The following is a 72,089-nucleotide window of genomic DNA, read 5'->3' as shown; positions in this document are numbered from 1 at the left end:
AAGGACTCCTTTGCTCCTTGCACAATGCTCATGAGGGATGCCGAATTTTTTTCATGTACTCTCCCACTGATGAGTTGCTTGATAAAAGCTTGACTTAGATCTCTGAAGGATCCAATAGAGTTTGGTGATAAACGACTGTACCACCTTTGAGCCATTCCCGGCGGGGTTTGCGGGAAGGCCCGAAACTTAATAGCATCATTCACGGGCTACAACAACAGTGCATTAGAGAATGTTCTAACATGGTTAGCTGGATCCCCAGTACCATTATAAGCTTTGATGGTGGGCATCTTAAACTTCCTTGAGATGTGGGCATTCATTATCTCTTTAGTGAACGGTGAAGTTGGATCATCAGGATCTCCTAGGGGCAAAAGGTCACTTGGATCAGCCCTTAGGACAACAGCTCTTCTTTGGATTGGACCATCCAAGTCTATGATTGGAGGATGATTTCTCCTCCTCGGAGGTGGTGGGGGTCTCGAGGTGAAGTGCGCCTGTAGACCGCGCTTCAGCCTTTGGATCTCAACTTTGTGAGCCCTGATCCTCTCTTGTACTTCTTGGGGATTTACCCCTCGGGTGCTTCTGGGGCGCAGGTTAACATCAGGCATTGGTTCTTTACCAACACGCCTCCTTATCGGAGCTACATCATCATCCGAAGATTCAGAGTCTCTTTTAGTGTAAGGTCCAGAGAACGCTTGGTCCTTCGGAATAGGAACCAAACCGCGTATATAGGGGGTATCTACCCTTGTGCTTCACTCCGATTAGCATGTCCACTTTCTCCAACCTCGGGGTATAGGGCATCCCATAAAGGGGGGTTGGTGGTCACAATTGTTGAACATTCATACCCAATGGGTCGAGGATTCACGGGTGCATGCACATGCTGAAATTGGGAATTTGTCCCTTGAGGAGCCGGGGGATTCGTCCCTTGTGGCTGAGGCTCAGGTATCTGGGAGGCCACGTCACCTTGAATCCTGTTTAACACTTATCTTGTACAACTTTATATATATACTCACACCTTTATGGCCCCACACTTATCAACACACACACACACACTTACATATAATTGTCTTGGAAACGAACAATTCATTACTAGATTGTATCAATCCACAAAGTTATAATTATTACAGACCAAAAGTGATTAAGTCGTACCACAGGTGTAACCTTTATTTAAGGTTAGACCAGTGGCCAAATATACGTTTCTTCATTATTGGCTTAAATAAATCATACTTTGAAATAAGTCGGACTAATAACAACTGAAAACCAATCCAGCTTATACGGTCTACCTGGGGTACTGCACCGAACATCCTACAGAACAGCTGACCGTTTCCTACCCGTTTCTTGGCCCTAAGTTTCATGATAGGCATCTTAATTCACTGTTGTGTTGTGTCATTTTAAGAAATCAAGTGTAAGCTATAATGACCAGCATATTACGGTACGGTATGAAAAGACTGTATAAGAAATTCATATCAAATTCTGTATATGATATATATGTTTGTTTAAAAATGGTTTTTCTTGGTGTTGCACACCTCTTTTCAAAACAACTCTTTTATTAACTTATTAGTCTACAGATACCTTAATGGTAAACCCAGCACATAGGCTTGGGTTACGGTATCGCATTTCAATTTCAACTGAAAGAATAGGACATTCACCGAAGCCCCCAAGATACGATTATCAATCTTATAACGGTAAATTTTTATTGTTCTATACATGTAGAAGGATGACTCACATGCATCCAGTTGTCACCCTTACTACATTCGGGCATATTATGTGTGGCCCATACATTCAAGCTTTCCACATACTTCACATGTTTACATGTGGCACACCAGTAGTCGCTCCAGTACACGAAGTACTATGGTCTACCCCTCCTTGTCCTTTGAAGAATCTTATTATAAAAATGGAACTCGAATTATATCGAAGTTCCTCAAGCAATCTGCTTGCTGATAGAAACAACTCATATATGTAAACCATGTATCCTCATGTACAAATCAGCCCTCAAAGAGTTTATATAGAGAGAAGAATGAGTTTTCAAATTATAATCTAATTATAATTAATATTAATCCAAAATTCCAATTTATTATTTAATTAAGTCACACTTAATTAATTATTAACTTATTTTAGAAATAGTTTAAGTAATTTCTTTATTTTATTTATTTAATTAATAAAGTCATACTTAATTAATATCATAAATAAAATAATTTACTTATTTAATTTAAACTATTTCTCCTTCAAGTGTTCTTTGTGTGTGACCTTGTAGGTTATTATTACGTTCGCAATAATTTAAATATCTCATAATAAAATTAAAAACAATGAGTGGCATCTAGTAATACATAATTTCTACCCAAGTAATAATAATTAAATCGGTGATTCGATTAAACCTTTCGTGATAATGTACAATATAATATAATCCCTTTGACCAAATATTATAGATTAAACTAGAGGCATGTAATGTGTCATCCTCATCATAGTTTAATCCAAGTTTCCTTGATCAATGAGTAGACTATCATATTAAATCAACATTTAAGCGTGACCACACATTTTATAGTGAGCTGTCAATAATATTACTCCTAAAATAGGAGGGTTAAATCTCATCTAGATCATTCATATTTTTCATACGGTTCATAATATACCTAATGTCCACTTTTATCATTACCCAGTCAAACGTAACTCTTAATGTAATCAAAGTACATTAATTCTCGTATAAAAATATAAAGATTTCAAGTCTAAGGACCATTACATCATTATCATAGTGAGATCTACTTATGACAGAACAGACATGTAGAATCTCACATTGGGTCTGTACAGCACCATGTACATTTACATATGCCAGTGTTTTTACTTTAGTATCACTAAACCTATGATCAATCAGATGTGATCATTAGTCAACAAACACGTTAGTCTTAATACATTATTATTTTCCCTTAATAATAATACTCGATTAGAAACCTTTAGGAATATTGATAACATTCTCATAATCTAATTTCTAAGTCACGTACTTAGAGATATAGAATTCATATAATATTCCAAGGACATTTATTAATCTAAAATTTATATCGCAGTATACAAACACTGACAATATCCCGCTTGCACTAGAGCCAATCACCCATGTATCTAATACTCATGGAACTAGTATGACCATCATGCTTCTACTGCGATAAAGTTTTAGTTAGTGGGTCTGCAATATTATTATTACCATACACATTACATATATATCTCATTGATCAGTAATCTCATTAATAAGGTGATATTGCCTAAGCACATGCCCAAACCCGTTGACTATCAGGATATCCTGTAAGTTGGGCACCTCTCTCTGGGTGTCCACCACATAGGCTAAGTAAGCCTCGCTTCCTTTTCGTAATAACCTTTTGGTCAAGCCCATGGTCAAAAACTTATGTGTGTGTCTCTTTCCTCTGAATACGACTTCATTCTTTCCTGGGGTATTTAACTTAACCTTTTTCCCTTTACAGTCTATCTGAGCATCATTGTTAGAAAACCAATCCATTCCTAAAATTACATCATTTTCCCGTAGTTTAAAAGGGATCAGATTAACACTAAAAGATTTTTTCCCTATAACTAATTTGTAATCAGAATGAATCTGGTTAACGGGAATGACTTCATGGTAGGCTATTTCTACATGTAATAACTTTTTAAAGGGTTTAGATTTAAGTTTTAATTTATGTGCAAAGTCCCTCGATATAAAAGATTTAGTTGCTCCAAAATCAAATAAAATATTTTCACTGACTGAATTAAGAGAAAGGATACCTACTATCACATCTGAATCTTTCATAGCATCCCGAATTATCATGTTAAAGGTCCTAGCAGTTGGTGGCTTGTTGGAGGCAGCCTTGCTCACCCTTGACTCCGCTAGTATGTTCATTGGGCAATCCTTCTTCATGCGACCCTGGCATCCACACTGAAAACAAGTGATGGTATTGCTGACAACGGGGGTTGGCGAAGTACAATTGGTTGAATAGTGACCCTCCCGACCATATTTAAAAAGGTTATTTCTTTCACTCTACACACCCCGGAATGCATCCTCCCACATGTATTACATGCTGGTAATAGGGGTCAAGATTGGTTAGAATAGGACATTCCTGAATTCTGGCCGCTCTGGCTCACATTTACACTCGTAGGTCTTCTAAATCTAGCACTCTTTCCTGGTAGGGACACTGCCCCTCGGTTAAACTTTCTTGGGAAGTTTCCCCCTAAAGAACCTCCGCCCTTACTCATACTCTTCCTTTCCTCCCTCTCTTCTCTCTTTCTTTCTGCATCTGTTTGCTTCCTATTTCCATAATGGTTTCCTTCTGCACCAAGGTGGCATAGTCCGTAAGCTCAAAGATTTCCACCCTATTTTGAATCCATTGCTTCAATCCTTGTTGAAACCTTCTTAATTTCTTCTCCTCGGTATTCACAAACTCTGGAAAAACTCTTGATAACTCTGTAAACTTAGCTTTATATTCTGCTACTGATAAATTATTCCATTTTAGTTCCAGAAACTTGAGCTCCATCTTATTCTCCATAAACCTCGGGAAGCACTTTTCCAGAAATAATTGACTGAACTTCTCCCAGGTTATGATAGCATATGTCTCCATGTTACTCTTGGCATCCCACCAATAGTTGGCATCTCCCTTCAGAAGGTAAGTAGCAAACACATTCTTTTGTTCCTCATCAATACTTAGAATCTTGAAGGATTTCTCAATCTCCTTCAGCCATGCTCTTGCCTTAACTGGGTCAGCTAATTCATGGAACTCAGGGAACTTAAGTGACTTAAAGGCCCTAAAATAATTTACCACAACATTATTGTTTCCCTGGGTTAATAGATTCAGGTGACATTCCAGGTTTAACCTGAGTAGGTGCATAAACTGTCCCATGGGATCCATGCCTGAGTTCTCTCCCTGCTGCTCAACTTCTGTTTCCACAATATCAAATTCTTTAACATTAAAAGCCTCATTTTCTTCTCCATAATAAAAGTCATTATGTACATTATAATCCTCATCTTCTTCTTCATTGTGTTCTTGGTTCCTTCCATCTCGGTTATGTCTTCTCTGGTCTTCGAACCCAGGGTTTGCCTTGCCTTAGTTCCCATTCTTCTTAGAGGAATATTACTAATAATTTTGGAAAATTCAATGTTAGGTTTTAATCATTTGTATAAATTTTTCCCTGTATAGCCGTTACATATTTGGAAATGAATCCCACGGTTCTATATAGATTTGATAGTTTGGTTCGTAAGCAGTACAGATAAATAATAAGAATAATCTGGTGATCCCATCACAAAAGAACTAAACTAAACTAAAAGGAAATAAATATATACATGGTACTAGAAATACATAATTCGATCCAGTCAATAGTACATCAGTCCTACAAACATCTGGTAAAAAGTGAAATACATCAGTCTATCTGTCTAGTCAAAAAAGGGATAACAATATCCAAGTGAAACTTTCTCGGAGAATCAGCACTCTACTATGGCCATCTGTAACTAGAAGGCTAGACTAATACATCACCATCTCTGAATCAACCATCAGTACGGGTCAAGTCTCTCACCCTAGCCATCACGTTCCTGGAGATATCCTCCTCATGTGTCTTGCAGACCCTGTCATTCCTATCTCCATGAAGAGATCGGATCCTCAATCGAGCCCTGATTTCAATCCTAGTCATCTCCCTCCTAGCACCTCGAGGGATGACAGCTCTCCTCTCGTGATGTATCCAACTATGAACTCACCCTGTCCACTATCCAGCTATGTAGAAACAAATACACCCCCTCAACAGGGGCATGGGGTGGGGTATCTTGCTCAGCTAGTGGAGAATCCGCAAATTCTTGGTCCTCGGGGGTAAGATCCTGAAAGTCATCATCAGAAGGGCTCCGTGGTAGTGGTGGAGGGATAGGGGCTCCAGCAGTAGGGAGTAGGGGAAGGTGAGTATTAGTGTACCCAACAGCATCATCAAGAGGCTCTTCAGCATAGACCTCATCATCCATATCATAGAGCTGCTCAGTATCCTCCAAAACCAGAACCTCCTCCGGGTCCTCCTCCTCCTCAGAATTCACATCAGCAAGTGGCTCAGTGTCCTCCATGGGATCCCCATTGTCAGACACTTCATAAACAAGTGGCTCAATATCCTTGAAAAGATCCTCCTCATCAGCAACATCCTCAACTGGGTCCTCTATAGGCTCAATCCGATCCTCAACACGTAACAACGCATCATCGCGCTCCTGCTCATCGTCTCAATATCCGCTTCCTCTAGCTCCTACATATTATATGAATTATGTTACTACCATGATAATTATAAGGGTTCCCGTAAGGGTTTAACTGTCAGTACTACATTAAGTAGCCCGACTATGAACTTGGCAAGAGTTCTTATCATTATCTTAGTTAATTTATTATTTTAACATCGCATCATCTCTGAGGTTTATAACGCTTGGCTCTGATACCATTTCTGTAACACCCTCAAATTCGGGGACGGGGATCCGGGTTATCACGGTCTCCAATTTTATTGATAACACTTCACATAAATCAAAAATAAATAACTAGATGTTGTGACCCTGCAACAATACACAATCTGCAACACGTTATAGTCCCAAAGATGAAATTGGGATAAGTGTTAGGTCCTTAATACAACTGTAGAGGGGGTGAGTAAATACAGTTTATGTAGATAAATCGAATTATGCACTTAATTGTGTAAGCAGTTTTCTATTGATTGATAAAAACTGATTACAAACTAATCTCTCAAAGGATGAACATATATCCTTGAGAGCTGCTAGGTTAAATTAAAGATATATCAATATGCGACACATAAAGTGTTAACCTAATATGTGCTTATATACTGCACAAATACACAATCAAAGACGGGATCCTATTATATTACAATAAGGAATCATAAAAAATATCATTAATTTGATTGCTACTAGAAGTAAAGTCATTCACCAACTTGAATTCTGCAAAATGTTTCCATCTTCAATATCTCCTGATCTTTAGCTATAGTGACCAAATACTGATGTTAGTTATTGATTAACAAATGCTGATGACATCACCTTCTGCTATAGTCTACTATCAAATGATGATTATAATCTTTGATAGTTTATATTCTAATATCATCAATTTCTTCTAACAATCTCCCCCAACTTGTGTATTATGAAATATGGACAAGTTCTAAATTGATGATGTCAAAAACTATCTAATTGCAGAAATTGAAACAGATAATCTTTCTTACAGTCAGTGCTTCTAAACTTTATCTTCAGTCTCGAACTTCAGTACAATCGGGAGCTTCATCAAGGAGTTTATTGAGTAGTTGTATTTCAAGAACACTTATACACATTTCCATTCTCTGCTTGATATCCTTGAGCTCTTTTGTAGATTCATCATTCTGATAAACAACTGCTCTGAGGTCATATAGATTTGATTCTCCAAGTACCAAATCATCCAGTTCCATAAATCCAATCTTCTTTCCATCAGGATTGAAAGTAAAAACTTCTCTTCCTAGAGATTTAATCAATTTGGCTCCTCCAGTAGGCATATCAACAATATATCCAGATTTATGAATATATTTTGGAATATAATTGGACTTGTATGTCATTCCTCTCTGCTTCATTTTTACTAAGTTCTTCAAAAATTCAGACCATCTAGCAGTATTGGAGTTGGTTACCTTGAGTAAAGTAGTGATGAATTCCAACTCCTTATATGGTTTATTCTTCAAATGCTCTTGAGTGAGCCTCAACCTCCTTCCAGATTCCAGAAAATAGATCAGCTTTTCACCAACTAGATCATTCACAATCTAAACTGATTTAATTTTCTTCAAATCTTCAAGCTTTGTGTTATCACTAATCTCTGTAATATTTTCATGCTTCCTTATTATCGAAGCTTTAACAACTAAAGAATCATAATTTGAATATCCCAAGCCACTTGTACTACCAAATCTTCTAGACTGAGAATTTCCACTGTAGATCTTCTTAATAGTCTTAGAAGAATCTCTTACTGGCGCAGGTGTCTTGCTTCCCCATAGTAATTTCTTCTTTTCTTATAAGGTCAACTATGGAAAATCAGAGTTTAAGTCCTCTGAAGCAGGATTTGTGATTTCAACTTTAATTTTACTTGAACTGTCAACAACTTGCGTAATATCAAAGGTTGTGAATGGTTAAGCTTCGGCATTTGTTTCTTTTACAACTTGAGCATTGTCAGAGGTTGTTACTTTCTTTAATTCAGCCCAATCAGCTCCACGAATCATCTTTCTTCTCTTGTGAAGCTAAATTACTTCTTCTTCATGTATCTTCTGATCATCAGCATCATCATGAGCTGCAACCACTGAATAGATTGGATCTATCAGTATTTAAGATTTTGAACCTTAAAATGTTGATTTCTTCTTGGATTTAGCTTTAAGCTTTGGATTTGAATTCTCACCAATCTTTTCTGTCCCCTTATAACTCCTGTCAACATTTAAAATTGCTTGAGACCTTAAAGGCCCTTCAATATCATTTTGACTGACTTTCTTGATTACCACACCCTTTGTAGGTCTGCTACCATGAATATCTTCATTAGGTAAGACAACATTCGTATTTGCTGACTTTAAAGATTTGAAAATTTCTTCCAAAAGCCTAAGATGTTTCATGTAACCTCCAGGATTGTCTATTTCAAATATCCTTCTACTTACCTCAGAATCAAAAGATTGAATCTTTGCATGCTTGTATAATAGAGTTGTTTTCTTTCCTTTTACTTTCAGAGTTTGTAGATACTGAATTGCTTCAGCACCAGCTTCTATCTCCAGAATGCCTTGGTCTTCAATAGCATTTGTGACTTTCAGAGTTTAAGATTTAGCCACAGTCAGTTCTTTACTTTACATAGTCTTTGAGACTTGCCTTCCAAATGTCCTATTTTCTCCACCTTGTCTAGTGGTTTTAGATGCACAACTAGAACCAATTAGATCTCCAATTAGATCACTAACTTGTTTCTTCAAAAAAAGCTCGTTCTTCTTATCATCACTACGAGGACCATCCTTGTCATCATCATATTTCAACTGGAGCTTCTTGTATTTAGATTTCAACACTTTCTCCCCCTTTTTGGCATCATCCCCAAGTATGAGGGAAACAATAAGCTCCACAGAATGTTGTACCTAATCCAATTGACTAGACATTTTATCTTGAGTAGCTTCCAACTTAACTTGGTTGGCTTCCAGTTTGTCCTGTCTAACAATAATGGGGGTTAACTGCTTCTGGATCTCCTTGGTTGTGGTTAGCTTGTTTTCAAGAAAAGAGTCCTTAAGTTTATCAATGTGAACATTAGTGTAATATATGGGTTATATCGTGTAATTATTTTTATCAATAAATAATTATTCTGTAATTATTATGTGGATTTTTGGTGAATTATCTGTTAAGTGGTATCTGTGCTTGGATATTTAAATATGATAAAATTTGAGTATTTCAATTTTTATATTTCCAAAATAAAGGATAGATAATTGTGGTATTTTTCTATTAATTTTTATGTTGTTATTTGATTTTATAAATGATTTATGGATTTTATAAATTATTTTTTTGTATAATCGGGAACCAATCGACTTTAATCATTTTTACATTTTACAACCCAGAAGTCTCGGGAAAACTCCTTCCTAACCTAATAATTTTTCAATCCGGAGTACGGTTTTCCCTGTGCGGGTCCCGACACATAATTTTCGATACAATATTCATTTCGGTAAATCGATAAAACCCCTACTTTCGAGAAACGGGATATTTTGATTAAACTATTATATTATCTTCTCATACTTCCTGTAACCAAAGCGCTGAGACCAAGTCTGTATCTACAAAATGTATAGTTTTGGATAATTATCCTAAAACTGGTACCGATTTGGATCTGTTTTATCAAATAAACAGTATATTTTATATCCGATATGATCCAACGGGGTACCAATATTCTGTAACTATAAATAGCCTTTACCGTATTTTATTTTGTATAGAAAATCATTTGTAGTCAGTTAAATATATATAATTTTCCAGAGGAAATCAGTATATTCATAATAGTTTTTGAAAATTAAACACTAACTTGAAGGCGTTATTGATATCGGATTATGGAGCTTGAGTAACCAAAACGAAGGTCTTGGAGAGTACTATCAGAATCAATAAGCCTTATACCTGCAGAATCATCTGGTATTTTTCTATATTTTTATTTATTTTCAAACTATTTTGGATTAAATTGTGAATTTTTTATCTTGATGTTGTGTGTGAGATTTGATGCTTGCATGTTGTAGATAATTTGATTCTGGTCATTTTGAAATGTCATAATATTCATTTGGAGTTCAATAACATGCTCAAATCTGTATTTTAATTTTGAATTATGAAATTAGGGTTCATAGGCAGTTTGAATATTTTCAATTAAAATTTGGGGATTTCTGCTATAAGGGTTATTAGATTGATTGATTGGTGTGGATTTGTAGAGCTTGAAAAGAGGAATCGATTGATGGTGGTCTCGTCAACAGACGATACCGGAGTTGGCCAGACCGGAGCAAGAAAGAACTCGCCATCCGACGAGTTTTCTTCAAGCTTTTCCGGCCAACTCAGGGGTTATTAGGTTGTTTTGATTGCATAAATAGATTCCTGGTGTTCGAGAGATGTGATCTGGAGCTCCTGGTGCTGTGACGATTCCAGGAACGCCATCTCCGGCGAAGCCCGATTGTTTTCCGACGAACCCTGTCAATTTTGCAGTTTAGTCCCTGTAGTTTTGAAGAAGAAACAGTTTAGTCCCTGTACTTTGTAAAAGTTTCAAAAATAGGAATCCTGTTTTGAAAATTCATAAAAATAATATTTTCTATTTATTTTAATTTCAGAAATTCAGTTATAGTTATTAAAAATTCCAAAAATCATTATTATAATTCCAAAAATTATTTTTAATTCAAAAATAAATCTGAATTATATAATTAATTAATTTTAGTTAATAATTAATTAGTTAATTGGTTAATTAATTCGAATATTAATTATTAATTAATTATTAATTAATTTAACTATTCTGAACTTAGAATAGGAATGAAGAAATATTTGCAGTATTTTAGAAGAAAGTTTAGGAATACTCGCCTCAATTGATAACCCTCTGATCTTTAACTATCTGCCATATCCTCCTGTCTTGATATATGTGTATTTCCACTGACAGGCGACCTGACCTTTCTTGTCAATCACCATTTCAGGTTTATCTCTATTCTGAATCTACTCGTTTCATTACTACACGTAATCAGGCTTTACTTTACAATCTCTGTCTGGCTTTGAATACCTCGCACTATGTGTATCTATCATAAAAGATACCATTCAATTAACTGACAATATATAATTGTCTAGTCTATACGTTTATCCTTATCGTCTACCCGCCCGATAATAACAGATAAGGATCATCTTTAATCAAATAAAGTTTAATAGACACGTGGACTCATAGTTCACATAACACATAAACACATAAGGCATGTATTACATATTTCATATAACATATAACTCAGTTCGTCAAAACATTCGAATCAATATATTCAAAACTGAAATCGAGTCGAAATACAATTTTACGGTAATTACGCGACTTAAAAACGTTTAAAAAATTAAGAGACCTTTCGAAAAGAAAGATTTTATGTCTCATAAGTATTTTTAATGAAAGCAGAATATTTTTCTGAGTCTAGACGCGTTCATTTCGTATTAAACGGATGAACGGTCTATTTAATATGAAATTTTGAACATTTTTAAGAATTAAAAAGGGTCTCCGAATCATTTTATAATTAAATAACAGGGTTTGAACACCCGAATCGGACTTTAAAATCATTTAATAATAATTATTGAGCTTTGAAAATAATTTAAAATAATATTTTAAAGTTCGAAACTATTTTTCAGAATTTTTAAATCAAAATAAAGAATTAAATTTAATTAAATAATCAATTAATACCTAATTAAATTAATTAATCAATTAATATTTAAATTAATTGACTAATTAAATAATTAATTATCAACTAAAATTAATTAATCAATTAATTAAGATTTATTTTAAAATTAAAAAATAATTTTTCAAAATTAAATAAAGATTTTTAGAAATTAAAAAAAATGAATTTTGATTTAAAAGAAAAAGAAACCCAGGAACAAGTTTGGGGTTGGGATTATCTTCCCCGACAGATCAATAGGCGGCGGAGCTCGCCGGAGTTCGAAGAATAGCCGACGGATTCTGGAATTTCCCGAAAACAACCGACGACCTTCAAAAATTCCGATGAACTCCGAGCGGCCTCTAAATGACTCCGTTCAAATCAATTTCTTAGAAAAATAGATCCAGAAATAATCCTGTAGCACGAATACAACAATGCCGAGTTCAATTGATCCACCCTTCCCATTTTCCGATCAAAATCGATCAACACCGGACCAAAATCCGGCGACATATCAAAATCATGAAAAACTCGACCAAAATTCGAGTTTTAATTACCAAAATGAAGCTCAAATTATTTGCAATCTATTCAACCCAATCAAAACAACATCAAGTACTTCTATAATCCAGAAAAATTAAAATTAAAAATGAATAAAATGAAAAGAACAAAAACACGATCTAATCGATTTAGCAATCGTTTGCAACAAATATATACATGAATCGATTGTAAATCACATAAGGAAGCTATATCAATCATCAAAATCAAACAATAACCCTTGAATCACAAAGCCCCAAATTCCAATTGAGAACATTCAAAGCTACAAACCCTAATTTTAAAATCCGAGAACGAAACATCAATTTGAACATGTTATTGAACTCCAAATTAGGCATATAATATACCAAAATGACCAGAAAAAATTATCTACAAGATTAAGCCATCAAATCATACTAAGAACATCAAGAACAAAAATTCCTATTTAAATTATCAAATAATTTGAATTAAAATAAATAAATAAGAAAATCACCTTGATTTCTGCACTAAAATAGTTGATTGATTAAGAAAATACTTTTCGAGAGCTTCGATTTGATATATGGCACGCCCGAATCGGAGTTCGATAACGCCTTCGTTTGTGAATTTGATTTTCAAGAACGTAACGAATAATTAGGGTTTTCTCTATATTTTATCGATTTTAACTGACTGATTATGATTATACAAATAAAATAAGATAACAAATAGGCTATTTATATTAATGGATTATTGGTTTATGTTGGATCGTATTGGATCAATAAATTAGTTACTTAGCCGCTAAGTAACTGCAAAAATGATCTGATTTGATACCCGTATTGGATAACTATCCAAACCGGGCTTTTTATAAAACATTTTATATAAAAATGATGTAATATTATCCCGTGTTTTGAGAATACGGGTTTTGTTGATTCATCGAAATGATTATCGTATCGAAAATTTTGTGTCGGGCCGCGCACGGGTCAAAACGTAATCCGGATCGAAAAAGTTAAAACACAGAAAATGATCGAAATTATCAGATTAGGTTAGGAAGGAGTTTTCCGAAGAGTTTCGGGTTGTAAAAACGTAAAAACGGTTGAAGTTGAACAATTCCCGGCTTTATAAAATAGTTTTATAATTATTCAGAAAATAATTATTAAATCTGTAAATCATTAAAAATCATATAACGATCCAAAAATTACCAAAAAAATATCACAATTATCTATATTACATTCTGGACATAATAAAATTAACATACTCATACTTTACCACATATAAACATCCACATATCAACACCAATCCTCAGATAATTCACCAAAAATCACATAATAATCATATAATAATAATTTAATGATAAAAATAATTACACGCTATGTCCCGGATTTTACAGTCATCGCATATATTATTGTTATATAAGTAGGTTTATATATGAAGTGTATGTGTATGTTGTGGACCCAAAACTTCTGACCCGGATTTGGAGGGCGCCACAATTATTGTTTGTTTATTCATTCTGGTTGGTAGAACGGGTATTTCTTCTAGGAATTTTCTGTAAAGAATCAAACAACTTATTTAGCCTTTAAATTAAATCCTTTTTGTGAAAAGTTTTGTGTAAATAGAAATATCCCTTTTTGAAAACATTTGTAATAGTTGAACTAAGTAAATTGCATGCTTCTTTACAGAATATAAACAATTAAGGGGATATGGTATATGGTATCACAAGAATTTATAACTGGTGCAGTATATAAAGTAAGATAAAGCAGATGCAGTAATGTAAATGACAATGCTGGGAAAATAAAAGGTATTATTATATATAAATATATATATCAAAGTTTTGGTAGTACAAGCGTGAAAACGCTTCATCAAAAGCAAAGGGTACATCAAGCCTACACACTAGTCAGCAATAAATACAAACCAAAAGTCTGATGATACACACTACACACTAATGTACATATAAAAACTACCACAACAACTCTGTTTGGCTACTAGCTTATAAGCTACTTATGGCTTATAAGCTCGTGACAACTTATTGATGAGTGTTTGTCGACCCAACTTATAAGTTGAATTCACAACTTATAAGCTGATAAGTGAAAAGTTGGCAGTGACGTACTTTTTTCCAACTTATTTTCATTTTTTCACTTTTTTCTAAAGTTTTGATTTTAAAATATAAATTTTAAAATATTTTCTAATTTAAGATTCATGAAGTAAGATAATTGTATTTAATAATTATTTATTTTAATTCATTTAAGTAAAAAAACTTCTGACTTATAAGTAAATTTATCCAAACACTTATAAAACTTATAAGTATTTATCAACTTATCACTTATTTCGCACTTAATCATTTTAAGTCATAAGTTACTTATTTTAAGATTTCCCAAACGGGCACTCAGCATCTTTGTCTCCGCATCTCTGTCTCTAGCTCCAGGGAAACTCTGGACCACCAAGCCTCGCAAGATCCTCCATTACCTCTCTGGCCCAGCCCATAAGAGCACCAGGGCCTACATACTCACAAGTAGCTCCATGCAGTCTAGCCTAAAGAACCCTTCGAGTCACATAAATCTCCTCTCGAAGCTCCCTCACAATCAATATATATAGTCCTCACAATGTGCTGTATCTCGTGAATCTGTGCCAATAGGGCCTCTCACTCCAAAAGAAGAGCCTCATACCGGAAATAAGGAACATGGTGTGGAGTAAACTGGAAAGATAAACTCACAACTAAATTCCGAGTATAATCAAAATTAGCAGGTGGGGGTCCTCGGATAGGTGACCTCATACCAGGAGGTGGAATAGCTCACAGTGGTGCAGCTGTCACAACCGGAGGTAGTATAACTAACATCGGTGAAAGATCAGGATGTGGATCTGATGACGGTCCTCCGACTGAAGGCTCAGAATGATTAGTTGGTACTGGAATAAAGGAATCTTCCATCGCTTGTATCTAAAAATCACAGTGTAAAATAAGAATCTCGAACCTCAACATGAATCATACTAACACCTATTATACAGTCGCACTCAACCTCTCAACATTCTATCTTTCTATTTTTTTACTTCTAATCCTAACCCTCTACCTATTCCCAATAATCTAGGCTTGTTTTAGTGACTTATAACATGTAGCTCTGATACTAAACCTGTAGTGCCCACCAAACCCGGGTTAGAAGTTTGGGGTCCACAACACACACACAATACATATATACCTGCTTATGACAATAATAAAGATAATAATAATATACAGTGACCCTACTTACCTTCATCCACGGATCGCAACAGGTTAAAGTATGCACACAATCCATAACCTTACTTATATTACAAATGTTCCAAATCCCAATTATTTAAACTTACATCTGAATATTAAACATTTTTACAAACTGTTAAACTTAAACTATTACAAAAGTCTACAGCTAGCTTATTCCGCTCAACCTGGAATCCTAGCTCTCACACTTGATTGGGATCCTAGCTACCAACAGGTTCCTTCTTAACTAGAAAAGAACATAAACAGAATCGCACAAATGAGCTAACTAGCTCAGCAAGTCACAGTGACAGTAATGAGGTTAAACAATGATCAAATAAAATGATTTTAGGTTATCAAGTTTCTTTAGAAGCAATAATTAGAATTGGATATTCAATTTATATTTTAAAAACCAAGGTTAGGCTGTTGATCAATCACGCACTAACCCCGAGCAAGGCACACAGCTCTGCTCTATTCACTGGATCCAAGGCACACATTGGCCTAACATGACCACCAATCTGGTCTGACCACGAATCCGATCCACATTTATAAAACAATCCAATTCTATAAAAATAACAAAATAAACAAAGTAAATCAATAAATAAAATCATAAACAACACTGGTCTTCAAGCATGAGGTGGTTTACATTCACCAATAGGATATAACAAGGTAAGTACAAGGATTGGCTATAAGCCGGTAAAAGAATCAAATAACAGAAGAATCAAGGTCTCGTGGTTATAAGGATTAGTCTTCTGATATATAAGGAATGACGGTTTGTATGTTAAACAATTCTGGTTCAGTGATCGGTATTTAGTTTGTATGTATTTATGGACTAGTATCGTATATATGTGGTTTGTATCGGGTATTCAACAATCAATGGTTTACAAAGAATAAGGCTTACGGCTCAAAGATCAATAACTGGAATTAGGGTTTAGGGTTAAAAGTTTCAAAGCACTTGCAATATAAAACATAACTATTCAACACATATATCAAGATAGTTTAGGAATCACTTGTTATATATCTCGAGAAAGGTTCAAAAGTACTTGCCTTTTCTCACTCTACTTACGCTTCACTTGTTCTTGTTCACCGACTCCTAATCACTGACTATCTGCTTTCCTTTACTATGCCTCACTTCTTCTTCTTAGACATCACAAGTATCTATCAATACTTATTCTCTCTTGCTTCTATTCATTATAAGCTTCTATTTACCCTTCGTTTTAACCAAATCGGACTTACGAATTGAAAGTTACGATTAAAATAGTTAAAAATACACATATAAGCATATCGTACATCAATCGGATCACATATAATACATAGCACATAAGATATTTGATAAAAATACTTTTTAAAGAATATTTGGGGTCAAAATGATTTTTCAGGTATTTAATACAAATTTTTAAACATTTTTCAAAATTAAAACGAGTCATTGAATCATTTATAAACAATTAACAGGGTTCGAATATCCGAATCTGACTTTAAAATCATTTTATAATAATTATCGAGCCTCTAAAACAATTTCAAATAATATTTTTAAAGCTCGAAATTATTTTTCGGAATTTTTAAATCAAAAGAAATAATTAAATCTAATTAAATATTTTTATATTTCGTTGTAATTACTTTTACTTATGCAAGTACCTCTTTGATCTTGTTCCTTGATTATCACTTGATCTCTTGAGCAAATACCCATTATTTTGGGTTATTTTTGAACCCTGAATCGAAATATTTTGAAATCAAAGTGATTTGACATCAAAATACTCTAAGGACTGGATGGTTACGATAAGGGCCAGGAATGAGCTGGACCCTAAGGGCCAGAGATGGTTGGACCCTTGATTCAACTTTAAACAATTTTCTCTGAATCGCTTAATATACAGGAGTATATTGTTTAAAGTTGTTTAGTGACACCCAATCCTGACCCCGGATTTGGGGATGTTACAGTTGGCATCAGAGCCACGGGTTATTGGTCCCTGAAATAAGAATAGGTGGAAGTGAGATAGGAGTGACAGGTTATATAAGATAAGGAAGACCTTAAGTATACTCATTTTAAATTCGAGTTGAGTATGAATTAAGATTAGCAGATCCGATATGGATTAGTAAGATAGGATATTGTAAAGATAAGTGGAAGTCAAATATATTGACGATATAGATATGTTGAGTTTCCAGATCCTATAGTTGTGGAGAGTTGATAGCTCGACGGAGACTGGGTAAATTACCCTGCTCTTCATATGGTTAAAAAAAATATTGATTCGCGTGAGAACTTCGTATAAGAAAAGATAGATGAATTTCAGTATGATCCAGCTTATAATAATGTAGTAGGGCAAGCTTCAGACTAGAGGTAACAAGTTGATTGAAACTGACGAAGAGCCAGCGTCGCAAGTTTAAAGGCACCACTGTGGCGAAAAACTTCTTATCACTTTTCGGGCGCCGCGCAAGGAATGATATCTACCTTATTAGATATACTGAAGATTAACAAGAAGATACGCTTTTATTTATGGATAGAATATTGAATTGCGTTAACTGGATGTAAATATGACATCAAGTACGAGGATGAAATATGAATGATAGTACCAGATGTCAGCACTGGAGTTAGAGTTACGAATAAAATGGTGTGCAACGGTAAATGAAGTTTTTTTACCGACTGATGAAGGCGAAATGAACCCAATAAGGGGTAGAAGATATACTAAAGTGGATGGACCCTTAGGTGGTCATTTATTGAATTAGGTACCTTGTTGTGGTTGAAGAGAACAACAACCAACTCATATAGTAAGAACGACCAGATGTTTGATTTTTAAAATTCTAAAACAAGTTTTCGAAAAAGATTTTCTTAACAGAATTTCTAAAAGATCTTTACACAAAATGAGTTTTAAAATTTTGGTTGTTAAATTACTACTTGAGTTCTTGTTGTTATAAGTATTAAATTACCCCGAAGAATATTTGATTGAACTCGGTATTGTTAAATCAGAGGGCCAAGTAGATCCGCTAATACGGAGAAGTTTAAAAAAATTTGAAATAAGAGTGCAAACCTTGTTTAATAGTATCAACAATCGAATCAACATGCGGAAACATTATTTATCCAATTTATGGAATTATTAAAGTTTAAAATAGGCTTATTAACCCAAAAAAAGCTCGAGGATAATTAAAGAAAATAGAAGAATCTTCCAGACGATTGAAGAAGAATAATATTTCTATCGACGGAGTCGAGGTGTTGCAGGATCAATGGTCACGCTACGCGGCATAGAAGAAATTAGAAATTATGATTATAAATTCCGTAAAAACGCGACCAACAGTGTCATTCTTTTCGACGACTGCGTATACTCTTCTTGATTCTTGAATCCGTGTGAGCTTCTCTCAGTGATAAATATATGAGACAAGAAGGAAAGAAAATTTATTGTATCCTTTTCAAATTATTTCTCTTCTCAGAATATTTCTTTTTGATCGAGAAAAGCAGTGTTATGATGTGACGCTTTGTCGAAATGACGAGGAGTCTGGTGGGACGCCACCTAATCATGTGATGTACGCCATATAATATGAAAGACTGGCTATCTTGAGTACAAATATGGTTGTCTCATTCATATCTAAATCATAATTCATTATTTCCTTTTCAATTATGACTTATTGATTTATGGATCCTTCCGATTGTTTTCTTGTACTCTTATTCTTTACAAAAGGTTTTCAATCAGAATTATATACGGAAATTCTCTTCTTGTGTAAACTTCATTCTTTGAGCGTTCTAAAAGAAGTGAAATAACCTCGTGTAGCAAATGGAATTACTTGTTGAGTATAAAGATGATTGCAAGCCAATAAATGGTGAACATTTTCCTGCAAAGAAGAATCACTATGCCAATAGCGTGGTTGTTACGAAGACATCAAATCAGAACCGGAAATCTGTATACATGATATGTTTCAAGTTTGAGATTTTGGCGTGAATTAGAGTATTTAGCAAACCGTATGAGGTAAATTAACTATAGAAATAAGAAAGTAAAGTTACATACACCAGAAGAGGCAAACGATTGATGGGACAACAGGAGTAGATGAAGGAATTCTTAATAATAACCAGACAATCGATTAATATATTATGAAGATGAAGCAAACCTCAATCATGTAAGAGATACTTGTCATGAAGGTTCAAGATCGAAGAAATTCTAGTTACAAATAAATTTTGAGCGTGTTTGTAACGACCGAGAATTTTTTGTCGTAATTAAGAAAGTAAAGTATGTGTTATGTGATGAGATTATGTGATTAAGTGGTGATTATTTGTCTTATCTGTATACTAGAGTTAAGGAGCGTGGATAAAAACGTTCCAATTTAAAGAGTCATCTTAGAAGTCAAGCTGTGGTTTCGGGCCGTCAGGTAGAACGGAACCCGTCCTAATATGGAAATTAAATAATATAAAATGTGAATTATATGTAAAGTAAATGAATAAAGTATTTCGTCTTAAGAGACGTGTTGATTGGCAAAGGTAATGAGAAGCGTATTCGAAACGCTAGCGTCGGGCCGTCAGGATGAACGTGACCCGGTACGCGTAAAAAGGGAATAAAGATTAAAGAGGGATAGATTCTATGATCAGACCTGAGTTGTTATGTGACTATATGCATGTGATTGCTTGACTGTGTGCATGATTATATGTTCTGTGTTAATTTCTGTGAATTTTAAAGGAATTATGTGATTTACAAAAGGGTTTATTTAACCGACGTGCATTTTTATAAAATCATCTGAGATGGATAAAAACATGGGATTTGTTCTGTTATCTTCGTAGAGGTCTTAGAGACTTTTTAAAAATGATAAGTGAATTTAATTGTGGATCTTTGCATTTTTAAATTGATTTTAAGTGGAAAATATATTTATTAAAGCGAGTTTGCGAAATTCATATAAAATCAACCGCTCGCTCAAATTCTTATTATGAGTAATGGATAAAAAGCTAATTTCGAGGCCTACGCGTTAAAAATGTCATTTTCAATAATTCTCGACTTTCCGAGAGAGATATATTTTGTATTTGAATTTTATCGCATTTTAGTAAAAAGAAAAGGAATGAGTGAGTAAAAGGAAGTTGGTAAATTACTAGATTACCCTTGTTTCTAAGTGCTATATATAACCCATTTCTCTTTCTTTTTCTTTCTTTTCACTCATTCTCTCTTTTCTCTCTTCTCTCTTTCTTTTCCCTCGTCTCTCTCCCGAACACTCTCTCTCTCTTTCACTCCCCCTCTCGGCCCTCTCATCTCTCATCTCTCTCACTTGCATGCAACCCCCAAATCTTACTCAAACTCAAAGATATTGCTACCTTTAGCCTTTATTTTCGGTATACTTCTTGATTCCTATTTGCATGTAAGTATTTGCAAGTGTTTTGATGATTGATCACTATGGTTGTGTTTAAGAAAAACAATTTCTTGAAGCATAACTATAAGAGTGATTTTAAGAGGTTTTGGAGGTCATAAACTCGATAGGAGATCCGTCATGGACTCTCTCAAGTTCGACCACCACCGGCCATGATCCAAAGGAGAGCCGGTGGGTTTTCCATGATGTGATTGTTAGTTGCATATTATAATTTCTTGAAAATTTGGAAAAAAAAGGGGTTTGGCTTCTTTGATAAAAATCGAGTGGGTGCTTGGTAAAATGATTTCCTTGATTATAAAATGAATGTGTGCAAGTGATTGTTGCTTAGAAAATCAGAATTTATGATTTGCATGTGAGTTTTTGCTTCGGCTTTATGCTAATAAAAGGGAAATTGAATTTTTGTGACGTGATTTTGGTATGAACTAAGCTTAATTAGTAGGAAATAGAGTTGCATGTTGATTTAAAAGAGGAGAATAGTGATGCATGTCAATGTTTGGTTCTTGGATTGTGAATTTTGAATTTTTGTCGAATAGAAAATGGGTTTAGAAGAGATTGATTTGTGATTAAGTGAATGCATGCATGTTGATTGAATAATTTGATTAAGGTTTGAGTCATTAAGTGATGTTTGGCTTTGTGCTTCGAAAATCTTGATGAAAATGAGAGCAATGACTAAGTTAAGGCTTAAAACAAGTTGAAAATGTGATATAAGACTTTGCATGTCAAGACTGAACTTTGCATGTGTGTTTTCTTGATAAACCCGAATGGGTCTTAGGCTTAAAAAGAGAATTGAGTTGATTTTTTTTGCTAAAAATCTTAGTGACTAATGAGAGCTTGATTTCATGACCATGATTGAGTGGTGTTTATGTTCGAAATTTGTTAATAAAGAAAATGGTGCTAGTTTAAATATTGGATCATGCTAGAACTAAAGTTGCATGGTGTGATTTTTGAGAAATTTGATTGTATATGTATGATTATGGTTTGGATTTTTATGATTTAAAAGAAAGGAGAGTGGTTCTTTAAAGGTTGTTGAATTAGATACGTGTTTATGTGAATTAAAGTGAGTATTTGATTGATTTTATGGTGGGTATTTGCAATAAGGCCGAATAGGCCATAAGAAATAAAGGTCAAAACTTGATTTTGGTAATTGAAAGAATGATTGAGTGTTATATGTGAAAATCTTTGATTTTGCTTGATTGGATTGTTGTTTTGATTCGAATTAAGGAATAAAAGAAAAGGGAATTAAGTCGATTGATATAAGTGATAGTATGCACGTAAATGTTTGGTTGTAAATGGGTCTAGTACTCGTAAAAGAGTCGTGTTAGTATGATTTGAGAAATAGCCTAGGTCAAGCGAGTATGCTTTGATTTCTAGGAATATAAGGATATAAAAACTACGAGAAAGGATTGTGCTATGTGTTGTGTGCTTATTTGTATAAGCTATACTCGTATAGTTCGAGTCAAAGATATAATCGAGTTATCGTATAGAGAGATCGTTCCGGGAACGAGAGTTGGGAATCTAATTAAGATTTCTGGTTTTTATTGTAGATTCGGAGCATGAGGGCATTCGGGCTAGGAAAGGGAAAAGTATACTAGGTGGCAGTAGTTCAACCCTCAGGAAAGCAATTTCAGGCAAGTAACTCCGATTACTTGTATAAATAATTGTAAAGGAAATATTGTTCATACCATGTAGAGTATTGAACTGTTAAAGTATGAAACCCTTGCTTTATGAAACCCTGATATTGATTTGAAGTACCCTTTATTCTTGATAACTTGTTATTGATAATCCAATTGATTTCACCCGTTGATAATCTGCCTTTCTGTTTAAGTTTCCTATAATGCCATGATCATATTGAACCTTAAAATTATCGTGGATAACTCTATTAATGATACCCTGTTTCTCTTGATCGCCCTAATGATCCCTAAGTTATTATTGATCCTTCAAATTTAGTACCTTATTATCCTTGATACAGAATTCTTGAGAATTGTTCCTTGCGTATCTTTGATTCACTCCCTGAACTTTGTTTCTTTAAAATCTGAATTAAGAATGAGTTTCTACTTGAAAAAGTCCGAATGATTTCAAAGGCTTGGTAATGATAAAATGAATTTTAGAAAACCTGTTGTTTTCCAACTCAAGGTTTTCCAAATGAATTCCTGATGGATTGGATTGAGACGTAAGAGGCTAGTGGGACTAGTCCAGTCATGGTAAGAGGCTAGTGGGTCTAATCCAATTTAAGGCTGAAATTATGCCGAATGGTACCTTAAAGACCGGAATGGAGGTCGATACGGGCTGATCACCCGTATATAATGAAATGGAAAGATAAGTGATCCAATCAAGGGTTCTAAATGATTATTTAAAAAGGGAACTGAAACTTTTATTCAGTAAATTGATTTTTGGAAATGAAAATGGTTTATACTGTTTTGAAAAGAGTTGATTATGTTATTGTGGAGCTTAAAGCTCAGAACCCTGATTCCTGAAATTGTTGATCATATGAATGATTCTATATCTTGAAATACTGTTGCTTTCCTCTATCGAAAGATCTATTTTGATCCTATAATAAATTGTGATGAATGTCGGCTTTTGTCCTGTTTCGAGCTTTATTTCTTGAAAGCCCAACTATTCTTCGGATACCCTTTCCTTATCTCAAAGAAAACAAAAAAAAATATATGGAAATCTGCCACCTAGATTAGCTAAAATAGAATGCCCTAGTTTGTTCAAAGTATAATGAGAATTGATATTGTAAGACTGCTATATAGTTACTTGCTAAGTTTTCTACTCACTTGTTTGTCTTAATCTAACCATGGCAGTTAAGCAAGAAGATGGCCAGGCTTAGGCGCACTGCTCGTAAGAGCGTACCTGGTGGTCCCTACCATGTTGAGGGCTTCCAGTTGCCAGAGCAGGTAGTACAGGTTATGAGTGAGCTCGCGCCTAGAAAGTGGCGTTTAAAGATACAATGGGTTATCTGTCGGTTCCCAGCCGGAATCGATATTGATTATTTAATAATATTTTGGGTTTGTAAGTTATATTCTGTGATTGGTAGTTGTAATCTTGTCTCATACTTTATCCTGTTGATCCTGTTAGTATTTAATCGGGGTTTATGCATATTTAATTAGTAGATTAGAGGTGTGTGAGTCCTCATTTCCTAACCCGAGATTGAGGTCGTCACAAGTTGGTATCAGAGCTACAGGATCTAGTCCCTAAGACAAGTTAGGTTTTAAAAAGGGGTATTTTGGGAATATATCTATATCACGAGAGAGTTCGACTCATGTAGAGTTGAGTTAGACTATTAGGTATAGTCTAAGGAAAGTGTTTGATTGGTAAAGAAGAAACTAGAGTTAGGGTGTCAGTTAGCTGGAAGCTTTATTTAACCCTAACATTGTTTCTTGGTTGCTGTTTTATGTTTTCTCTCAGGATCCTAGTAGTGGTAGTGACTCAGACTCAGAGATTAGCTTGACTGGTACCCCTATGGACCCTATTCCACCCTCTCCAGAGGAGCGTGTATATGTTAGTTCAGACCCAGAGGAGGACCCTTCTGAGAGTAGTGAGATCCCTATGTAGATTTCACCCTTGAGGCCTGATTCAGAGACCCCTGCCCCTGAGCCAGAGTCGGAGATGCCTAAGACTGTTCCTGTCAGTATTGGTGGCAAGTTAGCCCAGGACCGAGACTTTGTGTACTCCCGCATTCCTGAGTTAGGAGCTTTGGTGGATAGACTAGCCAGAGAGTCTAGGCAGAGTGCTTCTGTTATGGATGATGAGTGGCGAGTTCGAGTGAAGATGGTGGAGCAGGTTGCCAGGAAGAGATTGGATGAGGGACCATCCACTAGTGATGCTGATGCTGAGGCCCGGAGGCTGCATAAGATCATTCGCTGGATGTTGGTTGTGTTGAGAGAGATCCTAGATGATTAGACGGGACTGTTGATTGAGCCCGTAGATTGTTGTTGTTGTTTTCAGCGCCGGTAGGCTTTGGGATACTTGGTCAGATACCGGGATCCCTTTTTCATTTATCTTGTTGTATTTCAGACCAGTACAGTAGTAGTATTAGTTGGAAGTTAGGGGTAGATAGGGGGATGTTTTCCAGTTTTTCCTCTGTTTAACCCTGCTATTTATTGTACCTTGTTTCAGAACCTTAAAATCCAGAATATTTCCTATGTAACCCTTGATTTAAATAAATCTATTATCTTGCTTTCCTTTGTGCACCTTGTTTATCTTATAAACTGTTCTCAATGCCATGTTTTAAATACAGCTATGTTTTCATACAACCATGTCTAAAGACCGTAAAACCCTGTTCCGTGCCATGATAAAACAACACTGATATGAGAATTATGTAGTAATAGGATTGCATGTGCAAATTGGGTAAAACTTAAAACCCATAAAAGAGATTTCATAAAAATTGTTGTTATATATGCCATGTTATCGTATTGCTAAATAATTGCTCAATTAGGTTTGCAAGAAATGGCCAACTCACCAGATCACCAAGAAGAAGAAATTCCCACCCAAGACCCAGAAATAAACCCAGAAACCACTTTGATGAGCAGACTTGCTCAGCTTTTGCAACAACCTGTGGCCCCAAAAGTTGGAAATTTCAAGCACTTTCAATCTATTCATCCTCCAGAGTTCTTAGGTTTGCCATATCCGATTAAAGCACAGTCGTGGTTAAGAGAGATGGAAAAAGCCTTTAAGCTAGCCGAAGTTAAGGACGATAAGAAAGCTCAGTACGCAAGTTATTATTTGAGAGATGAAGCAAGTTTCTGGTGGGAGTCTTCTAAGGCGTTGTTGGAAGGCAAAGACTTATCTTGGGAGAAGTTCACTGAGATGTTTCTGGAAAAATATTTGCCAAGTTATATGCAAGATCAGTTGGAGATGAAATTTTTGGATCTTAGACAGGAGGAAATGTCGGTAGCAGAATATGAGGTGAAGTTTTCGGAGTTGGCAAGGTTCGTGCCAGAGTACGTGAATACTGAAGCAAAGAAGGCTAAGAGGTTCCAGCAGGGACTTAAGCCGTGGATTGGGAGTCAAATAGCAATTTTGGAGATCAAGAACTATGCTACTTTGGTTCAGAAGGCAATGATAGTGGAAGGTGAGCGGGAAGCTGCTCGAAGAGAAAATGAAGGAAGAAAGAGAAAGTTTGAAAGCTCCGAGCAAGAGCAAGGAAGTTCAAAGTTCAGAGGAAAGTTTGGAAAGAATGGTGGAGGTCAAAACAAAAAGTTCCAGAAGTTTAGACCCGGGAATGGAGCTCAGAAGAACCGTTTCCAGAAAGCTGGACAACCGGGAAAGGATAGCAGGCCCCAGATGCAAGAATGCAGGAACTGTGGAAAGAGACACCCGGGGAGGTGTAATAAGCTGGATATAACATGTTTTAAGTGCAACCAGAAGGGGCATTATTCTTCAGAATGTTCAAATGAAGTAAGGAAGCCTGATTTGGCTTGTTTCAAGTGTGGCAAGGTAGGCCATATGGCTAGAAATTGCAAGGAGCCTGTGCAGAAGGCTAATGTTCTCAGAATTGCTGGACCGCCGTCTCTCCCAGCACCATCAGCTCAACCCAGAGCTAGCACCTTTAACATGTCAATGAAAGATGTGGTGCAAGATGTGGATGTGGTAGCAGGTATGCTTGTTATAAACTCAGTAGAAGTAAAAGTTTTGATGGATTCTGGAGCAACCAGATCTTTTATTTCTGAAAGCATTCTTGATAAGTTAAATTGTGTTGCGTACCCTCTAGAGCCTAAGTTGATTATAGAGGTAGAAAATCAAGAGAAAGTTGTTGTTAATAAGATTTGTCCCGATTGTGATGTGTCTATAGAAGGTCGGCACTTTTCTGCTGACTTAATTCCTTTTAAGTTAGGAGAATTTGAGGTTATTCTAGGAATGGATTGGTTGTCAAATCATGAGGCGCAAATAGAGTGTAAAAGTAAGAAAGTGAAGTTAAAAACCAAGGATGGTGAGGAAGTGATATTTAAAGGAAGAGGCAAGAAAAGAAATTTCTAACGGTTATTGAGGCGAGAAGATTAATGCGTCAAGGATGCGAAGTTTATTTGGCTCATGTCGTGGACGTGGAGAAAGAATCTGTAAGGATCGACGATATTCCAGTAGTAAGAGATTTTCCGGACATGTTTCCTGATGAATTGCCTGGACTACCTCCAGACAGAGAGATCGAGTTTACGATTGAATTGGCTCCTGGTACGGAACCAGTGTCGAAAGCTCCCTATCGCATGGCGCCGGTTGAAATGAAGGAATTGGCAGCTCAGTTGCAAGAGTTGTTGGACAAAGGAGTAATCCGACCGAGTGTATCCCCGTGGGGCGCACCGGTGTTGTTTGTAAAGAAGAAGGATGGAAGTATGCGATTGTGTATCGATTACCGTGAGCTGAATAAGTTGACAATCAAGAATAAGTACCCTCTACCGCGGATTGAGGACTTGTTTGACCAATTAAAAGGAGCTTCGTGCTTTTCAAAGATTGATTTAAGATCTGGGTATCATCAACTAAAGATCAAAGCGGAAGATATACCCAAGACAGCGTTCCGAACAAGATACGGACATTATGAGTTTTTGGTGATGGCATTTGGCTTGACGAATGTGCCAGCCACATTTATGGATCTTATGAACAGAGTGTTCAAGCAGTATTTGGACAAGTTCGTGATTGTGTTTATTGATGATATACTTATTTATTCCAAGACGGAGGAAGATCATAAGGAGCATTTGAGGATTTCCTTGGAAATTCTGCGAAAAGAGAAGCTGTATACAAAGTTTTCAAAGTGTGAATTTTGGCTAAAGGAAGTGCAATTTCTTGGTCATGTAGTTAATAAAGAAGGAATTAAAGTGGATCCAGCCAAGATAGAAGCTGTAATGAATTGGGAAAGACCCAAGACTCCGACGGAAGTCAGAAGTTTTCTGGGATTAGCCGGATACTATAGAAGATTTGTGCAAGATTTCTCAAAGATTGTCGTTCCATTGACAAAATTGACAAGAAAGAATGAGAAGTTCGTTTGGACAGAAAAGTGTGAGGAAAGTTTTCAAGAATTAAAGAAGAGGTTGGTAACCGCCCCTGTGTTGGTATTACCAGATGATAAAGGTGAATTTGTGATATTCAGTGATGCTTCCTATAAAGGACTTGGATGCGTGTTAATGCAACACGGGAAGGTAATAGCATACGCGTCAAGGCAACTCAAACTGCATGAGCAAAAGTATCCAACGCACGATTTGGAATTGGCAGCAATTGTATTTGCCCTTAAGATTTGGAGGCATTATTTGTACGGGGAAAAGTGCGAGATTTATACGGACCATAAAAGCTTAAAGTATATCTTTACTCAGAAAGAACTAAATATGCGACAAAGAAGGTGGTTGGAATTGATCAAAGATTATGATTGTGCGATAAACTATCATCCTGGAAAGGCAAATGTGGTAGCTGACGCTTTAAGTCGAAAGGAAAAGTTGAATATGTTAACGTCGTCAGAAGAATTAATCAAGGACTTTGAAAAGATGGAAATAGTGGTGCAGACTCCAGAATGTGGAGGTGAAGCCATTTATGCAATACTGTTTCAACCTGAAATTTTGGAAAAGATTAGATGCTGTCAAGAGCAAGTGATGAATCGCGAAAGAAATAAGTTAACGGGAGAAGAAATTAAAGCTCAAAAGGATGGAAAAGGGATATACCGTGTTAACTCACGTATTTAGATACCTGATGTTGTGGAACTAAAGCACGAGACTTTTCAAGAAGCGCATAACTCGAGATTTTCAATTCACCCTGGAAGTACGAAGATGTACCAGGATTTGAAAGAAAATTTTTGGTGGCCAAACATGAAAAAGGAAATTGCGGAATGGATAAGCAAATGTTACACATGCCAAAGAGTTAAAGCGGAACATCAAAGGCCAAGTGGATTGCTTCAGCCACTGGACATACCCGAATGGAAATGGGAACATATCGCAATGGATTTCGTGGTAGGATTACCTAAAACCAAGTCTAATCATGATGCGATTTGGGTGGTAATTGATCGACTGACAAAGTCAGCACATTTCTTGCCGATAAACGAAAGGTTTTCATTAGAGAAGCTGGTCAAAATGTATCTGGATGAAATCGTGATGCGTCATGGAGTTCCTGTATCTATCGTGTCTGATAGAGATCCAAGGTTTAATTCAAGATTTTGGCGACAATTCCATGATCATTTGGGAACGAAATTGAAAATGAGTACGGCATATGTTAGGGCGAAATGACGCACTAATATTCACGCAAGTATACGTGTTCGCAAGTAATATAGAATACTTTCTAGTTTGTTCCCACAGAGACTCAGACTAAATTATTGTCTAATTAAACTCACTCACCAATGTACGATTATTTCTCAATGTTAAGACACTAACACTTAAGATTGTTGATTAAATATTAACTATAATTAACTACTTAATTAATCACTTACTTAACACTTCGAATTATCAATAATAAAACACTCATGAGATCACAACTTCATTATTACTTCCTTCAATAGCCATTGTTATTACCTTTAGCATGTGACAGTGATGATATTAATCGAATAACACGAAACTGATAAAAGCCAACTTTCATTGTACTAATACCATTCTATCAAGCATCCACAATTAAGATAGAAGTTGAATAGTCATCAATTATGTTGAGTTCCTATATGTCTACAGAAATTGACAACACAACGATTTAAGCACAAGTTATTCCTTTTGATTACATAGGGCAAATAAAACTGTTAGAGTTACCCACTAATCATGCACAACGTACATGAACCTATGCTAGCATGGCAAGTTCTAAATCTCAAGATCCACCGTCGCTTCACAAGAGATTAACACCCTATCTTATATGTTCGCGACGCACATAAGACGAATACGCACAACCAATACTAGATATCATACAATCATCACACACTAAAGTATTAAACAATTAACTAAAGAATTCCATAATAAATCCGTTGCAACCCCATGATCACGATTAGCCCATAATAGCACTTATCGTCATCATGGGTTCATATGAAATCATGATAAGCAAACACAAGAAAATAATAACTAAACTAATTAGTTATTAAAACAGAGTACGTCACAAGAGTAAATAAGTTCAAAGCAAGAAAACTAGCATCCAACGTTACAACGAAACAAGAATCACAAGAAAATATGCTTCATCTTCGTTGTTGTGTGCTAAATCGGTCTTCTTCCTTATCTCTTTTGCTCCTTGCGTAAAAACACAATCTTCTTCAATCCACACTTGTGAAAACATCTCAAATCTACTTATATAATAGTCCCATAAAACTCAGATTACATAGAAGTGGAAACCAAACAGAAGTAGAAGTCCAGAAATATTATATCTATTTTCTCGACCCTGCGCGGCCGCTCAGCATAGCTGAGCGGGCGCTCAGCTTGTTGTGCGGCCGCTCAGCAATGCTGAGCGGGCGCTCAGACCTCTACTGGAAAAAATCTGATTTTGCTCCGTTTCTTCGCCGTAATCTGCCCGTTTCTTTCCTCTCGCAATGGTGAACACATACCAAGGCTTATTCCTGATGATTCCTCCCCCGAAATGCAACTAATACCCTGAAATGCATAAACACTAGAAAAACGCATCAAATACACAAAATACTTGATTTCAAGACACCAATTTAAGCCATTTTAAGACGTTCTAAGTGGTATAAAATGCCACTTATCACACCCCCAAACTTAAATCGATGTTTGTCCTCAAGCGTCACAGACTCAAAAACAAATAAAAACATGCATGAATGCAATCTATATGAAAATACAGCGATCCCCCTTACTACAATTAACCAACCAAATTGCAACATCTCAACAAATGCAGTTAGACAACTAAAGATCAATAAACTCATGCAAACGGACATACAGCCAGAAACGTGGTGTGTGCAAATGCTTAACAGATATGCTTCGGAACTAGACCAATTATTATGACTCGACTATCTTCAAGGCAATCCTATGATTATACAAAGAATAAAAATTCTAGGCACAAAGTGATATACAACACTACAAGAATTCTGGAGCTTACTACGGAATCGTGCTTTTTATTCACAACACAAATGCTTATTTGACCGTGCAATGAGTGAGGTCCACAAAAGACTTATACAATGGTATCCATGTAACGAGAGTTAGGTTAGCGGATCCCAGACTCTAAAAGCCTTAGGTCACTAGGCACAAAGTCCCCTAAGAACTTAATAACTCGAATACCAAAGAGCCCACTCTTGATCAATTATGCATAAACTAAATTTTTTTTTTATAACTTCTGAGCAAGTGCGTTTCGCTCCATCTTGCTCAACCCTAGACTACTCGCACCATATGCGAGCCGGATACTAGCCATTTAACGCCTAGCCACAACTAGCAACAAATTCCATTTTTTTTTTCTCCAAATTTTTTTTTCTTTTTCATGCCTTTATCACTAAAAACCTATTATCGAATTCTAAGCATAATAAGTAGATTGACCTTGAAAACAACCAAATCATAACAACAATCTAGCCCTTACGCATTCTCTAAGACTTAATGGAATTACAATTGTTTCTAACATGCATATCAACCTACACGACTTAATATCAATTTAATGTTATCACTACACTCGCATCAATATCACAATTCAGTCGATAAATCATTGCAAAAGGGATCATGGTAAATGCATGAGCTACATGACATACATAACACAAAAAAAACTATATGGCATAAATTATGCAACTATATGAACTAAACTATCATGAATATGCAGTTATATGACACACACACAATATTCCTTAACTACCACCCCTAAACTTAAAATCTTCACTGTCCTCAGTGAAGGTAGTAGAAAGGAACACAGGGTATACCTACTCGGAGTCATCATCATCATCATCACCCTCAGTGGGTGGAGTATCAGGCGGCGGATATGCAGAGTCCTCACCAAAAACTGGCCACTGGATATCAGCTCCAAGGCCCCGAAAAGCAGTCCCTAACGCAAGGGTGAGCTCCTGAGCAAACCTGCTCTGCGTCTCATACATGGCATCCATCCGCCGTGAAAGCCTCCTATACTGAGCATCAGCCAACCCAGCACCCTCCTGAGCCCTCGAAGAACCAGCCTCATCATGCCCTGGCCTAGCCATAGTAGCTCCTCGTGCTGGACGCCCTCCTGGAAGACGATAACCCAGCCCATGCTCCTCAGGCTCACCACCGGTCCACTCCTGCATCTCATTCAGAGTGCCAGAATCAATCGGAGCTGCCGACAACTGCAACTGCTCATGAGCCGGCCAGTTCACTCCCACTGCTTGGCATAGCTTCGTAACTGTGGATGCATAAGGGATGTTCATATGCTTCGCTCCCCTCAAAAACTTCAGAATTCCTTGGTAGATAAACTCACCAAGGTCCACATAGTACTCCTCATTCAGAATTCCCCACAACAACTGTGCTCTCTCAACTGTGACCTCGTGTGCATGCGAAGAAGGCAAAATATTAGCACAAATAAATGCATTCCTAGCACGGGCATACCTGTTCATGGCGATCACCGGAAAGTGACGATACTCATTAGTGCCGGTCCTGAAGGTCCAAACTGTGCCCGGTCGACAGAGAGTCGCACAAATCAAATCCAAGTCAAAATCCTCAATAGTCTTTTCATTCCAGTTTTCCTCCTCGGGTTTCCTCTCTCGTTGTCCAATCACACGGCGAATCGCCGCAGGGTGATAATCAACTGTCAGCCCTCGGACCACAGAAAACCCATTCTTTTCGGCCTTCGCGTTCGCATAGAACTCGCGAACAACGCTCATCGGTACTGCTTCGGGTGACTCACAAAAAGCTATCCACCCCTTCTCTGCAATCATGGGCAGCAACTCACCATCCTTCCCTGATGGTAAAAACCCTCTCTCCTTCAGAATCGGCTTCCCCAAAAGCCTAGTGTACTCCTCCTCCGCAGCTCTGTCAGTTAACCGAGGCCTTGCAGTAGTACCCCTCGATGAATCAGCAGTAGGAACTGTGCTGCTGCTGTCAATAGTGCGTGCTCTCTTGGGTGCCATTGATTCGTGAATAAAAGTGTGTAAGAACTGAGTTTTGGTGCTTGGGAGAGAGTTTAAGGGCAGAAAGTTTGTGGGAGATATGTAGGATAGGTGTATGTATATATAGGGTGTGGAGTAGGTTAAATTAGATTCGGAGTGGGGTTGAGGGATAAAATCATGGGGTAATGGGAAAAGAATTCGTGGGTTTATGGGCTGTGATGGGTTTTTGTGTTTTTGTTTTTTTTTTTTTCTGAACTGAAAAAAAAATTCTGGTACTCGATCCTTGAGCGGTCGCTCAGCAAAACTGAGCGGGCGCTCAGCTTGCTGCGCGGTCGCTCAGCAAAGCTGAGCGGGCGCTCAGCTTGCTGAGCGGTCGCTCAGCAATGCTGAGCGGGCGCTCAGGGGGTCACTGGAAAAAAAAAATTTCAGCCCCTGTTTTCTGATTTTTTTGTGTTTTTGGATAGGTTATTAACTTCTAAGGGTTCCTGTAACAACAATTCATGGGTTGCCTCCCACGCAGCGCTTCTTTTTCGTCATTAGCTTGACGTTTCGTACCCTTCTCAAGTAGTCAACAAAATGGCACTAACCACTTCTCGGTTTTCCATGTCCCCATAGTAGTGCTTCAAACGCTGATCGTTAACCTTGAATGCTTGGTCCGGATCATTCTCAAAAATTTCCACCGCTCCATGTGGAAACACAGTTTTGACGATAAAAGGCCCAGACCACCTCGATTTCAACTTCCCTGGAAAAAGTCGGAGCCGAGAGTTAAATAAGAGAACTTGTTGCCCCGGCACAAATAACTTAGGATGTAGCTTCCTATCGTGCTACCTCTTCACCTTTTCCTTATACAGTTTGTTATTCTCGTACGCTTGAAGTCGAAATTCATCAAGTTCATTAAGTTGAAGCATTCTTTTCTTACCAGCTGCATCTAAATCCAGGTTCAACTTTTTTAATGCCCAGTAAGCCTTATGCTCAAGCTCCGCAGGTAGATGACATCCCTTACCGTACACCAACTGAAACGGGGACATACCAAGTGGAGTTTTGTATGCTGTTCTGTAAGCCCAAACAGCTTTATCGAGCTTTAAAGACCAATCCTTCCTTGACGGACAAACAACCTTCTCTAGAATGCACTTTATCTCTCTGTTAGACACTTCCGCTTGACCATTTGTTTGCGGATGATAGGCAGTAGCTACTCGATGATTCACATTATAACGCTGCATCATAGAAGTGAACTTACGGTTGCAAAAATGCGATCCTTAATCACTTATGATTACCCGAGGTGTTCCAAACCTTGTGAAAATTTGCTTATGAAGAAAATTTAGCACTGCCTTTGCATCATTTGTCGGTAAAGCTTTAACTTCGACCCATTTTGAGACATAATCGACTGCCAGCAAGATGTACTGATTATTGCAAGACGAGATAAAAGGCCCCATGAAATCGATTCCCCAAACATCAAAGACCTCGACTTCAAGCATTACATTTAATGGCACCTCATCCTTTCTCGTCAAATTTCCCACTCTTTGGCAACGATCACACCTTAAAACAAACTGATGAGCATCCTTGAACAAAGTAGGCCAAAAAAACCTACTTGCAGAATACGAGCTGCCGTCTTCTCACCACCATAGTGTCCACCATAAACCGTGGAATGGCAGTCTCGTAATATCCTCTCCGTCTCACAGAACGGGATACATCTCCTGATGATCTGGTCAGCTCCCTATCTAAACAAATATGGTTCATCCCACATATACCACTTCACCTCATACAGAAACTTCTTCTTTTGAGCGGATGTCGAATTAGGAGGCATTACATTGCTGACGAGATAGTTTACAATATCTGCAAACCATGGTTCTTCCTCCTGAATTGCAAACAACTGCTCATCCGGAAAAGATTCATTGATTAACGTCCTATCTTGTGAAGTAGAATCGGGATTCTCCAACCTAGAGAGATGGTCAGCTACTTGATTCTCAGTACCTTTTCTATCCTTGATCTCTAACTCAAATTCCAGAAGTAAAAGCACCCAACGAATGAGTCTCGGCTTCGAATCCTTCTTGGAAACCAGATAGCGAATAGCCGCATGATCAGTGAATACTATTACTTTCGTACCAAGTAGATAAGATTGAAATTTCTCAAAACCAAAGACTATAGCCAAAAGCTCCTTCTCAGTAGTGGTGTAGTTCAATTGGGCCCCATTTAAAGTCTTACTCGCGTAGTAGACCACATGGAAGAGATTTTTCTTGCGCTGTCCCAGAACTGCACCTACCGCATAATCACTCGCATCACACATCATCTCAAATGGTTCTGTCCAATCTGGTGCTGTAATAACTGGTGCAGTGATCAAACTCTTCTTGAGAGTCTCGAATGCTGCCAAACATTCATCATCAAATTTGAAAAGCACATCTTTCTCAAGCAAATTGCACAACGGCTTAGATATCTTTGAAAATTCCTTGATGAATTGCCGATAAAAACCCGCATGACCAAGAAAACTACGGATTCCTTTCACAGAATTAGGTGGTGGAAGATTTTCAATGACTCCTACCTTGGCCTTGTCCACCTCCAGACCCTTGTTAGAGACCTTATGCCCAAGAATAATGCCTTCACGCACCATAAAATGACATTTCTCCCAATTGAGCACCAAATTAGTTTCCACGCATCTTTTGAGTACGGCGCGCAGATTATTCAAACATTCATCATATGAATGTCCAAAGACGGAGAAGTCGTCCATGAACACTTCGACATTATTTCCAATCATGTCAGAGAATATAGCCATCATACATCTCTGAAAAGTGGTCGGGGCGCCACATAACCCAAACGAAACTCTGCGAATAGCAAACGTGCCAAATGGACAAGTGAAGGTAGTCTTTTCCTGATCCTCTGGTGCAATACAAATCTGATTATACCCTGAATAACCATCCAGAAGACAAAAATACTCATGACCCGCCAACCTGTCAAACATTTGATCAATAAATGGAAGAGGGAAGTGATCCTTCCTTGTGGCTTTGTTCAATTTTCTATAATCCATGCATACTCTCCATCCTGTAACTGTTCGAGTGGGGATGAGCTCATTCTTTTCATTTGCAACCACAGTGATACCTCCTTTCTTAGGTACACATTGTACGGGGCTCACCCACGAGCTGTCAGAAATAGGATAAATGATGCCTGCATCCAGCCATTTCAGAATTTCTTTCTTCACCACCTCCTTCATGATGGGATTCAGTCTTCGCTGCTGTTCCACAGTTGGCTTACTACCTTCCTCTAGCAGAATTTTATGCATACAATATGAAGGACTTATCCCCTTGATGTCTGCTATGGTCCATCCAATAGCCGATTTGAATTCTCTCAAAATCCTTAAGAGCTTTTCTTCCTCACTACCTGAAAGGTCAGATGAAATAATAACAGGTAACGTAGATGAATCACCTAAAAAAGCATACCTCAAGTGTTCAGGTAATGGCTTGAGCTCCAAGGTAGGTGCTTCCTCTATTGATGGTTTGAGCTTTCCTTCAGCATTCTTAAGGTCAGAAGTACCAAGAGATTCAAACGGCATGTCCAGCTTTCTCTTCCAGGGAGAAGCGTTCAGATATTGTAATTGCTCGTTGCCATCTTCATCATCGCTGTCAAAATCCCCCACTAAGGCCTTTTCCAATGCATCAGATATTAACATGCGATCGAGTTCTGAAGTAACCGCATAATCAATCACATCCCCTTTTAAGCACTCCTTATCTTCTGTAGGGAATTTCATTGCCTTGAATACGTTGAAGGTCACATCCTGATCTTGTACCCGCATAGTAAGTTCGCCTTTTTGCACATCTATCAAGGTACGGCCAGTAGCCAAGAAAGGCCTTCCCAAGATTATGGGAATCTTCTTATCTTCCTCAAAATCCAGAATGACAAAATCTGCAGGAAATAAGAGCTTATCCACCTTGACGAGCACATCCTCAACTATGCCCCTTGGGTAAGTAATGGAACGATCAGCCAATTGTAGCGACATGTATGTGGGTTTTGGATTAGGCAGATCCAGCTTTTTAAAGATCGACAACGGCATCAGATTAATGCTTGCTCCCAAATCACAAAGGCACTTGTCAAAAGTCAGATTGCCAATGGTACAAGGAATGGTGAAGCTTCCTGGATCTTTCAGTTTTGGTGGTAACTTTTGCTGCAGAACAGCGCTGCATTCTTCCGTGAGAGTAACGGTTTCAAGGTCATCCAGTTTCACCTTTCTTGAAAGAATAGTCTTCATAAACTTCGCATAACTAGGCATTTGCTCCAGAGCCTCAGCGAAAGGTATATTGATGTGAAGTTTCTTGAACACCTCCAGAAACTTCCCGAACTGTCTATCCAGCTTTTGTTGCTATAATCTTTTAGGAAAAGGTGGTGGAGGATAGAGCTGTTTCTCCCCTATATTAGCCTCAGGCAGAGTGTGTTCAACAGTAGTCTTCCTTGGTTCCGCCGCTTTCTCCTTTTGCTTAGATTCTTCATCACTAATTTCAGCTTCTTCTTCGTTTGCCTTTTCAGCATCAACAACTTTTCCAGACCTTAAGGTAATAGCCTTGACTTGCTCTTTAGCTTCCTTCCTGCCTGGTACTTTCGTGTCACTGGGAAGAGTGCCAGGTTGACGATTGAGCACTGCATTGGCTAATTGACCGATTTGATTTTCCAAGGTCTTGATAGAAACCGCCTGACTCTTGCACAACAGCTTAAGTTCCTCAAAATCAGCACTAGTAGGTGCAGCCGTACTTCCCTGTTGAGGATATGATTGCCTTGTAGCATACTGCTGTGGTTGCTGGAATTCAGGTGGGTTAAACTGTTTACTCACTCCTTGCTGATATGGTGGCTAAATAGCATTCTGATTATTCCCCCAGCTGAAATTTGGATGATTTCTGTTGTTAGGATGATAGGTCGTTGGCACAGGCTGCTGTTGTCACTGATAATTATTCACATACTGAACAGATTCGTTGACAAGAGAACACTGATCCGTAGCATGAGAACCTGCAAAAAGCTCACAAACCATAGCTATTTGATTAACTCCATATATAGCCAAAGAATCAACCTTCATTGATAGCGCTTGGAGCTGGGCTGCAATAGCGGTGGCTGCATCAACTTCCAGAATACCTGCTACCTTGCCTGACGTCATCCTCTGAGTTGGGTTTTGATGCTCATTTGCAGCCATCGTCTCTATAAGATTATACGCCTCAGTATAGCTTTTAGCCCATAAGGCGCCTTCGGCTGCTGCATCGAGCATGGGTCGAGATTGGGCCCCCAAACCATTATAGAAACCAGTGATCACCATCCAATCCGGCATTCCATGATGTGGACATTTTCTCAACATTTCCTTGTAGCGTTCCCAAGCCTCGCACATAGATTCTGTAGGTTGCTGCGCAAACTGAGTAAGAGCACTCCTCATAGCAGCAGTCTTTGCCATCGGATAAAACTTCACCAGAAACTTTTGCGCAAGATCTTGCCACGTAGTTATGGACCCAGCTGGTTCAGAATGTAACCAGTCTTTAGCCTTGTCTCTCAGTGAGAATGGGAAAAGCCTCAACTTGATAGCCTCATCAGTCACGCCATTATACTTAAAAGTGCTGCAGATCTTGACAAAATTCCTTATGTGCATGTTGGGGTCTTCAGTTGCCGCTCCTCCAAAAGAAACAGAATTCTGCACCATCTGAATAGTGCCCGGCTTGATTTCAAAGGTGTTAGCTTGAATAGCCGGATGAAGGATGCTTGACTGAATGTCATCAATTTTAGGTCGAGAAAAATCCATAAGAGCTGGATCAGCTTGAATAATACGATCTCCCATATTTACTGGTTCTTTCTGCTCAGTTCCTGAATCCGAATCCTCAAAATCTAACTTCTCCGGAATATCAAGAACTTCGTCTATCTCATCAGCTGTATCTAAAGTCCTTTTGCGAGCACGAGAACGAGTTTGCATAAACACTTGCTAAAGTACCTGAAACACAACTGGAAACAATAAGTAACTACTACGTCCTAATCACTGAGTCCTAATGACCAATGATGGTAAGTACATAAACTAAACAAATACGCCGAGTCCCCGGCAGCAGCGCCAAAAACTTGTTAGGGCGAAATCACGCACTAATATTCACGCAAGTATACGTGTTCGCAAGTAATATAGAATACTTTCTAGTTCATTCCCACAGAGACTCAGACTAAATTATTGTCTAATTAAACTCACTCACAAATGTACGATTATTTCTCAATGTTAAGACACTAACACTTAAGATTGTTGATTAAATATTAACTATAATTAACTACTTAATTAATCACTTACTTAACACTTCGAATTATCAATAATAAAACACTCATGAGATCACAACTTCATTATTACTTCCTTCAATAGCCATTGTTATTACCTTTAGCATGTGACAGTGATGATATTAATCGAATAACATGAAACTAATAAAAGCCAAATTTCATTGTACTAATACCATTCTATCAAGCATCCACAATTAAGATAGAAGTTGAATAGTCATCAATTATGTTGAGTTCCTATATGTCTACAGAAATTGACAACACAACGATTTAAGCACAAGTTATTCCTTTTGATTACATAGGGCAAATAAAACTGTTAGAGTTACCAACTAATCATGCACAACGTACATGAACCTATGCTAGCATGGCAAGTTCTAAATCTCAAGATCCACCGTCGCTTCACAAGAGATTAACACCCTATCTTATATGTTCGCGACGCACATAAGACGAATACGCACAGCCAATACTAGATATCATACAATCATCACACACTAAAGTATTAAACAATTAACTAAAGTATTCTATAATAAATCTGTTGCAACCCCATGATCACGATTAGCCCATAATAGCACTTATCGTCATCATGGGTTCATATGAAATCATGATAAGCAAACACAAGAAAATAATAACTAAACTAATTATATTAAAACAGAGTACGTCACAAGAGTAAATAAGTTCAAAGCAAGAAAACTAGCATCCAACGTTACAATGAAACAAGAATCACAAGAAAATATGCTTCCTCTTCGTTGTTGTGTGCTAAATCGGTCTTCTTCCTTATCTCTTTTGCTCCTTGCGTAAAAACACAATCTTCTTCAATCCACACTTGTGAAAACGTCTCAAATCTACTTATATAATAGTCCCATACTCAGATTACATAGAAGTGGAAACCAAACAGAAGTAGAAGTCCAGAAATATTATATCTTTTTTCCCGACCCTGCGCGGCCGCTCAGACCTCTACTGGAAAAATCTGATTTTGCTCCATTTCTTCGCCGTAATCTGCCCGTTTCTTTCCTCTCGCAATGGTGAACACATGCCAAGGCTTATTCCTGATGATTCCTCCCCCGAAATGCAACTAATACCCTGAAATGCATAAATACTAGAAAAAACGCATCAAATACACAAAATACTTGATTTCAAGACACCAATTTAAGCCATTTTAAGACGTTATAAGTGGTATAAAATGCCACTTATCAGCATATCTCCGCAGACAGACGGACAAAGTGAAAGCACAATTCAGACAATTGAGGATATGTTGCGAACCTGCGCAATAGATTTCAAAGGAAATTGGGATGATCATTTGCCCTTAATTGAGTTTTTTTACAACAACAGTTATCACGCAAGTATTGGCATGCCGCCTTATGAAGCGTTGTATGGAAGGAAGTGTAGATCCCCTACTTATTGGGACGAAATTGGTGAGCGCAAGTTAATTGGCCCCGAGCTAGTACAGCAAACGAAGGAAAAAGTTGAAATGATACGAAAGAGATTAATTGCAGCTCAAGACCGACAGGCAAAGTACGCGAATCAAGAGCAGAAAGATGTGCAATTCGAAACTGGAGACAAAGTCTTATTGAAGATATCTCCTTGGAAAGGTTTGACTCGATTTGGAAAGAAAGGGAAGCTAAGTCCAAGGTACATTGGACCATTTGAAGTATTGCGACAAGTTGGGAAAGTGGCGTATGAATTAGCGTTACCGCCGCAAATGCAACATCTGCATAATGTATTTCATGTATCTCTCCTGAAGAAGTATAATGCCGATGCGAGCCATGTGATCGAGTTTGAACCAGTAGAAATCCAACAAGATTTGTCCTATGTGGAACAACCAGTACGAATTTTGGATCGAAAAGAAAGGACGCTTAGAAATAAAGTTGTACCTCTAGTTAGAGTATTGTGGAGAAATCCACTAGTCGAGGAATCGACTTGGGAATTAGAAAGCGAAATGAAAGAAAAGTATCCCCATCTATTTGCTTAGATTAGATTCTGGGGACAGAATCCTTTTTAAGGAGGGTAGATTGTAACGACCGAGAATTTTTCGTCGTAATTAAGAAAGTAAAGTATGTGTTATGTGATGAGATTATGTGATTAAGTGGTGATTATTTGTCTTATCTGTATACTAGAGTTAAGGAGCGTGGATAAAAACGTTCCAATTTAAAGAGTCAGCTTAGAAGTCAAGCTGTGGTTTCGGGCCGTCAGGTAGAATGGAACCCGTCCTAATATGGAAATTAAATAATATAAAATGTGAATTATATGTGAAGTAAATGAATGAAGTATTTCGTCTTAAGAGACGTGTTGACTGGCAAAGGTAATGAGAAGCGTATTCGAAACGCTAGCGTCGGGCCGTCAGGATGAACGTGACCCGGTACGCGTAAAAAGGGAATAAAGATTAAAGAGGGATAGATTCTATGATCAGACCTGAGTCGTTATGTGACTATATGCGTGTTATTGCTTGACTGTGTGCATGATTATATGTTCTGTGTTAATTTCTGTGAATTTTAAAGGAATTATGTGATTTACAAAAGGGTTTATTTAACCCACGTGCATTTTTATAAAATCATCTGAGATGGATAAAAACATGGGATTTGTTCTGTTATCTTCGTAGAGGTCTTAGAGACTTTTTAAAAATGATTAGTGAATTTAATTGTGGGTCTTTGCATTTTTAAATTGATTTTAAGTGGAAAATGTATTTATTAAAGCGAGTTTGCGAAATTCATATAAAATCAACCGCTCGCTCAAATTCTTATTATGAGTAATGGATAAAAAGCTAATTTCGAGGCCTACACGTTAAAAATGTCATTTTCAATAATTCTCGACTTTCCGAGAGAGATATATTTTGTATTTGAATTTTATCGCATTTTAGTAAAAAGAAAAGGAATGAGTGAGTAAAAGGAAGTTGGTAAATTACTAGATTGCCCTTGTTTCTAAGTGCTATATATAACCCACTTCTCTTTCTTTTTCTTTCTTTTCACTCATTCTCTCTTTTCTCTCTTCTCTCTTTCTTTTCCCTCGTCTCTCTCCCGAACACTCTCTCTCTCTTTCACTCCCTCTCGGCCCTCTCATCTCTCATCTCTCTCACTTGCATGCAACCCCCAAATCTTACTCAAACTCAAAGATATTGCTACCTTTAGCCTTTATTTTCGGTAGACTTCTTGATTCCTATTTGCATGTAAGTATTTGCAAGTGTTTTGATGATTGATCACTATGGTTGTGTTTAAGAAAAACAATTTCTTGAAGCATAACTATAAGAGTGATTTTAAGAGGTTTTGGAGGTCATAAACTCGAGAGGAGATCCGTCATGGACACTCTCAAGTTCGACCACCACCGGCCATGATCCAAAGGAGAGCCGGTGGGTTTTCCATGATGTGATTGTTAGTTGCATGTTATGATTTCTTGAAAATTTGGAAAAAAAAGGGGTTTGGCTTCTTTGATAAAAATCGAGTGGATGCTTGGTAAAATGATTTCCTTGATTATAAAATGAATGTGTGCAAGTGATTGTTTCTTAGAAAATCAGAATTTATGATTTGCATGTGAGTTTTTGCTTCGGCTTTATGCTAATAAAAGGGAAATTGAATTTTTGTGACGTGATCTTGGTATGAACTAAGCTTAATTAGTAGGAAATAGAGTTGCATGTTGATTTAAAAGAGGAGAATAGTGATGCATGTCAATGTTTGGTTCTTGGATTGTGAATTTTGAATTTTTGCCGAATAGAAAATGGGTTAAGAAGAGATTGATTTGTGATTAAGTGAATGCATGCATGTTGATTGAATAATTTGATTAAGGTTTGCGTCATTAAGTGATGTTTGGCTTTGTGCTTCGAAAATCTTGATGAAAATGAGAGCAATGACTAAGTTAAGGCTTAAAACAAGTTGAAAATGTGATATAAGACTTTGCATGTCAAGATTGAACTTTGCATGTGTGTTTTCTTGATAAACCCGAATGGGTCTTAGGCTTAAAAAGAGAATTGAGTTGATTTTTTTTGCTAAAAATCTTAGTGACTAATGAGAACTTGATTTCATGACCATGATTGAGTGGTGTTTATGTTCGAAATTTGTTAATAAAGAAAATGGTGCAAGTTTAAATATTGGATCATGCTAGAACTAAAGTTGCATGGTGTGATTTTTGAGAAATTTGATTGTATATGTATGATTATGGTTCGGATTTTTATGATTTAAAAGAAAGGAGAGTGGTTCTTTAAAGGTTGTTGAATGAGATACGTGTTTATGTGAATTAAAGTGAGTATTTGATTGATTTTATGGTGGGTATTTGCAATAACGCCGAATAGGCCATAAGAAATAAAGGTCAAAACTTGATTTTGGTAATTGAAAGAATGATTGAGTGTTATATGTGAAAATCTTAGATTTTGCTTGATTGGATTGTTGTTTTGATTCGAATTAAGGAATAAAAGAAAAGGGAAGTAAGTCGATTGATATAAGTGATAGTATGCACGTAAATGTTTGGTTGTAAATGGGTCTAGTACTCGTAAAAGAGCCGTGTTAGTATGATTTGAGAAATAGCCTAGGTCAAGCGAGTATGCTTTGATTTCTAGGAATATAAGGATATAAAAACTACGAGAAAGGATTGTGCTATGTGCTGTATGCTTATTTGTATAAGCTATACTCGTATAGTTTGAGTCAAAGATATAATCGAGTTATCGTATAGAGAGATCATTCCGGGAACGAGAGTTGGGAATCTAATTAAGATTTCTGGTTTTTATTGTAGATTCGGAGCGTGAGGGCATTCGGGCTAGGAAAGGGAAAAGTATACTAGGTGGCAGTAGTTCAACCCTCAGGAAAGCAATTTCAGGCAAGTAACTCCGATTACTTGTATAAATGATTGTAAAGGAAATGTTGTTCATACCATGTAGAGTATTGAACTGTTAAAGTATGAAACCCTTGCTTTATGAAACCCTGATATTGATTTGAAGTACCCTTTGTTCTTGATAACCTGTTATTGATAATCCTATTGATTTCACCCGTTGATAATCTGCCTTTCTGTTTAAGTTTCCTATAATGCCATGATCATATTGAACCTTAAAATTATCTTGGATAACTCTGTTAACGATACCCTGTTTCTCTTGATCGCCCTAATGATCCCTAAGTTATTACTGATCTTTCAAATTTAGTACCTTATTATCCTTGATACAGAATTCTTGAGAATTGTTCCTTGCGTATCTTTGATTCACTCCCTGAACTTTGTTTCTTTAAAATCTGAATTAAGAATGAGTTTCGACTTGAAAGAGTCTGAATGATTTCAAAGGTTTGGTAATGATAAAATGAATTTTAGAAAACCTGTTGTTTTCCAACTCAAGGTTTTCCAAATGAATTCCTGATGGATTGGATTGAGACGTAAGAGGCTAGTGGGACTAGTCCAGTCATGGTAAGAGGCTAGTGGGACTAGTCCAATTTAAGGCTGAAATTATATCGAATGGTACCTTAAAGACCGGAATGGAGGTCGATACGGGCTGATCACCCGTATATAATGAAATGGAAAGATAAGTGATCCAATCAAGGGTTCTAAATGATTATTTAAAAAGGGAACTGAAACTTTTATTCAGTAAATTGATTTTTGGAAATGAAAATGGTTTATACTGTTTTGAAAAGAGTTGATTATGTTATTGTGGAGCTTAAAGCTCAGAACCCTGATTCCTAAAATTGTTGATCATATGAATGATTCTATATCTTGAAATACTGTTGCTTTCCTCTATCAAAAGATCTATTTTTATCCTATAATAAATTGTGATGAATGTCGGCTTTTGTCCTGTTTCGAGCTTTGTTTCTTGAAAGCCCAACTATTCTTCGGATACCCTTTCCTTATCTCAAAGAAAACAAAAAAAAAATATATGGAAATCTGCCACCTAGATTAGCTAAAATAGAATGCCCTAGTTTGTTCAAAGTATATTGAGAATTGATATTATAAGACTGCTATATAGTTACTTGCTGAGTTTTCTACTCACTTGTTTGTCTTAATCTAACCATGGCAGTTAAGCAAGAAGATGGTCAGGCTTAGGCGCACTGCTCGTAAGAGCGTGCCTGGTGGTCCCTACCGTGTTGAGGGCTTCCAGTTGCCAGAGCAGGTAGTACAGGTTATGAGTGAGCTCGTGCCTAGAAAGTGGCGTTTAAAGATACAATGGGTTATCTGTCGGTTCCCAGCCAGAATCGATATTGATTATTTAATAATATTTTGGGTTTGTAAGTTATATTCTGTGATTGGTAGTTGTAATCTTGTCTCATACTTTATCCTGTTGATCCTGTTAGTAGTTAATCGGGGTTTATGCATATTTAATTAGTAGATTAGAGGTGTGTGAGTCCTCATTTCCTAACCCCGAGATTGAGGTCATCACAGTGTTCATCAAGGAATTATTAGGTTGTTCAACTCAATTAAGTGAGTTATGGTAAATTTGACGCCCATAACTGAGCCAGTGATGAAGGTTCTGTATAGGAAAATATAAATAGAGATAAAGAACTGGTGATCTAACTGCGTTAAATCTTTTAAGAAGTAACGCTTTAAAACCAAATGAGTTTTCATAAAACATGATAGTGTGGATTGAGACCATGTGTTGGTTATCAGAAACTAGACAAGTTAACTAGTGAGAAGAAGCGTATATTCTTAAGATTGGAGGATTTGTTTGATCAGTTGAAAAATGCAGTATAGGTTCTTAAAAGTATCCATATACAAGTATGAGCCGTGGAAAATAAGATTACAAGATATCTTTAGAATGGATTTATGAGCAGGTATAAGTGATAGGAATTGTTAATTAGAGAGCTTGAATTGAAAAAGGAGCTAGAAGAATCTTAGAATAAATTAATAAAGTTTTTGAGAAACAATAAAACAAATATTCATTAATTATATACTGAGATATTATAAAAGAATTGAGGAAAAGTATAATTATACTAATCATTGTTTGTTTGTCTTAGTTCGATTAAAAGACGTATGTTATGTGGTTATCAACATAATATGTTCTGAAGAATGGTGAAACGATGAGTTTGGTTAATGGTGATGGATTGATATGGTTGTTGGTTATTTAGCTGATTGTTGGTGTCGGCTTGAGTCCGAATGGTAGTCAATGATACAAAGGAGATGCTGCCCATTTTTTTTAAAATACCCTACTTTTAAAGGCAAAAGTATACTTTCGTATGTTATTAATTTTCCTCTTGATACTCCAAATGATTGCGATCTCGGTTCCTGAAAGAAGTTGTTGTAGCCAAACTAACTTTATATAATTGGTCTTCGATTTCATTTGGCTAGTCATCACTTGGTTAGATCGATCAATTAAAAGAGTTAATTGGTTAATTTTACGAACTTATGGTCAGTTAGATGGAAATCGATTCAAATTAGATTAAGTCAAATTCTGATGTAATTTTCAGATTCGAATTCAATGCAATGAGGAATTTGGAGGAAGTATGGACATCAGTAGAATTCAGAAGTTTAGCAAAACTAGCGCAATGTTACTGCGAGTGTGCGAAGCTTTAATTGGATAAATATGCCCTTTGTGATAGATAAGAGAATTAAAAGTTATTTGCACATGCGAGTGAGAAGAACGTTTTCAAGAACTAAAGGGCCAAGATAAGAACTAAGAGAAGGAAGGAATAGAATGAAGAAGAGAGGTTGAATAAAGAAGAGATTGGAAACTACATGCCAATATGGATGTTGTTAGACGATTAAAGAAATTTTATCATCTGCATAAAGTTTTATTAAAGGATTGGAAGGTATACCAATATAGAATGACAATGTAATAAGAATTATTCCAAAATACCGGAGAACTCGCGAATATAAGTATTTGATGTATGATATAAGCTGACAATGTTGGCATGTGAACTAAAGAAGGAGATGTCTTGATTATGTAGGAAAGACGAAGTATAGCGGGCATAGACCTTAATAATTTGAAACATATCTTCAATGCGAAGAAGCCAAAGATGTGACAGAAAATAGTTATACGATTAGTGATTATGTGAGTAAAGGCTATGGAAATAGCTGTCAATGGAGTTTGATAGTTCGATTGACAAGAATTCAAATATTTATTAATAAAAAGCTTTCATTCCGGTATTAGCCACATAATGGCTTATCTAATAATCAAACCAGTACAATTAGGAAGAAGGAATCACTTATGTTAAGAAGAGATAATGAGTCAGGAGAATGAAGAACTTAACTAGAAAGGAAAGTGGAAACAAAAGGATGAAAAAGAAATTTTATAAGATTGTCCAGGATATAAGAAAGTTATGAACGTCAGGATGCCAGAGCTAATGTAAGGCATGGAGTGAGACGCCTATATTTGAAGATAGGAAATTCATTCTAAGACTGCGATTAAATATTGAAATTTAAAAGAAGGTATGGATTGACATGGCATAAGAATGGAAATAGAAGGACATGTAAGTAAATTTCATATTTATTGAAGAATCAAAGCTAGCATCAGAGGGTGAACCTATTACCGAAACCTTTTCAAAAATGAGTATAGCTCGTTAAGGAGCGATATAGAGAATTACTTGAAAACCAGATATAAATCAAGCGCTAATTAAATTATTAAGGATAGGTTAACTAAACCCAACCATTCATTTGTTAACGAATACTTTACCTGAGGAATAAGTTGATATTGCTACAAGAAGATTGTGGTGCGCTATCAGATTCAAGTATGGATTGGGAAGTGATCTATATTATTACTTAATCTAATATTTTTGGACAGAAATAAATTGAAGAATTTGATGAAACATTTGTAAATTGAAATAGGAAATGCATCCTAGGAATATGATTAAGTATCGAAGGCTAAAAGAAATATCTAGTGACCAGACATGAAGAGAAAATGGGGGAAAGCGTCAACTGAATCATTATTAATAGGTTATCCCAAACCTAGTCATTCTCTGTTATTAATAAACAACTTGTCCAATAAGTGGGTTAGCTGCTGCTTGAAGAAATGGTGGTACGTCATCAGATCCAGGAATTGATTGTAAATGATCAACACTATTTGATTGAAGATTTGACAGAAATATTTAGAATACGGTGAATTATATCGAACCAGAATAGTATATACCACTCCTAGATGAACAAACAATAAGGCAGAACTAAAAGAGAAGAATTTGGCTAAACATCGTTGACTCAACAGATTTAAGTCACTCCAAGAATATGATACAAGACCTAGATGTCAAAGAAGAATTTCTGATAATATGACATAAAGAAAAGAACAGACGTTATATGTGACCATACGCCAAGGGAGAGCATTGTAGTTGGTCTCGTATGAGAAATCCTTGGCACCAAATTAAATGATAATATGGGTTTGAATATGAGGGAGATACCCCTAGGTTAGTAAATTTTCTCTACTCGATTATGATTCAAGGGAAGTAAGGTATGATGATACGTTTGTACGTCAATCATACCCTGTCGAGATTCTCTCTTTAATTCTTAAATCTGGAGTTAATTTCGAGAACGTTTAGAAATCGAATACGCCGCGGTTTTAATATATATAACAATCACAGATGAACGAAAAGAGTAAGGGAACAATTAACGAGTTTCGAATGCGATCGGAAGCGACTACAAGCTAGGCTAGTTGAACAAAGAAATATGTGGAGAATGAAGATCAATATATACTATGTTGGTCCTTTGAGACAGTATGATGGGTAGAAAGATTGTGAGTGAGTTGACTTATCGCTACAGGTATAGCAGGTTCATAGGGTATTTATATGTGTATACTCAGGAAGAGTGGTTTAGATCCATTATATATAAAATGGAGACATGTGTCAGGTTGTATGAGCAACTGATAGAATATGATGTTAGCAAGAGGCTGTTGAGTGATGATTGTTATGGTGAGTTAAAGTTTATGGAAAAGTTGTAAGGTTGAGAAGTTAACCTGAAATATTGTAAGTGAGATACTTGAAAAGTATCAGTATTTATTCCTTAGCGTGATTCTGAGGACAGAATGCTTTAAGGGGGGAAGGATGTAATATTCGGGACATAGCGTGTAATTATTTTTATCAATAAATTATTATTATGTGTTTATTTTGTGATTTTTGGTGAATTATCAGAGGATTGGTGTTGATATGTGGATGTTTATATGTGGCAAAGTATGAGTATCTTAATTTTATTATGTCCAGAATATAAGATAGATAATTATGATATTTTTCTGGTAATTTTTGGATCGTTATATGATTTTATAATGATTTACAGATTTAATAATTATTTTCTGAATAATTATAAAACTATTTTATAAAGCTGAGAATTATCCAACTTCAACCGTTTTTACATTTTTACAACACGAAACTCTTCGGAAAACTCCTTCCTAACCTAATCTGATAATTCTGAACATTTTCCGTGTTTTGACTTTTTCGATCCGATTACGGTTTGACCCGTGCGCGGCCTGGCGCAAAATTTTTGATACGATAATCATTTCGATGAATCAACAAAACCCGTATTCTCAAAAGATGGGATAATATTACATTATTTTCGTATAAAGTGTTTTATAAAAAGCCCAGTTTGGATAATTATCCAATACGGGTATCAAATCATATAGTTTTTGCAGTTTCTTAGTGGCTAAGCAACTAATTTATCGATCTAATACGATCCAACACGAGCCAATAATTCATAAATATAAATAGCCTATTTGTTATCTTATATTATTCGTATAATCATAATTAGTCAGTTAAAACCGATAAAATACAGAGAAAACCCTAATTATTCGTTACGTTCTTGAAAATCAAATTCACAAACGAAGGCGTTATCGAACTTCGATTCGGGCATGCTATTTATCAAATCGAAGCTCTCAAAAAGTATTTTCTGAATCAATCAAACATTTTAGTGCAGAAATCAAGGTGATTTTCTTATTTATTTATTTTAATTCGAATTATTTGATAATTAAAATAGGAATTTTGGTTCTTGATGTTGTTGGTATGATTTGATGGCTTAATCTTGTAGATAATATCTTCCTAGTCATTTTGGTATATTATATGACTAATTTGGAGTTCAATAACATATTCAAATTGATGTTTCATTCTAGGATTTTAAAATTGGGGTTTATAGCTTTGAATGTTCTTATTTGGAATTTGGGGCTTTGTGATTCAAGGGTTATTATTTGATATTGATGATTGATATAGCTTCCTTATGTGATTTACAATCGATTCATGTATTTATTTTTAGCAAACGATTGTTAAATTGATTAGATCGTGTTTTTGTTCTTTTCATTTTATTCGTTTTTAATTTTAATATTTCTGGATTATAGATGTACTTGTTGTTGTTTTGATTGGTTTAAATAGATTGCAAATAATCTGAGCTTCATTTTGGTAATTAGAACTCGAATTTTGGTCAAGTTTTTCATGAATTTGATATGTCGCCGAATTTTGGTCCGGTGTTGATCGATTTTGATTAGAAAATGGGAAGGGCAGATCAATTGAACTCGGCGTTGTTGTATTCATGCTACAGGATTATTTCTGGATCGATTTTGCTAAGATATCGATTTGAACGGAGTCGTTTAGGGGCCGATCGGAGTTTGTCAGAATTTTTGAAGGTCGCCGACCGTTTTCTGGAAATTCCAGAATTCGGCGGTTGTTCTTCGAACTCCGGCGAGCTTTGCCGCCTATTGATCTGTTGGGGAAGAAAACCCCCAAACCCCAAACCTGTTCCTGGGTTTCTTTTTCTTATTTAAATCAAAATTCATTTTTTTAATTTCTAAAAATCTATATTTAATTCTGAAAAATTATTTTTTAATTCTAAAATAAATCTTAATTAATTAATTTATTTATTTTAGTTGATAATTAATTATTTAATTAGTCAATTAATTTTAAAAAATATTTAAAAATTCATATTAAATAGACCATTCATCCGTTTAATACGAAACATAAAATATTCTGCTTCCCTTAAAAATACTTTCGAGACATAAAATCTTTCATTTTGAAAGGTCGCTTAATTTTGTAAATGTTTCTAAGTCGCGTAATTACCGTAAAATTGTATTTCGACTTGATTTCAGTTTTGATAATACCGAGTCAAATGTTTTGACAAATTGAGTTATATGTTATATGAAATATGTGATACATGCCTTATGTGTTTATGTATTATGTGAACTATGACTCCACGTGTCTATTAAACTTTATATGATTAAAGATGATCCTTATCTGTTATTATTGGGCGGGTAGACGATAAGGATAAACGTATAGACTAGATAATTATATATTGTAAGTTAATTGAATGGTATCTTTTATGATAGATACACATAGTGCGAGGCATTCAAATCCAGACGAAGATTGTAAAAGTAAAGTCTGATTATGTGTAGTAATAAAATGAGTGGATTCAGAATAGGGATAAACCTGAAATGGTGATTGACAAGAAAGGTCAGGTCGCCTGTCAATGGAAATACAGATATATCAGGACTGAGTGATATGGCAGGTAGTTATAAAGGTCAGAGGGTTATTAATTGAGGCAAGTATTCCTAAACTTTCTTCTAAAATACTGTAAATATTTCTTCATTCCTATTCTAAGTTCAGAATAGGTAAATGTTTTTATATTTCACTACAATTACTCATATTTATGCAAGTACCTCTTTGATCTTATTCCTTGATTATCACTTGATCTCTTGAGCAAATAAACATTATTTTAGGTTATTTGTGAACTCTGAATCGGGATATTTTGATATCAAAGTGATTTGACATCAAAATACTCTACAGACTGGATGGTTACGATAAGGGCCAGGAATGAGCTGGACCCTAAGGGCCAGAGATGGTCGGACCCTTGATTATTAGGCCATAGTGCCTGGCTACCCTATATGTTGGTGGGTCTATGCAGTTGGGTATAGATCTGCACTATATCCTGACTGATCAGCAGGTTATAGTGCATATGTTGGTTTCTAGTGTCCAGTCTAATTTATTGTTGATCCCCATTAACGGCATTCCTTCTCGGAAAGTTTATGATCACAAAAACAAACAAAGATTTGATTCAAAGAGATGACTCAGTGAAATGTCCACTGTTCTTTTACAGAGAAATATGATTTATGATTAAAGGCCAATGAGGGCCGATATTTTTATTTGCTCAACTATTTTAAATAAATAAAGATGTTTTGAAATCATTTAAAATTGTTTCAAGAAATTTCTTTGATCTGATACCTGAAAAACAATTATGGTGCTTGTTGGGCATTTTTGGCTCACTCTTGCTTTGTGAATTTGTATTTATTTCGATATCAAATGAGGACAAAAGTGAATAGCTCTTAATAGACAGCAAAAGTGGAGAGATCCCAGCTGAAGGAATTTGGAGGTGCCAGAGTGAATAATACGAGGAAGTTAGTAAAGAAGAATAAAAATTGTATTTAGTTAATGTAATTTTAGAAGGTTAGATTCTTGTTTCATACCATAACCTGTAAGTGATCCGAAATAATGAGGGGTTGTCTGTATATTTGTTTTAATATACAGGAGTATATTGTTTAAATTTATTTAGTGACGCCCAATCCTGACCCCGGATTTGGGGATGTTACAATGACACCACTTACCATAATCATGGATCGCAACAGTTCAAAGTATGTCCACAAGCCACAACCTTATTTATTACAACGTACCAAATCCCAATTTATTTATCTTACAACTGAAGTAAAAATTTATTACAAACTTTCAACACAAACTAAGCCACACATCTTCCGCTAGCCTATTCCATTTCGACCTGGAAACCTAGCTCGCATATTCGATTGGGGATCCTCACTATCACCAGTTTCCTTTTTAACTGGAAAAGAACATAAACAGATTTGCAAGAGTGAGCTGACTAGCTCAATAAGTCATAATGACAGTTATTGAGTTTAGTAATGATCAATTGAAATGATATAAGGAATCAAGTTTTCCTAATAAACAATGATTAAAATTGGATATCCACTTTCATTTTTGAAAACCAAGGTTAGGATGCTGATCAGTCACGCACTAACCCCGATCAAGGCTCCCAGCTTTGCTCTGTCTACTGGATGCAAGGCACACATTTTCCTATTATGACCACGAATCTGGTCCGACCACGAATCTGGTCCATATTTAAAAACAATCCTATTTTATTATATTAACATGATAAATAATGTAATTCAATAAACTGAACCATAAACAACATTTATCTTGAAGCATAGGGTGATTCATAAAACCCTGAAGGTATTACAAGGTAAACAAGAAGATTGACTTTCAATCCAGGGAAATAATCAGAATGTAGAAGACCAAGGGTGTAATGGTTACAAGGATCGGTACTCTATTATACAAGGCATAAGGGTTCGTATGTTAAGCAATTCCATATCAAGAATTAGTATGTGGTAGATATGTATTTGTGGAGTGGTATCAGATGTGTGTGGTTCGTATCTAAGAATTCAACAATCAATGGCTTATGAAGGATAAGGCTTACATCTTAAGATCAATAGAAATCAGGGTTTAGGGTTAAGTACTTCAAAGTACTAGCAATATATAACAAAAACTATTTGGAATACTTGCAATTGTACTACCAGGAAGAGCAGAAACACTTGCAATATAACAAGAAGGTTCGGGAGTACTTGCAATTATACTACAAGAAAGTTCAGGGACACTTGCCTTATCAATCCTCTTTTACTTTACTAGCACTTGTCAATTGGTTCCCACTCACTGACCACTTGCTTTCTGTTAGGAATATGTTGTGTGCTTGATGATAACTTGAACAAAACACTAAGTAGATTTTATTTAAGTGAAATTGTAGCTTTCAACGAATGATCATTTCAACATCCGTTGAAAGAGCAGCTTATGTAATAATAAGTTTAGTAGCACATTCCTGCATATTATAATGCCTTAGTGAACTAGAAGTTGCAGAAAGTTTAAGTCATGTTGACTACTAGATTGATATGCAAGATAGGTTGGTTAATTATAAATATTAGATGTCTTGTAATCTTGTATAAATGAAATGGAGTTAACTTCCAAGAAAACAGTCTCGATGGATGTTTCACTAAACTTCAATGGATGATCAACTCAAGCTTCAACGGATGATTCACATAGTTTCAACGGATGATTAACCAAAGTTTCAACGGATGATCAATCACAGTTTCAACGGATGATCCAATGAAGTTTCAACGGATGTTCAAATTCAACAGAGTAGTTGATAGTGACTTGGCAGTCACATGCGTTGATTGTATGCAAATGGAATGTGGCAGCCTATTTGCAGGGTTTAGAGAACAAAGAAGCATTTTCTTTTCCATGCTAAACTGAAGATATTCAAAGATGCTGGATAGAGATATGAAGTAACATGAAATTAGACTAGAAATATTTTTGTCTTATTTGTTTTGTCTTTTATCATGTAACTTGGTGATATGTAAACCAAGTGTAGCAAGTAGAACTTTAAGAATTCAAGATTTCAAATAAGCAATAACCAGAAAAATAGATAAGGCAAAGTCTGTATAGAATTTCTCTGGTTTTGTAGTTCGACTTGTAAGCAACTGTGTACATCATTGTAACACAGAGTTCTCTACTTAATATATATATCTCTGGTGTAAAAGTTCAATCCACCAGAAAGTTTTTAAATATTTGTATTTAATTGCTTTATGATTTGATTTCTTTACTACCTTCATTCCGCACCATTGCTAAATTAAACACAGTTATATATTTATTGAAGAACTGTTCTTAAAATTGAAAAGTAGCCAGAATTACATGCAACCCCCCTTCTGTAATTCTTGTTTAAATTGTTACAATTGGCATCAGAGCAAGATCTTGAAGAACAAAGAGTTTAAAGATCACAACAACTAACAAGATGAGCAGAAAATATGTTAGAGTAAAGATTCCATTTCTGGACAAAGACAACTATCACCATTGGAAGGTAAAGATGCACCTGCATCTCCTATCTCGAGATGAAGCATATGTGGAATGCATTAAAAAAGGTCCACATGTCCCTATAAGAGGTGTTACAGGAAATGAAGCATCTATGCCAAAGCCTAGAGCAGAATGGTCTGATCCAGATATTAAACAAGTTCATAAGGATAAGAAGGCCATGAACATTTTGTTTAATGATGTTGATGGTGACATGTTTGACAACATCATAAACTGCAAAACTACTACAAAGGTCTAGGATACTATTCAGGTAATATGTGATGGAACTGAGCAAGTGAGGGAAAATAAAATGCAACTCTTCATTCAGCAATATGAGCATTTTCATAGTGAACAAAGTGAGACACTCACTGGCATTTTCAGTAGATTTCAAAAATTACTGAATGCTCTAAAGTTGCATGGAATGGTCTTCCAAATAAAGGAGTCAAACCTCAAATTCCTTATATCGCTGCCAAAGGAATGGAAGCCTATGACAGTCTCATTAAGAAACTCTCATGATTACAAGGAATTCACCTTGGACAAACTGTATGGGATTCTAAAGACCTATGAGCTTGAAATAGAGCAAGCTGAGAAACTGGAGATAGGAAGAAAGAAAGGAGGATCCATTGCATTGGTTGCTGAGCAAGGAAAGGAGAAGGAGATAAAGGTTGAAGCTGTTGAATCTATACCAAACCCTAGAGTTTGTGAAGGCAAGGAAAAAGGGCTAGTAGCTGAACATGAGACCAGCTTAGTCAATATGAAATGGATGACATAGATGAGCATCTTGATTTTCTATCCAGGAAGTTTGCCAAGCTCAAATTTAAGAAGAACTTTGGAGCAGCCAAGTGAAACAGAAACACGGTTGATAAGTCTAAATTCAAGTATTTCAAGTGTGGCTTGGCAGGTCATTTTGCTAGTTAATGTAGAAAGTATGATTCTGGTAAAAAGAAGTTTGAGCCTGTTGATTATAAACAGAATTATTTTGAGTTGCTCAAACAAAAGGATAGGGTTTTCATCACACGGGAAAATGACTGGGCTGCAGATGGACTAGAAGAGGATGAAGATACAAGCTATGTCAATCTAGCACTAATGGCCAAATCAGATGAAACAGAGGTCAGTTCATCCAGTAATCAGGTAATCACCACTGATCTAGCACATTTATCTAAGCTGGGTGTAATGATGCCATATATGACATGTCTACTGAATTATATCATCTGCGTGTTACACCCAAGTCTCTCACTAAAAAACACTAAACTTAAAGAGAACAATCTGTTTTTAAGTGAAAGAAACATTGTGTTAGAAACTCAATTTGTTGAGTTTGAAAAACTGAAAATAGAGTGCAAGATTTCCAAAGATGAATTGACTGAATCCTTAAAGAAAGAGGATATTTTAAGAAAGCAGCTTGAACGAGAACATGAAGTAACTAAGGCATGGAAATCATCTAGAGATGTTCATGCTCAAACTATTAAAGTTCAAGGTATAGAATCCTTCTGTGATGAAGCCTGGAAAAAGAGCAAGGAGAAACTAGATTTCAACTTGGTAGAAGGACTTTCAACGGATGTGGATTCGACGGATGATGAATGTTATCCGTCGAATGATCAAAAGAATTATCCATCGAAAGACAAGGAATAACATCCGTCGAGTGAAAGAAAGCCAGTTAGCAAAGCCAAACTAGCTAAGCTAAATGAGAAATATGGATCAGTTTCTAAGAACTTTGTTCCAGGAGAAACAAGTAAAGTGAACAAGAACAAGAGAGTCAATGTAGGACATCTGTCTATCAAGAAATTGAATGACGGATTCGAGAAAATTGAAGTGAAAGCAGAATCTAAACAGAAAACCAATAGGAATGGGAAAGTAGGAATTAACAAACATAACAACTACACGCCTAATAATTATGCACCAAGGAAAACATGTGTTAAGTGTGGTAGTGTTAATCATTTATCTGTTAATTGCAAACTTATTATTCCTTCTCCTATGTCTACACCTTCTTCATTTCCCAGTATGCCTACAATGCCTGTGAATGTCATGGATGCACATAATTTGAATTCACAGTTTGCTAATATGCCATTTGCACAAAATGCTTACTATGCAGCATTTAGTATGCCTCAAATGCCATTTAGCATGCCATACTGGAATAACATGTTTACATAGAATATGCCTTTACATTTTAACCATCCCGTGCATGATAATTCTGCAATGATGAATGGTTTTAAGGGTCCTACTCAATTGACTAAGGATGAACTTCAAATGCCTAAGTCAAATGAGGACAAGCCTAAGAAACCTAAGAAAATGGCTAACAAAACAAGACCCAAGGAAACTTGGGCACCAAAATCAACTTGATTTGATTCTGTTGTGTGCAGGGAAACAGAAAGAATCTTTGGTGTCTGGATAGTGGGTGCTCAAGGCACATGACTGGAGATTCTACCCTGTCCACTGAGTTCAAGGAGAGAGCTGGCCCAAGTATTACTTTTGGAGATGACAACCAGGGTTATACTGTGGGATATGGATTAATTTCAAAGGACAATGTCATCATTGAGGAAGTTTCCCTGGTGGATGGACTCAAGCACAATTTGTAGAGTATCAGCCAGCTTTGTGAAAGGGAAACTCAGTAACATTTAATTCTGAAGCCTGTGTTGTGACAAACAAAAGAAGCAACAAAGTGGTTCTCACTGGAGTGAGAAAAGAAAATGTATATTTAGCTGACTTTAATTCATCAAATGCAGAATTTGTCACTTGTCTACTAAGTAAGGCAAGTCAAGATGAAAGTTGGCTATGGCACAAGAAGCTATCCCACCTTAAATGCAAGACTATGAATTAGTTAGTCAGGAAATATTTGGTAAAAGGTATTACTCAAGTGGAATTCTCAAAGGATGGACTGTGTGATGCCTTTCAGAAAGGAAAGCAGATCAAGGCATCTTTCAGAAAGAAGCTTGATTCAACAATTGAAGAACCTTTGCAACTACTGCACATGGATTTATTTGGACCAGTCAATATGTTGTCTATTTCAAGGAAAAGATACTGCCTAGTAATTGTGGATGATTTCTCAAAGTTCTCTTGGACATAATCTCTCAAATCCAAAGATGAAGCTAGTGAAATCATCATCAATCACATAAGGCAAGTCAACAATCATCCTGACTTCAAAGTAAGAAGGATCAGGAGTGACAATGGAACTGAGTTCAAGAATTCTGTGATGAGATTCTTTTATGAAGATAATGGGATCACGCATGAGTTTTCAGCAGCAAAAACTCCACATCAAAATGGAGTGGTAGAAAGGAAGAACAGATCTCTCATTGAAGCTGCAAGAACAATGCTAGAAGAATCAAAGTTACCAACATATTTTTGGGCAGAAGCTGTAAATAATGCATTCTACACTCAGAATATTTCTTTGGTTAATCAAGCAAAATGCATGACACCCTACCAATTGTTCAAGAACAGCAAGCCAACATTAAAATTTCTTCATGTCTTTGGCTATAAATGCTATATCTTAAAGAATCAAACTGATCAACATGGGAAGTTTGATGCCAAAGAAGATAAAGGCATTTTTGTTGGATATGCAGTTGGAAAAGTATATAGAGTCCACAATCTTAGAATCAACATTGTTATGGAATCTGTACATGTTGTGTTTGATGATAAAAAGATAGAAGGACTGCAAGATGAAGATTTCCATGAAAGCCTCAAATTTGAAAATGTTGAGATGATTTGTGAAGATAGTGATGATGAAAGTGATCAAGAACCAATATCTAAGGACAGTGCAGAAAAGTCTACAACTAATATAACACATCCGTCGAAGGACCAAGTGCATCATCTGTTGAAAGACAATCTGCATCATCCGTCGAAAGGAAAAGAAGAACATCCGTTGATCCATTAATAGGAGTTGAAAGCCAAGTTAGATCATAATCAGAAAGAACCCTAACTTTAAGTCAAAGATCAACAAACTCAGGGGGAGTTTCTTCTAATCAAAACTCTGTCACACATGAAGACAACAATGAGGCCTCTTTATCTAGAGCTAATATACCAAAATAGAGAAAATGGACTAGAGATCACCCATTTGAACTAATCATTGGTGATGCATCTTCAAGAGTGAAAACAAGAAAAGCAACTCAAGAAAAATGTCTATATAGCAGCTTTCTATCTCAGGAAGAACCTAAAAAGGTAGAAGAAGCTATATTGGATCCTGATTGGGTTTTAGCCATGCAGGAGGAGCTAAACCAATTTGAAAGGAATAAAGTTTGGAAGCTGGTACCCAAGCCTAAAGGAAAGAATCCTATTGACACCAAGTGGGTATTCAGAAATAAGATGGATGCAAATGGCATAGTGGTCAGGAACAAAGCTAGATTGTTTGCTAAGAACTACTGTCAATAAGAAGGAATTGATTTTGATGAAACTTTTGAAGGGTTTTTAGCACATAAACGTAACAAAAACTGTAAATTTAAATCTTAAAAATCGAAACCCTCCGCAAGATCCATGCGAAAAATAATATTTAATTCGTAGTTCAATATATTTACCTTATGAAGCTTTACTTTAATGGAAAGATGAAGGTCTTGAATGATCACCACGTAGCCCGTCGCTGGAATGATCTATGCCTTGAAGGTATCCAAACGAATGATCACCTGGAGGATAGGTGTGTACTAGCACGTTCTTGAGGCCTCCTTTTTGCTCTCTCTATCTCTCTTTCAAACTGCTAGGGTTTATGTTTTATCAAATAAAACGTGTAACCCTAATTCGATTAGAAAAAGGTATTATATAGGCAAGAGCTAATGGGCCTCCAACCCTAAACTGAATTTTAGAATTATTATTATTATTAAATTCAAAATTCTAATTATTGTATTATTAAGTCTCACTTAATCATCCAATAACTTAATTTCGGATTTAATATTAAAATCAAATTTTCTATTTATTTAATTAATTAAGTCACACTTAATTAATAACAAATAATTCGAATTACTTACATTTAATTTAAATCCGAATTTAAATTAAATAATCCTCAAATCATTCTTTGTGCAACCCTTTAGGTTATTATTACGTTGGCAACAATTTTAAATCTAATTTAAAATCATAAATAATGAGCAGCATCTAATAATACATCATTGTTACCCAAGTAATAGTAATTAAATCGGTGATCAATTAAACCTTTCGTGAATAATGTACAATGTAATATAATCCCTTTAGCCTTATATTATAGATCAAACTCGAGGCATGCATTGTGTCATCTTCTGTTAACGTTCAATCCTTCTGTCCTTGATCAATGAGTAAACTATTAAACAAATCAGTATTTGAGCACGACCATGCATTTTATAGTCTTACTCAATCAAGAGGCCAATGATATCACTCCTTTAATAAAGGAGGGCTAAATCCCATCTAGATCATTCATATTTCTCATACGATTCATAATGTACCCAATGTCTACTTTTATGATTACCCAGTCAATGATAACTTTTAATAGTATCAAAGTATATTAATTCTCGTATAGAAATATAATGATTTCAGGAGGACCAATACATCATTATCACTGTGAGATTAACTTATAACACTATAAACATGTTGTATCTCACAACGGGTCAATCCAGCACCATGTATTTAATACACGTATCTGTGTTTTGACTTTAGTATCACCATACCTATGATTAATGAGATGTGATCATCAGCCAACAAACACACTAGTCTTAATATATTTATTATCATCCCTTAACAATAATACTTGACTAGGGACCTTTAGTAATATCAATACTATTCTCATAATCTCATTTCTAAGTCACGTACTTAGAGATATAGATTTACATATCATATTCCAAGGACATTTATTAATTTAACATCTTATCACTGAAAATAAAGATATAATAAATTACTAAAGAACAATCCATATAATCATAATTAATAATCCAAATGTTTCATAATATAAACATAATAGTGTTGTCTCAAGGGCACAAACACTAACAATCTCCCACTTGCACTAGAGCCAATCACCCATGTATCTAATACCATGGAACTAGTATGACCTTCGTGCTTTTGCTGTGACAAAGCCTTAGTCAGTGGGTCTGCAACATTATCATCAGTATGCACTTTATATATGTGTATATATCCTCTTTCATTAATCTCTCGAAGGAGGTGATATCTTCTAAGTATATACTTTTCCCGTGAATGGGACCTTGGTTCTTTAGCCTGCGCGATGGCTCCATTATTATCACAGTAACGATCAACTGGATCTGTGATCGATGGAACCACACCTAGTCCTGTTATGAATTTTTGTATCTAAACAGCCTCTTTGGCTGCTTCACTGGCAGCAATATACTCAGCTTCCATTGTAGAATCAACTACTGTCTCTTTCTTTGAACTCTTCTAGCTTATAAAACCTCCATTACGGAAAAATACAAAACCTGACTGAGATACTGAATCGTCTCTGTATGTGTGAAAGCTGGCGTCAGTCTAACCCTTTACAACCAGCTTCTCATCTCCTCCATACACCAAGAATGAATCTTTAGTCCTTTTCAAGTACTTAAGAATATTCTTGACAGCTGTTTAGTGACCCTCACCAGGATTAGACTGATATCTGCTCGTCATGCTCAAGGCATACTGAGTGAATGATCATAATCTAGAAATGCCAGCAACAGAACCAACAATGATAATAATAACAATAATAACAATACACAAGTATATATAAAAACTGAACAACAAAATGAAACAGCTACTATATAGCAACCAACAGAAATCCAACTGATACAACTGAAATGCAACTGAAAAGAAACCATCCAAATACATAACAAAATTGGTTGTCATAGCAGCCTCCGCCTACTACAAACTACCACAACATAATGTACATATATAAAGTAAACAACTACAGAACTCCTGGAAGCTAACTCTGAGCTCTATATATCACTGTTGTAGCCCTGGTCTAACCACTGCCACTGCCACCAATAGAACCTAACTCAAACACCAACCAGTTCACCAGGTCCTAGTACTGAATGGCTCCGAGCTCTGAGCTAATAAAACGGTCAATGGATCTAGCCCTCTCAACAGAAGTCGGGGTCAAAGATCGCACACGGGCCTGCATATAAAGTGAAGGGGCAGGGATGCCCTGGAAAGGTCCAACTGGTATCTGGTCAAGCTGTGCAGCCAGCCCCGGACTCTGCTCTCTAATAAAAGATCTATTCACCGCTTGGTGAACATGGTAAGGAATCGGGGAAGAGGTACCGCTAGGGGAAAAAGGAGGAACCGGAGGTCTCGAAGAGGAAGAACTGGGACCACAACCGGGAGGAAAGTCCCTAACAGCAAACACAGACCTACGTAACCAGTGAGGACGGGCACTAGGTCTAAGGATATCCCTCGGTACGAATGAAGGAACTGGTGGAGGAGGCAAAAGAGTCTCCTCATCTATAACATCCATAGTCCTCTTGGAGTTAGAGCTATCCAAGTCTGATGGGTTATCCAGGGATGGAGAACTAGAGATCACAATAGGCCACTGCTAACAGGATAAATATACAGGAAAGACACAACAAGGTCAAGGCAGTTCTATCAAAACATTAATAGATGTCAGGGTAACGCCGTCGGAACCCTCGACTGACTCTAAGGGTTTGCTCCTCTATATGAGTTGCTGACTCACCTTAAGACACAGTTTTATACCTTTTTTAACTCAATCCCTAACCTGAATCAGGGACTTGAACCTGTAGCTCTGATACCAACTGTGACGGCCTCAACCCCGGGGTCAAGAATTGACGTTACTAAACACAATTACCAGAAATATAAACAACAAGATTATTATTAATACTAAACTACTACGACCCCAAACCAAGATCTGATCAGGTTCAAGTATGACCCAAGCTACACATTATTACAAACCATTATTTAAAAAGTCTAACACACTACTTATTCAGCAACTCATCAGACCGCGCGTGGTCTGATACTAACTACCTCTGAGGAGTCGGGTCCTAAAGGGGCTGAGACACGGTTCTGCCAAGATCTGATCGGTCTTCTAGGCATCTGCGATATATATATATATATATATATATATATATATATATATATAACAGGTTGCAAGGGTGAGCATAATCGGTCAGCAGTACCAACATATGAATAACAAGATAAAAACATAAATGTAAACAGTGATAGGAACAGAACTGTAATCAACATGAAATCTGAAATCCGTAAATCATTCGAACAACATTATATAAAGAAAAGCTGAGATAACTGGATATCACTGACTAGCATGCTTTTAACGAACAAATGTAGTTGTGTGTTGTGCAAGTACCAGAGTCCAATTTTAGCATGTTGTTCACATTTATAAATCCACTGTATCAATTATTTATACCCTTACGGGAATCACAAAGCCAAATCAGATACGTAACGAATATGTGAAGACAGCTGATCAGGCTATCAACACCAGACGGCTCCAACTGCCATCCCATATACCTGTTCCGGAACTCAGAGACTAGATAGGTCTCTGACCTGCTGGACTAATCGGTTATATAATGCTCACAACCGAATTAGCCTCTTATGCCACCTCAATAGGCCTACTCTGTCCCCTATGTATCCCATATCTAATCATTTTATGTAGTTTTCAAAAAACTTGTACCTATCTCATTTCAAAACCATTCATTTTAATAGCACACGTAAAACTAGTTCATAAATCATTTTTATTCGAGATAGGTACCCTTTTTCGAAGTTACTTTTCCCCAAAACAGGTTTAAAACAGTGATTTATAGCTACATGGGATATGTAACTTAAAACGTTTTTGTTACTTTACGAGAATAAAACAATAGTCTATTCATACGTACTGAACCATAAAAGAATGGTCAGGGTACTTGCCTTGCAATGCTTTCGAAAATCCTAAGTAGCTTTTATGCTGACTTCGGTCCTGGCGATACTCGACTGGGATCTACAATAATAGAATACCCTAATCAGTTATACCGACATGCTTGATATCCTCAATCCTAATTATCCCAATTCGATAGCCTGATTCGTATAATATACACACGTGTTAGGTCACACACACACTGTAGAGGGGGTGAATACAGTGTATAATACAATCAAATCGAACTTTAATATATTAAGTAACAGAAAACAAACTTTATTGAAAAAATAAACTCTGTTACAGTATGGAACTGTTACCTCTCAGTGATGAACAAATATCACGAGAGCTGCTAGGGTTACAATGAATAAACTTCTCGAATATATGATAACACTTATAGTGTAAACCCTATATCTGTGTTTATATACTACACAGTTACAAGATAATTGCTAATTGATATGGAATATAATTCTGCTTCCTAAAATATATCAATCAGATATTTTTTCTTCCAAGTATTCCATTCTTCACAGAATTCCTTCTTCATGTATATCTCTTCTTATGTTTATCTCGATCTTCTTTCCTTTAATCAGCTACTGTCCTTCTCTAATAATCCTTCAGAACTTAAGTTCTGATATCTAACTTCTGATAATTATCTCCTGATAATATAAGTACTGATATCCTTAAGTCCTGACTTCCAGTATAAGTACTGATCAACAGTTAAGTACTGATTTGTCCTGTTAAGTAAGATCTGAAATCTAAACATAAATTATATTAGCCATGACATTATCAAATATATCTAACAATCTCCCCCAACTTGTAAATTAGCATAATATACAAGTTTAACAGATATTTGATGATGTCAAAAACATTAAGTACAAATGCATGAGAATTAGACTAGATAACTACAACTTACAGTCCTTAAAGCTTTACCAATATTCAACTTCTGATAACAACTTCAGTATGTACAAATATCAGAATTTAAGCAGTTGTAGATCTTCGACTTGGCTTCATCATCTGATCTCTCTGATGTCAGGAGTTGTTCTGAGATAGTTCTTCAACAAACATTTCTCAGCATATCTGAGTTCATCAATCATTCTCCTTTTGGCATCTTTAAGCTCTGCAGTATCTTCACCAGTTTGAAAGATTGCAGCTCTGAGATCATTGATCTTTACTTTTCTCAACTCCTGATCTAGTCTTATGACATAGGCTTTGTCAGACTCCAGATTGAATTCAAGTCCCTTAATACCAAGATATGTTCTGATCTGTGCAGTATTAGGCTTCATATCAACAATATCACCATTGTGATCTCTGTACTTTGGAACATATGTGCTGTCAGACTTAACAGAATAAAGCCTTTTCTGTCTCTGAATCTGTTCTTTTAAGTAGTTTGCAGCAGTTTCTGTTATTCTGTCATTCACTTGAAGTAAGAAAAGTGTATGCTCCAATTCTTCAAAATACTTCAATGGAATGGCATTTTGTCTTATATGATAAACCCTACCATCTGTCATGAAATACAACATGATGTATTCTTTCATGTAGGTATGGTAAACCATCTGTACAGATTCCAGTTGATTCAATCTCTCAGGAGTTGCTCTAATACCTGGTTCACTCAAGGAAGTTGGATCATTGGTAGTGTTGTGTACTCTTCTTTCATCAGCACTTCCCAATCCAGTTTTATCTCTTGTTTCCTTTCCAGTAACTACTCTTGCTTCAAAACCACTTGTAGTAGTCTTCAAAGATTGAGTCTGTTTTGCTTTAGTGAATCCTGGTAGGAGTGTCTTTGATCTATCTTCTGATATCAAGTTAACTTGAGCTATGTCAGAGGTTACTTGCTTCTTCTGAATATCAGAACTTACAATTTCTTGACTCTGAACAACTTGAGCCATGTCAGAGGTTGTTTTAAGAACTCTTCTTGAAGTCAGAGCAAGATCATCCTTTTCATCAGTAATTTCTTCATCCTCAGGAGGTACATAAACCTTAATAGGTTCACCAACCTTTTCTTTACCCTTGGATCTTGGATCTATTTGTGGTTGTGATCTAGCCAATATTGCTTCAGTATGTGTCCTTTCTTTGATCACAATGCCTTTGAGTTTTGGAAGTGGCTTTTTACCAGAAGCTTCAGATTTAGATGTGACTTTCTCTGATTTAAGTCTGGCTTCTTCTTCCTTTAAACTTTCCAAGTCCATTCCTGGATTTTCCTGAAGAAATAACTGTCTTGACATTTCCTCATCAAGATCTAAAAGTTCATCAGAACTTAGCCTTTTACCAGTAGCAGAACTTATTCTCTTCCCAGTATCAGAACTTGTCCTGTGACTAGCTTGTCTTGATGTGAATCCTCTACCTTGACTATGACCTCTACCCATTCCAGAGCTTCCTTGATCATCTTTTTCATTATCCTTTCCTGTCAGTGTCTTGTCAGTCTTGTATTTGGACTTAATCACTTTCTCCCCCTTTTTGGCATCAGCAGGTAGTAGAAGAGAGATAAGCAATTCCATTGAGGATTGGATTTCAGTTAGTTGTGATTGCTGAGAAGCTTGATTTTTCAGAATTTCATCAATCTGAGCTTGTTGATGATCTTGAGTCTTCTCAATATAAGCAATCTTGTCAATGGTAGGTCGGAAGAACTTTTTCTTATCAATTTTCCAAACTTGTTCCTGTTTGATAAAGTTCTCCTGAATCTTGTGTAACTCTGCATGAGTAGTTGAATGAAGACCTTGTAGATGTTTAGTACTCAATGCAGTGACTCTAAGCTGGGTTTTAAAATCATCAGAATTTAACATTTCATCAGCTTTAGTCAAGTGCTCAGCAAGATGCTTTTCAGTTGGAACACATGAAACTGAGTTCCATTCCTTAGTCCACTCCTGACCTGCAGGAGTTTCACTCCAAGGTACTGGTGCTTCCCCGGTAACAAACTTCTTAACCAGTTCAGACTTAGGAAGAGTCTGTTGAGGAGTATGTCCTGAAGGACCTGCTTCATCAGCATCTACAGTTGGAGCAGCATCACCAGTATCTCCAGCATTTGTAGCATCAGAACTTAAAGAATCAGTATCTTCTGATAAGACAATAGTGTGAGTAGCAATGGAGGCTTCAGCATCCTCTAATTGCTAATCTTGTTCTAAGTTCTGATCAACAGCCATATCCTGATGCTCACCTAAATTCTGATCATCAGTATCTTGATGCAGAGAAGGTGTTGTTGATAACTCTGGAGTTTGAACAGCATCAGTAACAGGTGTTGTGGAAGGATTATTTGATGTTGGAGCTTCTAAGAGAAGTAATGCAGGCACAACCAAGTTTTGAACATCAATATCAGCACTTGTGCTTGGATCAACAGAAGGCACAGAAGGTGTGTTAGCCTTTTCAGAAACAGCTTCCTGAGATGGAGTTGATGGAGAAGAAGTGACTGGAGCAAATTCCTTGTCTTGTGAGATCAGAGATTCCTAATCCCCTTCCTTAGCTGCTTCCTCTTCATCATCTGAAACTGGCCTTTTTGCCCTCTGTTTCTTGTATCTCTTTGTTGATTTGGATTCCTTGGGAGTTTCAGGAACTGTCATTCTTCTAAGCCGTTTGAGAAGCCTAGATCCCCCAATTCCAGAATCCTTCTGAGAAGTCACTTTCTCAGCTTCACCTATAACAGCATCTGAAGAAGGAACATGTTCCTCAGTATCAGATTCATCTCTCAGTACAGTCCTCCTCCTCTTTTGAGGTGTTTGAGGAATAGTTTTTGTCCTCTTTGGCTTGGAGGATGAGGGTTGAACAGTCTGTGAAGTAGAAAGATAGGATTTGAGATAAGTCCTGAGGGTAGGTTGAGTAGTATGAGTGGTAGGTGCTGAGGATGATGGTTTTTGGGTGTTTGTGGTTGGTTGGACATCAGAGTAAACAGATCTATAAGTATCAGGATCAGCATTTACTAGGATCTGTTTTACAGACTGAGGAATCTGTAATGGTCTAACCACTGTTTTCTTAGTATCAGCATTTACTAGATCATTAAAGTATCGTTTTGCAACTCTAAAAGGTGGGGTTGAGGAACTGACTAATTGAGGTTCATCAGTACAAAAAGTATATATAAGTTGACAGAATCTAGCAAAATAGACAACATTTCTATCCTCTGTCATCCTATCCCCAATAAAACCAATTATTCCAGTTGCAAAATCAAAATGAGTTTGATGGATAATAGCATACCCTATGTGCTGACTCAGAATTGGGATAACATCAAAATTCGAACATTTGTTCCCAAAAGCTTTGGTGATGTAGTCAAAGAAGAAACTCCATTCTCTTCTGATATTAGCCCTTTTTAACTGTCCAAGCTTTGCCAAACTCTTTTCATATCCCAAATCAGCCATTAACTCCTGAAGTGCTGATTTCTCTGGAGTTGAAAAAGTACAATTTTCTGGGAGATGTAGAGCTTTGCGTATTATACCAGGAGTGACTGCATAAGATGAATCACCCACTTCAAAAACAATACTGGGAGTGCCATATTTACCACCATCATCAAAGTGCCCAGTCCACCAAAACGTCAGAACTTGTTGACTCGAAAAGACTTCAGGCTGAGTTAATGCATACCCAATCTCACTGTGTGCAAGAAGATCTTGCACAAAATGCAATTCAGATGGAGCTTCAGCATGATCAAGAATTGCAGCATAGTTGTTTGGAACAAACTTAGCTCCATCAATGATTAAATCCTTAGGTACCATGTGAAAAATTAAGATTTAAAAGTGCCTGTCAGGTGTTTGATAAAATGTCTGGATGAAAAACCAACGTGAGAGAAAGAGAGAGTAAAAGCAAGTAGAGAGAAAAAGTATGAAGGAAATAAAAGATTAAAGAAATCCTTTCTCTGTCGTACTTATACTAAAAAAAATGTTACCGTTGGACACCTGTCAGACAGGCAGTAATAACGGATAGTTACTGGGCTCGAGAAAACAGGAATCATTACTTACCCAGTTGCCTGTTTTCAAGGAAAAACCGTTCCACTTATCCAGATATTCCATTAATCAAGGTAAAACAGTTTTAATTCAAAATTAAAACCATTTACTGAGTTAATTATTTTTCACTGCATCATTAATATTCTGAAAGTAAATCACGTAAAAATGACCAAGATAAATTAGATGAGTAAGTGCTGAAAAAAAAATCAGAACTTAATTTAAAACAGAATTTATATGGTCATTAGAATATCAATCAGGATTTATCAATGCATTACCAAATATCTTAGAGACAAAATCTTGAAGCAAAAACAAATTTCATTAATATATCAAGAGAATACATTTATGAAATGGAAATTACATCAGTACTTATACAAGATTTCCCTAAGCTACTAAACCTAACGTCAACAGCTTTAGTCCTAGCTAAGAAGCCTGACAAAGCTGATGATAAAGAAAAATAGGAAGAAGACAAGATTAAATCATTTCTTCTTCTTCCTACTCTCGACAAACAGAATGGCGAGTCTGATGATTCGCTCTTGCTGGAGGAGAGCTGCCAGTCTTTCCTCCTCCAATCGCTCCAGATGGCGATGGTAATCCATATAGAAGAACAGGAGGTGGGTCAGTACCTCCTGTGGGACAGAGTCCCATATCTCCTCAGGAATGGCTGTGACATGCCATTCCTGTTGCCAATCGGCACAGCTTAGCTCCATATTGAAGTTTTGGTAGTTCAAAAACATGTTGTATCTGACCATTGTGTTTTTGAAAGAAAAAGTATGAAGGTAAGTGTGTGAGAAAGAATTTGATGGGAAGGCTGATGTGAAGTGGCTGCTTATATAGGCAAGAGAATGCCAGGAGACGTAAAAGTATTTAATGCTGACAGGTAGAATTAATTCTACCTCGTCTCCCTAGACTTTGAAAAAGAATAACATTCATTGGAAAGAGGAAACATGGTTTAAAGCGCACAAGAAACAAGTAACAGTGGACTGTTCAAGTACGAATACCATTAATCCTAATCATAGTGACTATTAATCTTCCACTTCAACATATTCAAGTATTAACTAAGACTGTTATCAAATTTTATTCACAGATAAGTCAAGTAAAACATTAGACTGTAATATCAGAACTTAGACTTATATCAGAACTTAACTGTCATCAGAACATAATTTCTTAACTCGAAAAAGGAATGCCTATCTTAGTAAGTCCTCATACAAGTTCTGAGTTATACTCTTCAGAACTTAATCATCAGAATATGCAACCAGAGTTTGTCCTCAGAATTAGTGCAAAGTGACACAATGACTGTTTATCTAAAATAACATAGACCTTCACAGTAATTTTCATCATTCAGATGGAGTGATTAGTGGGTGCATTAAGCTAAATAACAGACAAAGAGTAAAGTCTGATTCACTTCAGTACATCTTAGAAATAAGGCATAACTAAAATTTTGATAAAGAGTTGTCATTGTCCTGAAACCTACTGATGAATGAGTTCATGCTTGAGTCCACCTCAACTGTTTTGTGCTAATTTTATGCATCTTTTGAAATTCTATTTTATAGTGGCTTCTCAGTATAAGTGAGTCACGACTGCTTATCAGAATTTATGCTATTATCAGAGTATTTCTCCAGTAATCATAGAGTGTGAAAAGTCACCAAGAAAATATTTTGCTTTTCTAATGCATATTTACTTAATACCAGCAATGCACTTGGGTCGTCCCTTCCACATTTTTACTCTAGATCTCAAAGGAGTACCTGATTTTATTCTTTGATCTTTTTGCTTTTTCTTTTGATAAGTGAGGTTTATCAGCACTTAGTACATTCAGCAGTTTTACTAGTATCAGAACTTAACAGATGAGTAGCATTATTCTAATTTGTGACTTAGTAATAAGATAAACAAAGTAAACTCAACTAAGCTCAATTATCAGAATTTGCTAGTGTCATAAGATTTCCACTGAAATAATTACTTCTTACATGGAATCATTTGTTTATTGAAGACTATTAGGTCAGTATCTAGCACAGTTATCCTCATAGGATTGAATAGTTACTTGAACAGACATATCACTTATCAGAGTTTAGAAACATATATCAGACAACAATCAGTACTTAAACGCATATTTCAATTAATCACAGAATAAACAAAGAGATTACATTCTGTAAATACTGATCATAAAGTCTGATGCATCAGAACAAAACTAGACAGATTTAGAAAAAGAACCTGAAACCATTCCAAGTTCATTTACCAATCTTGTAAAAGTGGCTTCACATAGTGGTTTTGTGAAGATATCTGCTAGTTGTTGATCTGTTGGAACAAAGTGCAATTCCACTGTACCTTCATTCACATGTTCCCTTATAAGTGGTACCTGATGCTGATGTGCTTTGTCATAGAGTGTTGAACTGGATTACCTGTCATAGCAATAGCACTTTGATTATCACAGTAAATAGGGATTTTGAAATATGTTAACCCATAATCCAGTAACTGATTCTTCATCCAAAGAATCTGTGCACAACAGCTTCCTGCAGCAATATAGTCTGCTTCTGCAGTTGATGTGGAAATTGACTTTTGTTTCTTGCTGAACCAAGAAACCAATCTGCCTCCAAGAAATTGGCAGCTTCCACTTGTGCTTTTCCTGTCAATTTTGCAACCTGCAAAATCTGCATCTGAGTAACCTATTAGTTTAAAATCTGATTCTCTAGGATACCATAATCCCAGAGCAGCTGTTCCTTTAAGATACTTAAAGATTCTTTTCAGAGCTGTTAAGTGAGGTTCTCTTGGATCTGCTTGAAATCTTGCACAAAGACAGGTAGCATACATGATATCAGGTCTATTAGCAGTTAGATAGAGTAGAGAGCCAATCATACCTCTGTAGTCAGTAATATCTACTGATTTACCGGTATCCTTATCCAGTTTTGTTGCAGTGGCCATGGGAATGGATGCACTTGAACAATCTTGCATTCCAAATTTCTTCAGCAAGTTTCTGGTGTACTTGGTTTGACAAATAAAAGTGCCTTCTTCATTCTGCTTGACTTGAAGGCCCAGAAAATAGCTAAGTTCCCCCATCATACTCATCTGATATCTTGACTGCATTAGATTGGCAAACTTCTTGCAAAGTTTGTCATTTGTAGACCCAAAAATGATGTCATCAACATAAATCTGGACCAGAAGTAAGTCCTTTCCATGGTTGAGGTAGAACAGTGTTTTGTCTATTGTTCCTCTGTTGAATCCACTTTCCAGAAGAAACTGAGCTAAAGTCTCATACCATGCTCTAGGAGCTTGTTTAAGTCCATAAAGTGCTTTATCAAGCTTGTAGACATAATCTGGATGTTTGGAATCTACAAAGCCTGGAGGTTGTTCAACATATACCTCCTCCTCCAATTCTCCATTGAGAAAAGCACTTTTCACATCCATTTGAAAGACAGTAAACTTTTTATGAGCAGCATAAGCCAAAAATATCCTTATGGCTTCTAACCTAGCAACTGGTGCAAATGTTTCATCATAATCAATTCCCTCCTGTTGAGAATATCCTTTTGCAACCAGCCTTGCC

The 72,089-nt window shown here is 36.3% G+C and overlaps 1 non-coding gene across 1 annotated transcript; it reads left to right on the top strand.

The window, feature by feature from the left end:
• The first annotated feature begins 38,143 nt into the window (after nt 1-38,143).
• Nucleotides 38,144-38,250, top strand: LOC141687819 (small nucleolar RNA R71). Its single transcript, XR_012561300.1, has one exon. It is a non-coding gene; the product is annotated as a small nucleolar RNA R71 (small nucleolar RNA).
• Nucleotides 38,251-72,089: the final 33,839 nt, after the last annotated feature.

The sequence above is a fragment of the Apium graveolens genome, chromosome 9 (assembly GCF_009905375.1).
Source record: "Apium graveolens cultivar Ventura chromosome 9, ASM990537v1, whole genome shotgun sequence".
Taxonomy (NCBI): domain Eukaryota; kingdom Viridiplantae; phylum Streptophyta; class Magnoliopsida; order Apiales; family Apiaceae; genus Apium; species Apium graveolens.
The sequence above is the reverse complement of the archived record's forward strand: the minus strand, read 5'-3'. Positions and strand labels throughout refer to the sequence as shown.